We start from the raw sequence: 72089 nt of genomic DNA, 5'->3' as shown, positions 1-72089 counted from the left end.
ATTCCAACCCCTGGTTTTCCATAATGGAAGAAAAAATGGCCTCTATTGGACTGTCAGTGGATTCACTTTGCCCTTTGTCCTATTCAGAAGCTTATAGGAAATTAAAAGGTCAACTATTGGATAGAGAGTTCTCTACCCTAATCACCGCAGCCAAGAAAACGTGCTCCCCCCTGTATTTTTCTCTCCCATTTGAACGGGGCCACCTGGCACACTACCTGTATTGCTTAATAGACCCTGCTCAAAGGAGAGCCATAATGCTTGCCAGGTTTAATGTTATGCCTTCTGCCTTGTTGTGGCAGATTGTATGAAAGGAAAGGCTAAAAAGATTGTGCCCATGTACATGATGGCTCAGTTGAATCTCTGGCCCACCAATTACTACACAGTCTCAGATTCAAGGAAATCAGATCCAAGTATGTGAATCTTACTCCTTTACATTTACCCCATCTCCCCGATTTAATTAGATTACACTACTTGTTGGACAACCCTGATCCTTCTCTCTGTATGATAGTGGCAGACTTTCTCTTGGAAATTACTAAACGCCAGTAGATTTCCTTCGACCTAACATTTATTCCCTGTATTGTATGCTTTTAATCCATTTTTTATTATTGTTGTACTGTTGTCTATGCCAATAAAGACTTGCTATTGAAGTTCTGACAGCGTCAGAGCAGAAAAACAAGCCTGTAAGTGACGGGTGGGCAACAGATAGACGGTGATCTAATGGTTGATTCTGGGCTGGGTAAAGGAAGATTTCCAAAGCTGATAATCCAGCAGCCATGGGGAGCCCTCGCTGGTCAGTACTCCTTGGTTTTAATCAGTGGTGGGATTCAGCAGGTTTGCAGCACTTCGGCAGAACCGGTTGTTCAAATGGTGCTTGTAAACAACCAGTTGTTAAATTATCTGAATCCCACCACTGGTTTTAATGCAGTTCTGAGGCCCAGTAGTCCTTTCCTATCATCCTATTTTTCCAGAAAGTTCCCACCACTGCAAGCTCTTATCACTATGGAAATCAGACTATTTCTCTCTGTTCTTGGCCCCATGGCAGCCATTCTTCTTCAATGACGCTGTAAATAAAAATTCTATACAAATCGCTTTTTAAAAACTGTAAAGGGGGAGGGTTAAACATTGTTGTCTCAGTCTCCGTGTCCCTAATGTAACAGCTGTATTTATTCATTTACTTCATTTATAGCCAACCTTTTTCACTATGACTCCAGGCCAGGAGTGTCCAACTCTGGCGCTTCAGATGTTCATGGACTACAATTCCCATCAGCCCCTTCTGGCATGGTCCCAGGAGATCTTCACAAAATGGCTGCCACAACAGAGCAGGCAAGGAGCAAATTGCTGGCAGGGGGAAATGAAAATAAAAGGATTTAATTTCGGTGGAAAAATAATACACAGGGGGAGTGCCTGTCTCCTCAGAAGCTTTATTTTTGTCTATGCTATTCAGACAAAAAATGAGATGGGTTTGTTTAAGACATCCTCAGGGCATCTTATTTTGGTTGTGCAGAAAAGACCATGAACAGCCTTGCTCAGATGTTGCAAATGGAGGGCCATGGCTTCCTTTATAGAGTCAATCCATCTCATGTTAGAGCTTCCTCTCTTTCTGCTGCCTTCAACCTTTCCTAGCAATATCGTCTCTTCCAATGACTGTTGTCTTCTCATTATGTGACTCTGGGGCTTTCCCCACTCACCGTATGTTGCGGGCTAATCTTGCCAAATGACCTGGGGTTCCTCAGCACTCCCCACCGCACGAGCGGCCACAGCGCAGCCCCCCCGAATCTGGTGCTCTCCCACCCCCTCAGCGTGCATCATTTTTGTTGCTAGATGGAGAGCACCTTTTTGAAAAACTGCGTGTGGAGCGCGGAGCGCTGGGGAACTCCAGGGGTGACTCCAGGTTTGAGGTTCCCGCCCCTGCAAGTGACACGGAGCCTTTTCCCCAATCAGGAAGCAGTGGGCTGTTTCCGTGAAGGAGAAATCCACGTCATTTGAGACGTGCAGACAGAAGCAGCAATCATTTACTTAAAGCGGGTTGCACTCACCAAGCGGCAGCAGAGGGGCTTGGAGAGAATTAGGCATGTGATAAAAAAGCAAGAGGAGCAGGGAGGAGAAGGAACGAGGAGAGGGCTCCGAGAATGACGTTGATTCGTGCAGAAGTGGATCCTACAGGGGGAAAGTTTAAAAAGTCCCGCCCATCAGCAGCAGCAGCCAATCAGGATGACCCCTGAGCTGAACATGCATGAAGCGTGGGGAATCCTGGTGGCTGCTGGCTGATGATCGTCTGCGGGGTAGAAGCTGCAGTGGGGGACATGAACCCGCACTCAAAAGGTCCCAGTTTTTCCCACAGTGGTTTGACTCTACTCCCATTTTTTAAGTGGGGAAAGGACCTATGACAGCCTCAGTTTAATCATTTTAGCTTCTAGGGAGAGTTCAGGCTAGAACCCAACACCACATTTCAAAGGAGTCTATTTTCTTCCTCTCAGCTTTCTTCATTGTCCAGCTTTCATACCAATATATAGTAATAGTATGTATTGTGTATGGTTACCAGTGACACATCCTTACATTTAAGAATTGTTTCTAGCTCCTTTATGACTGCCCCTCCTAGTTTCTTTTTAAATAATATTTTTATTAATTTTCTTAAATAGGTTTCAAATTTGTTACCTTCTAACATTTAATTTTAATAAATTTATAAGTTTAATAAATAATAATAATAATTTCAAAAAGCAATAAATATCTAGTAAGCAGTTTCTTATAACTTAGCCAATAACAAATGAATATTCTTACTGTTGTTATTATTCTTCAATAATCAATTCAGCCTCAAATAACAAATACAATTTTCATTTCTCACCAAACTCTTGTTTTGACTGTCTGTTTACAAGATTTGTTAATTTGGCCATTGTAGCTTATTCTCTAACTACCGGTATCTTCCCAGAGTTCTATGTCAAGATCTCTGTCAGCTTTCCTACAGGATGCAACTATTGTCCTTGCAGCTGTTAATAAGTGTCAAAGTAGTTCATTAAGCTTGTTTTGAAGATTTTAGGAAAAATATCGAATAACATAGTTTTAGCAGTAAAGGGAAATCTTAAGTTAAGTATTTTATTGCATTTTCATATATACTTCTATAATATCTCCTTCTTGGTTTTGTAGTCAATTAAATTTTTCTGTTCTCTTTGAAGGGACATTTAATCCATTTACATTAACAGAAAGGATCTTTATTTTACTTTATAGTCACCAAAGCCGCTGGATTAACATTAGAATTAGCTGGTTGTAATAGGAAATCAATCTGATAACTTTGCTTTCAGTGGCAAACACTTTTGCGTATCTGTCATCCCCCCACCCACACAATGGAACTGAATTCTCAGGATCTTTGTCCTTTTTCCAAAAGATCCTCCATCCCAGATTTCAGACACAGGCGGGAAAACACCTCTGTTCTGTGGGCACTTAAAATTCCCCACTTACAACAACAGGCACTGGCAGGCATGAACTGGCAAAGGATTGGCGTCTATTTCCTTTCCTGGAATCCTTACACAACAGGTGAGGGGGGAAGTCAGTTTTTTAATGCAACCTAAAACCTGCACACAAGCACATATCTGACTTCATTATGCTCAATACTGTCAGTGTTTCCTTTCCAGTTTAGCTGACTTCCCATATTAGAACTCAACTGGACGAAAGCGCTTCAAATCTCTGGGACTAAACAATGGAATCAGTGGTGGGATCCAAAAATTTTAGTAACAGGTTCCCATGGTGGTGGGATTCAAACTGTGGTGTAGCACCAATGGGGCTGGGCGGGGCATGATGGGGATGTGGCCGGGCATTCTGAAGTGAAGGGCATTCCCTGGAGTGGGGCTGTGGCAGGGGCCCTTGGCAGCTGCGCCGGTCCTTGGGCGAAGGCACGAATGCTCTGGCAGGCGCCGGCACGCACGCCGGTGTACCTCCTGCTAGACTGCTTCAAGTTCTGCGTGCTACTGCTGAGAGGAGGGTGTAACTAAGGCAAAAATCACGTGGCAAAATCACCAATTAGTAACCCCCTCTTGGCACACACAAATAATTAGTAACCTGCTCTCGGGAACCTGTGAGAACCTGCTGGATCCCACCTCTGCATGGAATGGTATTTGCACCTCCTTCCCATACAACCTGCATGCTATAGCATTGTTTCAAAATATATCCATGTGCACATCAGCTTTCTTTATACATCAACAGAAGTTGCATTTGTCCCCACATGCACACCCTTAAGAAGTTTATTGTGTCCAGCCGTAGGCCTTTACCAACTAAAATATATTAACAATCAAGTAAAAATGTAAAATCCAAAGAATTCTAATATTACGCCCATCATAACATTTCTCAATGGAACTGTATTTGTAAAGCAAAGGCATGAGAATCAATCCTGGAAGGATAGCCATCATCAAAATTCTCAGCAAGACTATATTTGTAAATCAAGCGAATACCGTTCAATTCAGTTAGTTGCTTTCTTTGCCCTGATTTTCCTGGCTGTCGGAGCGAAAAGGGTCGCTTTGTAAGAGACAGGAGAATCCACTTCTGATAACCACAACAGTAATCCATCTCAGTCGGAGAAGGAGAATCAAGTTGACAAAACCAACAGAAGTTGCTATTCTCTCCACATACACACCCATGAATAGCAAAGGGGAGGGTGTGTCAGGAACAAGGGCAGATGCTTAATTTGTTTACATGAAAATACAGATGTTAAGAGATTTTGGAGCCCGAATTAGCAGTTCGCTCACATATCTGCTCCTCATCATTGCCCGCTGACATCATCTGGTCTGAGTTGTTTTGCTTTGTTTTGGTTTGGTGTGTGCACTGTTTTGAAGCCGAAGCTCTTGTCTGAAGTAAAAATATCCTCACGGCGTTCTTCCTCCAGGCAGCCAAGCTTCCTTCCTCTCACTGAGCGGGAGCAAGTTTATGTTATCTGCCCATGACCGCTGTCAGATGGTGGTGCAATAATGTGCTTCAGCTAGGGTTCCCAAATCCAGGTTGATACATTCCTGGAGATTTGGGGTTAGAGGCCCATTCCACACAGACCAATTAAAACATGTGGGGAAGTTTTTAAAAAGAACCATATTGGCTTTTTTCATCCACATAGCACAGGGGGGGGGGATGTGTTTTGGGAAAACAGTTCTTTTGTCTACCTTTCCAACCTAACTGTTAAAACTCTCACTTCCATTTTTTGAGCAGCTCATGCCCACCATTTTCTGCCGCGTCAGAGAGAGAGAGAGAGAGAGAGAGAGAGAGAGAGAGAGAGAGAGAGATGATTTCAGAATCCAAGCCAATTTTCATATCACGTCTGTGTGTCTTTGAAGACAGTTTCTTGAAAATTAAAAAAGAGGAAACTATGGCTGCTTCCGCACAGAGGCGGAAGGGGTCTGGTCGGTGTAGTCCACGCCGACCCGACCCCTTTGGGACCATTCGCATGACCCGACCCCTTTGGGACCATTCGCCGTCATCAGATCAACTTACCGGTCCTGCAGCCCTCCGGCACATCGCCAAGGCCAGGGGACACGCCCCCCTGCCCTGCACGACCGCTCCGGAGTCGCAGGGCAAAGGGGGCGTGTCCCCAGGCCTCGGCAACGCGCCGGAGGGCCGCAAGACAGGTAAGTCGCCCGGTCATGGGGGGCGGGAAGGCGCTTGGAAGCCGCCGTTTCCCATAAACCTCGCTCGCCAAGCGAGGTTGGGAAACGGCGGCTTCGCGCCGGTCGAGCGGCGCGAGGGTGGCGCAGCTGCAAAGCAGCTGTGCCCCCTGTGCAAATGGCTCCCTGGGGACGGCGTTTTTGCCGTCCCCAGGGCACCATATTCCGCCCATGCGGAAGGGGCCTATATATCACCGGAATTGGCAGGACGAGCAGACTACAGGCATGTGCTTTTGGGGCTGAAAAGTCACTTAGCAGTGAAGCCTACAGAGCAAATGTCCTGGGGAAACCTTCAGCAAATGGTTGCAGAAATGGAGAATCACCATTAAATGTCGGGTGCAAGAGTTTTAAACTCAGGTAGGAGGAAATGGGGGGGGGAAGCCTTTTTCTCCTCTGATGTCTTTTTTGTCTGTGCTGTCTGAGCAAAAAATGAGAAGGCGGCTTTTTTTAAAAAGACCATCTTATTTGTGCTGTTCAGAATGGTCCTGTGTTTAATGCGCTGTTTCGTTTACTTTGCTGTGTCCCTCATATATTTGAGGCCTATTTATATTTAACACCCATCTCGAAATTCCCCTCAGAATTTGAAAGGTGCCCATAGGCTCAAAAAGGTTGGGGAATAGGAGTGCCAGCCTCCAGATGGGATCTGGAGATCCTCCGGAATTGGTTTACCTCCAGAGTACAGGCACCTGTTTATTTTGAGAAAATGGATACTTTCAAGGGTGGACTCTTTGGCTTTGTACCTCACTGAGGTCCCTGTCCTCCGTCGGTTCCACCCCCAAATCTCCAGAATCTGGCAACTCCACTCCCCCATCCAGTGGTGGGATCCAAAAATTTTAGTAACAGGTTCCCTCGCCAGCCCCACCCCCCAGCAAAGGGGGCAGAGGCGTACCTAGGCAAACCTGAGCCCTGGGCAAAACCTGAGTTGGATGCCCCCCCATGGGCAGCCACCCCACCACAACACCGAAATTCTTTTTTGCACCAGGTCATTTCTAAATCATCATCACATTATAGAAAATGCCCCAACTCACAAATCTGAACACAGCAATGGTGAAACACACAGGTTCTTTGATAGAGACTGGTGAGATAAAAGGCACGAAAGGCTGAGAATCCATGAATTGCAGGACCTGAAAGGGATTAACCCAGTTCAGGGAGTTACATTAATAGTCGCAATTGCTATATGGAACCTTCACGTTCAAAGGCAGTATGCCTCTCGGGGAGGCGAGGGCGTGGAGATGGAAAAGCAGACCCAATTAGTAACCCCCTCTCGGCACACACAACTAATTAGTAACCCACTCTCGGGAACTGGTGAGAACCTGCTGGATCCCACCTCTGCCCCCATCCCCTACCGATTAAAAGGGGGACCTGGCAACCCTATTAGGGAACCCTGTCCTACTGCATGGCTCTACAGGAAAAAAGAAAAGGCCCTTCAAAGGGCAAACACAGAGGAGGTGGCGCAGAGCAGTGTATTTCATGGTACTGTTCTGATGGTGGAGAAGTCCTTGAGGTAACTCAGAACATTTCCTGCCATTCCGACCCTGAGGGATGCATTTGATGTGAGCCTCTATTATTGTGGTTTTAAAAGTATCCCAGAAGAACTTGTTCCTCTTCCAACTTCCTTCTGAGTAGCTCTTCAGGGTTTTTTTCTAAAAAAGAAAAAAAAACCTCTTTTGAAATCAAATGTGATTGTTTAACACTTCAGCGTTCACTTTCCATTGTCCTGGTTGTTGAATACAATAGCTTACAGGAATGTAAAATCTTAATCCGTGTGACTAAACAAAAAATACCTCATGCAGTGCCAACACTGTTGAATAAAATGACAGGGTGGGCAAGGAAGGAGCGGCAGAAATTATTAAAAAGGAGCAGAACCAGTTTCTAGACAAATGTTTCAGATAATCAATTTCGATTTCGAATACCTTTAATGGCATATAAATAGTTTAACATGAACATTGCAAGATATTAACAGCCTTTACAACTTCTGACGAGTTAAAATAACACCATTTAAAAATTTAGCCACCGCTTCCAACAGCTCGTAGTTGTGGCTGTTTAAAAGATATATAACCTTCTGTTTATCTGTAATGCCTTCACTTCCATGCAGGAAGGGGATTATGTGCTTCTTCCTATCTATCTCATAAAAAGGACAATTCAACAGCATATGAGATACTGTCTCCACAGAACCCATGCCACACGGGCATTTCCTTTCTTTATGTGGGATTCCAAGGTGGCGTCCAAGGCTAAAGGCAGTTTCAGATAATCATATTTCAAACAGAGCCAATTTAATCAAAGGACTGGCCAAAAAGGTAAGTTTTTGACACTGCCTAAAAGGCCACAAGGGAAGGTGCCTGCCTTGCCTTATGGAGGAGCATGTCCTATAACCTTAATGATGCCACCGAGAAGAGTCTGTAACAAAGGGTTGCCAGCCAACAGGAGACAGGGGGTCAGGGACATGTGAGCACTACCATTCCAATAGCACGATGTCACTCACCTGGTCCATATTTGACAACCCAATGGTAAAACTCTAGAGTTTGGGGTAAATCCTAGAATGTTGCATTGACATATTGGGGCTATCCCCACTCACTGTATGTTGCGGGCTAATCTCGCCAAATGACCCGGGGTTCCTCAGCGCTCCCCACAGCACGAGCGGCCACAGCGCAGCCCCCCTCCCCAAATCTGGTGCTCTCCCACCCCCTCAGCGCGCGTCATTTTTGTTGCTAGATTAAGAACACCTTTTTGACAAACTGCGTGTGGAGCGCGCAGTGGTGGGGAACTCGGGGGTAACTCCGGGTTTGAGGTTCCTGCCCCTGCAAGTGACGTGGAGCCTTTTCCCCAATCAGGAAGCAGTGGGCTGTTTCCGTGAAGGAGAAATCCACATCATTTCATTGAGACGTGCAGACAGAAGCAGCAATCGTTTACAGGCGAGTGGAGGGGGCAGACTGACTCGTGTGTAGGCAGGATGCAAGCTGGCGAGTGGGCTGCACTCACCAAGCGGCAGCAGAGGGGCTTGGAGAGAATTAGGCATGTGATAAAAAAGCAAGAGGAGCGGGGAGGAGAAGGAAGGAGGAGAGGGCTCCGAGAATGACGTTGATTTGTGGAGACGTGGCTACAGTGTGCACATGCTCGTGCAGAAGTGGATCCTACAGGGGAAAAGTAAAAAATGTCCCGCCCATCAGCAGCAGCAGCCAATCAGGATGACTCCTGAGCTGAACGCGCACGTAGTGTGAAGAATCCTGGTGGCTGCTGGCTGATGATCGTCTGCGGGGTAGAAGCTGCAGTGGGGGACATGAACCCGCACTCAAAAGGTCCCGGTTTTTCCCACAGTGGTTTGACTCTACTCCCATTTTTTAAGTGGGGAAAGGCCCGATGACATCACTTCTGGGTTCAGTCCAGGGTTGCCAGTTCCTGGCCACCCCCGGCCACCAGCTGGGGATGGAAGGTGGAAGGGTGGGTAGGGTTGTTGTCACATCCTGGTTGGGCAACTCCTGGACATTTGGGGATGGAGGACATTTGGGGATGGAGTGAAGTAAAATGTGATACAGTCCACTCTACAGTATCATTTTTTCCCCAGAGAAACTGATCTTTACAGTCTGGAAATGAGGTGTAATTTAGGGGATCTGCAGGCCCCACCTGGAGGCTGGCATCCCCAATTCAGTCAGGAAGTGACATCACACCATCAGAGTGACTGCAATTTTCATTCACCTCCCTCCCACTACCCTACTGAGTGGCAGCAGGGTTTGGAGGCTGCTATAGAGTCGCATGTTGCTACCTTTGGTATGACCTGATTGTTCAGGCCTCCGGACAGGTGTAGCAAGACTGTATTTACACTTTACAAATAGTCCACCCCCTGCACTTGGGATCACATCTTCTCATTCAACACGCAGAAATGGCAGCAGGAAATGTTGTGGCTCTGTACAGTAGCACTGGACTGATGCTGAGGAAGAGCACAAGTGGATCTCGCTGAACATTCCTGCTGGAAACTGAAGAAAGAGATCAGATTCTTCACTGCAGCTGTTAGAAATCCAGCATGTAACTCCTTGGAGTAGTGCCTTATTTGTAAACATGGAAAAAATCAGTTTTGTACTTTAAAAAAATGTGTTCCCACAGAAAGTACATGAAGATACGGGTTTAGAACTGGAGGTCAAAAGAGGAACCGAAAGAAAGAATGTTACATTTTTTTTTAATTAGAGAATTGTCCCATCACAAAGAGGTAGCTCGGTTGGGGCTTGCCACCTGCTTCTCATGTAGTCATTTCAAAGAAGAGACATGCCATTCTCCTGGAAAAGAAGAGACATTCCATTCACTGCAAAAAGCCACTGTAGGAGTTATGCACGAGGCCCTGGTTTATTTTCATTTTCATGAACGTTTACTTTTACGTCATTTACATAGTTTGCGTACATTTACGTAGTTTACATGGGCCCTTTCTGCACGGGCCATAAACGGCTCTTTCGGGATGGCAAAACATCCGGGCCCCTCAGGGAGCCGTTTCAGCACAGGCGGCGCTTGGCAAAATGCAGCAGCCAGCCTAACCTGGCTCCCTCCCTTCTCCCCCAGGGATAGGCGTCAGGTCGCCTCCAAAAACCTCTCCTCCTGGAGGGAGGTTTTTAGCAAACAGCTTTGATTCCTCAGCAGTGCGGTGCGAACGGCACCGCTGGAATGCGCTGCTTTTTCTCATCCCTCTCCCACTCATTCTTGTTTCGAGCCGTTTGCCCTGCTGGCCTCCTAAGACCCTCCCTCACTGTCTTCTGACCCCTGGAGGTCGGAGGGCAGCGCCGGGCGTGGTCTTTTAGGAGGCCAGCAGGGCTGCACTCTGGAGGCGCATTCCAGGTGAGGGGGGGGGAGAGGGACGGGAAGAGGTGGTTCGCGCAAGGAGCCGCCCCTCTCTTGCACCGGCCTCTTTGGGGGCCGCTCACACGCTCTCATGCGAACGGCCCCCCACCCCCCACCGGCAGAATTTCTGCCAGTGGGGAAGCGCCCTTTCCGCAGTGCGGAAAGGGCCATAGATTCTGTTTTTCCAACGTTCTGATTGAGGCAGGGCGAGCAGGTGGCGAAGCAGGAAAAATAAACCTGCCCGTCTCCTGCGGTGTTTGCATGGGAGTGGGAGCAGCGTGGGCTTTTTCAAAAGAACCACCGATTTCACTGGGGGGGGGGGGGGTTCAGCCGCGGGATAACGCAAATCTCGCAGGGTGGGCCTGATTTATGCATGGCCAAACCAGGATGGTTCACTTCCTAATCCTAGAATATATTGGCCGTGGGGAAAACGCCTTTAAGACATTTTGAAAAGATTTGTTTTGGGATTTTGTGTTCCCTCAGTGCTGGAGATCACAAGTGTTGCCAGCCAAAATGGATCTTTCTTCACGCCTGCTGCCTGGACTTCTTGTCAGTTTCACAGTGGCGCCCGCCATTTTGGGTGCTGCAGCAGATTCTCTGTGAAGATTCCCCACAAAGCCTTCCTCTATATGCAGCTCACCCACCTACGATTTCGCTTTTAAAAGTAGATGAAGAAAGCTGGTGTTGCCTAGTGATCCCACACATGTTTTTTTTTGTTTTGAGGGTGATGTCTGCGAAGCTACAGCGGCTTGATTAGAGAAGCTGCAATGTGTGCAAATGTGTGTTCCCATAGCTTTGCAGACATCTCTCTCAAAACAAAAAAAGGGGGGGAAGGACATGTCTGTGGGATTGCTAGGCAAGACAGACTTTATTCATCTACTTTTTACAGTGAAATCGCATGGGGATGAGCTGCAGGCAGAAGAAGCTTCCGTGGGTAATCTTCACGGAGAATCTGCTGCAGTACACAAAATGGTGGGTGCGAGTGGCAGAAACAAAAGTGAGAGGTTTGAGCAGAAAATAAAGTGTTTCCTGCCTGCTTTTGTTCACTCAGCAGGCAGGAAATGTCTTCGACTCAGGTTAAGGGGTTTAGCAATTTTTGTAAAACCCAGGTTGAGGCCTGAGAGGAATAAAACAGGCTGAAGTCATTTTGGGGAAGAGAGCTGTGGTAAGTTCTTCCCCAAAATGCTTTTTATAACGTCCTCAGGACATTCTATTTATGCTGCGCAGAATCCACCAGTGTGCACCTTAAAGCTTTCCCATGTATTTGAAATTGCGACTTTTTAAATAATTGTTGCTTTTATTTTTTATAACGTTTTATGTCTACTGTAAGCTGCAGGGGAGAAAGGCAGCTGATAAATACTTTAAAAATAACAACAACAACAACAACAACAATACACAGGATCTCATTAAAACTGCACTTCAGACTCTGTTAAGTAGTTATGCATGCTTAGCATACCTGCGGAAATCCTGCAAGAACTACGTATCTCTGGTTTTCAAAACTGGCACACTTTGCATCGTATATTATTGTTCGCATGTATTTGGTTGTGCGGTACTCAGGGCATAAATAGTCATGTGGCTCTTGCATAGACGTCAAACTCACGGCCCTCCAGATGTTATGGACTACTGGCAGTGTATGGTGGGAACTGTAGTCCATAACACCTGGAGGGCCAGGAGTTTGATACCTGTGGGTTAAAGTAAGGCCAGAAGTTCTCCCAGAATCTTTGTGTATGTGGAGATCCTGTAGATCAGGGATCTGCAACCTGTGGCTCTCCAGATGTTCATGGACTACAAGTCCCAACAGGCCCTGCCAGCATGGCCAATTGTAGTCCATGAACATCTGGAGAGCCACAGGTTGCAGACCACTGCTGTAGAGGAAGATTAGGTGGGTCAGAGTACTCAAGAGGAGTATTTTTATTTCTTACCTTTTTGGGTTCAAATACACAAGGCAACAGGACTTTTTATTAAGGCTGATCAAAACGTGAAAAAAAAAACATTTCAAAATTGGGAGTTCCTGAGAAATCTTCTTCAGGTTTGGCATACAATAAAAAGAAGGTGGGATAGAAAAGGAAGAGTTCAAAGCAGGATAGAAAAGCCCCACTCCATCTGCCATTTTGTAACAGGCCCGTGCACAAGAAGCAATCCCTTTGTGAGGTGAAACAGAGGAAGGTACGAATATGATTCCCTATCCAATTAGCATAATCTAACCTGATCTTAACCTAGTCTCCTCCTTTTGTGTTCCCTCAGTGCTTTTCTTTACTCTTCAGGAGCAGTGGCGTAGGAGGTTAAGAGCTCGTGTATCTAATCTGGAGGAACCGGGTTTGATTCTCGGCTCTGCCGCCTGAGCTGTGGAGGCTTATCTGGGGAATTCAGATTAGCCTGTGCACTCCCACACACGCCAGCTGGGTGACCTTGGGCTAGTCACAGCTTCTCGGAGCTCTCTCAGCCTCACCTACCTCACAGGGTGTTTGTTGTGAGGGGGGAAGGGCAAGGAGATTGTATGCCCCTTTGAGTCTCCTGCAGGAGAGAAAGGGGGGATATAAATCCAAATTCTTCTTCTTCATCATCTAGCTTGGAAAAGAGTTCTGGGAACACAAAAATCTGCTCACTTCTTTTCAGTATCCGAATTTGTCCTAACATGAGTGTGACCTCAGTGTTTCTCTTTGGATACTCCTGGAATGAACCAGCGCAACAACCTGTCATTTGTCTGTGTTTAAATGAGAGCCCCATTTCAAGAGATGAAGGGTGTTTGGGGAAAGGTTGCTGTGTTTTGATCTATATTTAGGAAGGATCATGAGCCGGTGTTCTTAGAAGACACTAATACACATTTTATACGGGATTTTTTCCCATGATACAATACTTTCCATCAGTGATTGAGTGGGAGGTTTAAACTGCCCAGGAGCAAGCAGTGTGGCACGTGCCATTTAGCCTGGATCAGGGCCACAGTGATGACAGCAGGGGTAGGCTCACCTGTCTCTTCTTCTCACACTGCCTCCAGCAAGGAATAGTCCCTAGACCAGTGGTGGCAAACCTATGGCACTCCAGATGTTCATGGACTACAATTCCCATCAGCCCCTGCCAGCATGGCCAGTGGAATTTGTAGTCCATGAACATCTGGAGTGCCATAGGTTCGCCACCACGGCCCTAGACATTGTTTCCGCATAGATGTCTATGTTAGACACATCTCCTATGTGAATCCCAGACTAGACCCAGAGTCACACACACTAATGGCCAACGTAGGGAAATGCCTCTTCTGCTATCCATCATTCCTGTCTCAGCAGGAGCTGCTGACTTACTTTCGGAACATCTGGCTAGAAAGAAACATGTCCAGAGTTGCACTCACATCTCCATTCTGTACGTTAAGAATCTAAGACCAAAGAATGTTTCGGGCTAGCTCTATTTCATCAGATCATGGAAGCTAAACAGGGTTGATCTTGGTTAATATTTGGATGGGATTTCATCAAGGAATTTTAGGGTTGCCGCACAAAGGCAGCAATGGCAAACCCCCTCGGATCATCTTGTGCCTTGAAAACCATAAGTTATCTTTCCAAACATAGCATCTCAAAAGAGCCTAAATCTGAAAAGACTCTTGAGATGTGACTGCTAAAATAAACAGTCCTCATAAAGACCATAAGAGGCATGAAGTGATTTTCTCTGGGATTGGAGTTCAATCACCCACTGCCAGCTGTTCCTCGCCTCGGCCGCACTGTGGCACAAAAAGTCGTGCCAGAAGTGCTCTTGCTTTCCTCAGGGAAAGCCAGAAGCATGCACAAGGTAAGAGAAAGGAATCTGGCCCTGATGCTCCTTCTCTCTTGGGCCCCTTCCGCACACGCAAAATAATGCGTTTTCAAACCACTTTCACAACTGTCTGCAAGTGGATTTTGCCATTCCGCACAGTTTCAAAGAGCACTGAAAGCAGTCCGAAAGTGCATTATTCTGCATGTGCGGAATGAGCCTTGGTGTGCTGGAAAGAGGAAGCACATCAGGACAAGATTTTTTTGCCATGATGCACTTCTGGTCCCACCGCGTGTCAGAGCACCAGTGGGTAATCAGCCTATGACATCTGGCAGGAGGGGAAAAAATAACCAGGTGATAGGACTCCAGAAGACAAGGAATTCAGAGAAAGTTTGAGTGAAACAAAACACATTCCAGCATTCAGAATGATTTCAGAATAATATCAAAAACTCCTACATACACTTTTTTTTTTAAGTTGCAGGGTGCGGAGGGGAGAAAAGATAGCAGGGTAAACAAAGAGTTAAATTACCTGTATTAACGTCATCAAAGCAACAAGACTAGGATTTGTCTTGGAGGAGGGGGGCAGCAGGGCGACATGAAAGCTATGATTTAATATTTGAAAAGATGCCATGTCGAAGAGGAAGCAAGCTTGTTTTCTGCTGCCTCAGAGACTAAGGCCAAATTCCCACTGAAAATGTAATCTAGATACAACCAAGTTTCAAAAGAATCGGCACCTTTTCATCCAGGTTCCAACATCCTCACTGCGGCATGTTTCTAGACCTGTCCCTTGTGGGGTGGAGCGGGGGTGCCTGCTGTCAGGGGTGCAATTGTTAAGCTAGCAGCACCAACATTTCAGAGTATGTTTAGGAGACCCTTCTGACGATACTACCCAGGTTTGGTGAAGTTTGGTTCATGGGGGCCAAAGTTATGGACCCTCAAATGTGTAGCCCCATCTCCTATTAGCTCCCACTGGAGTGTTTTTTTCAAAAAGGTGCATATACAAGCAGGTCCAGGAAAATCCAGTGATAAGGGACTGATCTGTGTTCTGTGGTTTGGTAGTGGGGAGATCGTGAGAAAACCTGGATATTTCGGGTGACTATCCCAGGATTAATTGCCAGTGGGAAATCGCCCTAGGACACAGAGTAATGGATTCAAGATGCAGGAAAAGAGATTCCACCTAAATATTAGGAAGAACTTTCTGACTGTCAGGGCTGTTCGACAGTGGAATTCACTGTGTCAGAGAGTGGTGGAGTCTCCTTCTTTGGAGGTTTTTAAACAGAGGCTGGATGGCCATCTATCAGGCATGCTTTGATTGTGTGTTTCTGCATGGCAGGGGGTTGGACTTAATAGCTGTTGTGGTCTCTTCCAACTCTATGATTATATGATTCTATAGTTCTATGAGCTGATGTTCTTCCATGTTGTCTTTCACACAAATAAAGCTGAAGTCTTCTGTCTGTCTGCAACCTTTAGCATTCTTAGTTTTCCACTCACTTCCCTCTAACCTTGACCATCTGGTTTTCTCCTTTGAATATGAGATTGGATCTTTCCAAACATAGCATCTCAAAACAGCATAAATCTGAAAAGACTCTTGAGACGTGACTGCTAAAATAAACAGTCCTGATAAAGGCTGTAAGAGGCATGAACTGATTTTCTCTGGGACTGGAGTTCAATCAACTCGAGATTTGATTCTGGGTAACTGCCTTCCTTCCACGCAAGTAGGTCCACAGTGACTTGTTAATTCATTCCCATGACTGTCTTAGACTAGATATGCTTACTCACACACCAACCCTAAAGATACATTACTCCGGTAAAACTGAATGCCAGACATGGTCTTTAGAATGTATTTTCCCCACAACATTTGGATTTGGAGCAATTCCTAGGATGCCACACAGGTTGGATGACATCCCTTCTGGGTGTTCTGGAAGTGATGTCACACCATTGGTGCAGGGCTGACCCTCCCAGCCATTTTTCTCCCACTCACTGAGACCAATGTACCATCAATGAGTATGAGAGACTTCCTAGTCCTTCACACCTAGTAGGAAAGACCTGGGCATTATACGGCCCATGGGCCACATCCGGCCTGCTGGATGACCCTGACTGGCCCCTGCTTTAGAAGAACCCGTCGTCAAAATGGCGGCTGGGAGAAGCGGCGCGAGACTGGGATTATTATTTTTAAAAGCCTCTCTCAGTCATTCATGCGCGCGTGCGCACTTCCCCCTCTTGGTGTCAGGAACAGACGGGGAGGATCGCGAGAGAGTTTTTAAAAAGCTGTAGTTCTCTCCCCACCCTTGGAGCCCCGCCGCATTGCGCAAGCGCCGTGAGAAGAAAGGGTGGTGAGAGCGAGTGACTGTTGCTATGCAAACTGCCGCCAAAGGGCAAGGAGCGGGAAGGGCTGACCTGAGCACGCCCCCTCTGGACGGGAGGAGGGCCCGGCCCTCCACAATATTTTCTGTTTCTTATGCGGCCCCATGGGAAAAATAATTGCCCACCCCTGTAGTAGGACATGCCCAACTAAAGAGAGAGCAGTCTGGGGGGGACAAGAAGAGTACGCTTGGCCCTCCCCTGTTAAGCCTGCGAACCAGAGCGGGGGCAACCAGTTATTGCCATGAAGGGGGAGAGCCAGAGGGTACGGTAGCGGGCATCCGTTCAGTTGGAAATTCATTGGGGAAAAAAATCCCATCTCACACATGGCCAACCAGATGCAGGTTTTTAAGCAGAGGCTTAAAATCAAGGCTCATTCTGTGAGCTTAGGCAGATCGTGGGCAGGAGGGCGGGCAGGAAGGGTGCTTGGCAACCATGACCCTTTCTTACATGCCCAGGATAATGCCAGTTGCCACTTTCGGGCTAGGAAGCAATTTTCCTCCTGGCCAGATTGGCCAGACTTTTCCCATCTTCTGGGCATGGAGCAGGGGTCACTGAAGGTGTGTGGGGAGAGAAAGTTGTGACTTTCCTGCATTGTCCAGGAGTTGGTCTAGAATCATAGGTGTCAAACTCGCGGCCCTCCAGATGTTATGGACTACAGTTCCCATCATCCCCCTGCCAGCATCATGCTGGCAGGGGATGATGGGAACTGTAGTCCATAACATCTGGAGGGCTGCGAGTTTGACACATGATCTTGGAGGTCCCTTCCAACTCTATTTTTCTTTGACTGCTGTGTCCTGGAGGGCCTACACGCTGGGTATGCATGCTAAAGATTCCCTGTGTTTCTACCACTTCCCCTGGGCCAGGCATTCTGAGATATACTTCCAAAACTATGGAAGCTCCATTTATCCATCATAGCCAATAGTCAATAATCAACATACCCCTCCATGATTTTTTTTCCCAATGAAACCCGACCGAAACGATGCTCGTCACTGTACCCTCTGGTTACAAATTCCATGCAATAATGATTCCTTGAGCGAAGAAGCAAATTGCTGCCAGCGGTTCTCCAAGCAATGGCCCAGTTGGAAATTTCTCTGTAAGCTAAAGGACCAATCCACCCCAGACTTCCCTGCTAACTCGATTGTTCCATTGTACAGAACCTGCTGTCTCGTATTTTCTTACTGATACAGTTTCTATCCTCCCTGTTTTCTGTCAGGGAACTCAATCACCGAGCTGCAGTCCCTCACCAAATGGTGTAGAATGGAAGAGAATTTTCGATTTTAAGAACTGATCAGACAACGTTTGGGCTCTTTAACCAGGTACTGTACTGTTATGAATATCAGTCTATTGAATGCATTTTTATCCCATCCTTCCACTACAAGGGAATGCCTGGCTTGGGATCACTCAGGGAGATTCACGCCACAGTCAGAACTGACACTCTGGAGCAAGACATTCTCTAACAACACATGTGTAAACTTTGCCAGGTCATGGCTTTGCCAGAATAGCCACAAAGAGGGCTCAAGTGACTTACCTAAGACCCAAACAAGCATCCTGGCAGAAGTCCTGAGGTGCTGAAACATCTTGCTCAATTTTCTGACCATTTCTGCTTGAAGAGAAACATTTCCATCTCTGAAGGCTTGAAAGATCCACAACAGGCAAATCCTTTAAACTTCAGTTTTTGTAGAAGAAGAGTTTGGATTTATATCCCCCCTTTCTCTCCTGTAGGAGACTCAAAGGGGCTTACAATCTCCTTGCCCTTCCCCCCTCACAACAAACACCCTGGGAGGTAGGTGGGGCTGAGAGAGCTCCGAGAAGCTGTGACTAGCCCAAGGTCACCCAGCTGGCATGTGTGGGAGTGCACGGGCTAATCTGAATTCCCCAGATAAGCCTCCACAACTCAAGTGGCAGAGCTGGGAATCAAACCCTGTTCCTCCAGATCAGAGTGCACCTGCTCTTAGCCACTGCTCTTAGCCACTACGCCACTGCTGCTCCTTGTACCTAGTAAAGTCATAGCTAGATAATTTGCTGTAAAGTAAATATTCAAACTCCGTGAGCTCCAATTTCTATCTAGGCCATGAACAGCAAAATTGAGTTTCTAATTGAGTTTGGGGATGAAGAACACGGAGAACCAGCCATTCGACAAGGCATTTGCAAATCATATTTTCCCAGTTAACAAAACCTTGATACTTGATTTTGCCTTTGTATTAATTTGTTACACTTGAAGGAGTCATTTATTTAGAGCGAGGGTTGCCTGCATTTAGCTAGCAAAGAAGGAGGAGGAGGAGGAGGAGGAGGAGGAGGAGGAGGAGGAGGACGAGGAGAAGAAGAAGAAGAAGAAGAAGAAGAAGAAGAACAGGAGGATTTGGGAGTTATAACCCAAAAGGAGTTTCAACACAGCTTACAATCACCTTCACTTCCTCTCCCCATTGTGATGATGTTTGCCATTAAGAGTTTAAGTTGATGGACAGAGTTAAGAGATCTGGGAGTGGAGGCACAGTTGTGCGCTGTGGCCAGGTATCCAGTTTGTGGATGGAGCTGTAAGTCAGGTTGGGGGGTGGGAAGGGGGGGGATCCATATTACAAATCATAATATGTAATCTGGTCCTTATAATAGTGATATACTTGAAACTAAAGTATAACCTTGAAGACATATAACTGGCTCTGTTCCCCGAGGGATGAGTGTATTTATTAAACACACACAAAATCTGGATAGACTGCAAGAGTTCCACCAGCAGCCCAAGGCAGCCAGCCTGTTCAGCCCTGCCTGGGACAGATCCTCCCTGTTGGTTTGCCTGCCTGCCAGCCAAGCAGAAGTCTACCTGCTGCCCATGGGAAGGAGTGAGAGTCCTTCCTCACCCACCTCATTAGAAACACCTGCAGGGGGTGGGGCCTGGCAGCTACAACAGGAGTTCTACCAGCAGCCCAAGGCAGCTGATTGGGCAGTGGCTGAATGGCACCACCCATTCAGGGACTGTTTGGGGAGGGTTGATGGAGTTCACTGTGCTAGTTCACTGTATTTTAGTTTTTGTAGTTGTGGGAACTGTGATTTGGGGGTTAGCTGATATAATTGGTTTTTGTTTATAGTATATCATTGTGATGCATTATTATGCTGTTGATATTGTTGTATTATGATTTATTGTTGTTGCTGTTTATGCTATGCTATATTGTTTGTTCACTACTGTTGTTTGCCACCCTGAGCCCTCCGGGGGAGGGGGAGGGATATAAATGAAATGTGAAATGAAATGAAAATGAAAGCCTTTAAAATGTTTGTTTCTTGTTTATTTTGAAATTTGAAGTGAAAACCTTTCACATATTTATTTTCGTTGCCTCTTAGGCATTCAAAAGAGTTTGGGGATTCATCTATGGCCATTGCCAATTTATGTTTTGCTATGATTATCGTTTGCCAAAGTGAGAATTTAAAAAAAAATTTTAACCAAAAGCATTTTTGCCTCTGGATCGACATGATTATGACTGATGACAGATTCAACTCTTTAACTATAATCTAGGAAACAAGTAGATGTAAAAAGCCAGAAATATAAAATGCTTTTACACTCAAAATTCTGGGTTTCTGGGAACTGGGAATCAGAGGTCTCCTGTCTTTGAACATTGAGATTCTCTATAATCACCATCACTAGCAGCCACTGATAAATCTATCCTCCATGAATCTGAATGAACAAAAGCATGCCTCAACACTTTTCGATGCATCTCTCTTCATCTTCAGGAGTTTATAGCTTGATTGTCAGTACGTCTGAGTGTCTCTGGTCCTCCCGAGGTAACAGAAAGTGCTTTGGGCCCCCTCCCTCATTGTCAATATATGCTGGGGGGGGGGGGGCAGCTGCTATGGCCCATAGTTTCTGATGGAACCCACTACGACTGACCCTCCCACACACCCCTCTTGTCACCCTTCCCTATCTTCAGCACACATGCTCCCAGATACCTAACATTATTGGGGAAGGGCATGCAAATAGTGTCCCTGGCAGCACTCCAAGCTACATGCATTGGCTAGGGCTATTGGGTTTGCAGGTGATGCAAGCACAGGTGACAGGAGGGCTTGCAAACAGGAGGATGCATAGGCAGATGAGAGGAAAGCTTAGGGGGTGGAAAGGAAGCATGAGAGGCAGAGGTGGGATCCAGCAGGTTCTCACCAGTTCCCGAGAGGGGGTTACTAATTATTTGTCTGTGTCAAGAGCGGGTTACTAATTGGGTCTGCTTTTCCATTAGAAATCCCATTAGGTCCAAAAATCATAAAGTCCTGTTGTTTCCTATGTGGCTGGTTAGCGAAGGTCGAAAACGGGATAATTCTCCCTGTTGGGCTGTTTTAAAAACATGTTTTAGAAATATGGTCAAGTTCCTTGTTTAAGGAAAGTATCCTTCTTTTGATTTCTAGAAACAACATTAAGTATTTGAAATTATTAAGTATTTGACAAGCAGTCAATTAGAGGAGGAGGAGGAGTTTTTGTTGGCAGTAGACGATAGGACTTGCTATAATGAGTTTAAATTATGGACAAAAAGATACCAGCTGGAAATTCGGAACTTTTTTTTTACAGTAAGAGTTTTTTACAGTTAACCGAGAAAGTATTAATGCCCCGCCCCCAGAATGCCCGGTCACGCCCCCGTTGTGCCCCGCCCAGCCCCATTGGTGCTACGCCACTGTTTGAATCCCACCACCATGGGAAACTGTTACTAAAAATTTTGGATCCCACCACTGATGAGAGGGTGCCCAGTGGTGGGCAGACAGGAACCCTTGGTGACTGTCTTTCCAGGGACTCCCAAAACCTGAAACCAGTCCTGGTTAGTGGACTAAGATTTCTTTAATTGGGTGAGAAACATACTTGGAAACAGCATTGCTTCTCAACATTTTGCATCACTCGCTGACATCTTAACAGAGTCAGCCTTCCTTTTGAATCAGGAGCAGAACAGCCATCATCTTGCACAAACTGGACGGTCTGGCTGTCGGCGTGAGGTGAGACTCGAGCCAGGGAATTTCTGGCTCGTGTTGTTGGCCACTATATTAGACTTGCTCTGGAAGCAGGAAGCAGTTCTTAAGAACGCTGAAAATAGTCTGAGGGCAGGGCTACTCTTGCCTTGAAACTCCATGAAAATGATTAGAAAAACATTTTCTATCACACGTCCAATGGACGGGCAGTTCAAAGGAGAACATCAGCATGTCAGGGAAAGAGAGAAACTTGTTTTTTTTCCAAACTCATCCCCTTTGCCCTGTTTTCCCATGAAAACAAGGGCCCCTTCCACACACGCAGAATAATGCGTTTTCAAACCACTTTCACAACTGTTTGCAAGTGGATTTTGCCATTCCGCACAGCTTCAAAGAGCACTGAAAGCAGTTTGAAAGTGCGTTATTCTGCATGTGCGGAATGAGCCAAGTACTCTCAATCGGCTTTTGCTCCCACTCTGGAAATTTTATTTGCTCCTATAAGGTGGTGTATAAATATAATAAGATAGATAAGGTTTTCCCTAGCAGCTTTGGGAGGGGAGTGGGGTGGATTATCAGAGATAAAACTGAGGGATGGGTCAGCAGGACCGTCTCTCTCCCTAAGCTGCCCTGCCCATTTTAACAGCATTTCCAGCAGCTGCATTCTATAAAATGTAAGAACATCTGTTAAAAAGAGTCAAAGAGCTACACAGAAAGAGTACAGTGGTACCTTGAAAATCGCCAATAATCCATCCGGAGATTATCGGCGATTTTTGAAAATAGCGTATTTTGAGGCACGCCATTTGCGCATGCGTGAACGCCATTTGTGCATGTGCAATGCCGTTTGCGCACGCACAACGCCATTTGCGCACGCACGATGCTGTTTGCGTACCCTCAGTGGCCGCCGAAAATCGAGGCAGCCGACGATTTTCGAGGGCGGAAATCGGCGCCTGGCAATCTTCGTTTTCTGAAATCGACGATTGTCGAAGGCACCGATTTTTGAGGTACCACTGTAGTTCTGCCTTGAGACAGGTTCTTTGGTCGATTCCCCACTTTCAATTAGTTCCAGAATAGTGACTGGAAATGTCACGGTTTCCTCGCGGTTTCCCCACTGTGCCACAGTTCAGTTCTGGTTCTGTCACTCTCCCCCCCGCCTCTTACCCCGCATTCCTCCCGTACCTGGTTTCTTGTGCAACTTTTTTTGAGGACACATTTACATTCTGGATTGGACTGGATTGGTGGGGAATTTTGGGCGACTGAGCTAGTTTTCAGATTCCCGCCTTAGCGGTGACGTGAATGCTCCCAGCCAATTGGAATGCATCGGGCAATGCGCAATGCGCGTGCAGTTTTTTCTTTAAGTTTTGTTTTCATCTCACGCGGCTCCTCCTGTTCCTCTGATTCGGTCATACATTTACCAGTCTAACGATAAAACGAGAATTCGAGAACTCAAGAGAACGGGAACACTCGGATTCCCCTGCTCTTTTTACTGATGTTAACTCAATAGAACGGGGGCTTCTTGGATAGCTGTGGGTGCAAATTTCTGCAGAAATGGATGGGGGGTGGTAATCTCATCTCCAAACAGCGTGGGCATTTCCTGCTGTTCCAGTGCCAAAGGTGAAAGCCTCCTTGCTGCCTGGCCACTTTCTGCCCCCTCCTTTTTTTTGCTTGCTTCCTGCGCGCTTTTCTGCATTCTTGGCCCTTGAAAGCATTTATCAGGAAGCAGGTGTTGGATGGCATTTGCCTTTGTGAGATGGCCTGAATGACAGATTGGACTCTTCGTGCCAAGGAAAAAGGGAAATGCTGCATAAAAGTAATAGCCCTTGGCTGAACATCTATGACTGGTTCAGTGTGGCCATCAAACAGCATCGGTCCCTTTTGTCTGGGATGGCAGTGTGCAGTTTGCAGAGACAGACACCTCTGCAGCTGCTGGCCCGTTCTGTACCACGTATTGCATATTCTATCAGACATACAGAAGCAGGGCGGCAAACCACCCTCAATGTACTATGACAGGGAGTAGACCACGCTGCTGCTGTGCAGCCAATAATTGCTAATCACTAATTAGATATAACCAGTTTTTAAATGAATCAGCACCTTTTTGTCCAGGTTCCAACATCCTCACTGCAGCATGTTCCTAGTGAAGACATCTAGACCTGCCCCTTGGGGGGGGGGGGGGGTTGCCTGTAGTCAGGGGTGCAATTGTTAAACTAGAAGCGTCAAAAATCCAGAGCATCTTTAGAAGATCCTCTTGATGATACCACCCAGAGTTGGTGAAGTCTGGTTCATGGGGGCCACAGTTATGGACCCTCAAATGTGTAGCCCCCATCTAAGTCTAAGGTCTTGTCAAAGGCTTTCATGGCCAGATTCAACTGGTTGTGGTGGGTTTTCCGAGCTGTGTGGTCTGGTAGATCTTGTTCCTAATGTTTCGCCTGCACCTGTGACTGGCATCTCCAGAGGTGTATCACAGAGTGTGTAACAGACTTCCCTCTGTGATACACCTCTGACGATGCCAGCCAAAGATGCAGGCCAAACATTAGGAACAAGATCTACCAGACCACGGCCACACAGCCCGGAAAACCCACCACAACCAGCCTAAGGTCTGTCTCAGAAAAAGATGTTAGTAGGGTTATGTATTCCTCCATCACAGAACTCAACATGCTGGACCGTCTTTGTTGTGGAATGCTCTGTCTGGGTCCTAATGCCCTACCTAGCACTGCCCCCTCCCCCATCTGTTTGAAAGTAAAAATATATTTTGGCATTCAAATTCAAATTCAAAAAAACCTTTATTAGGCATCAAGAGAAAATACAGATAAAACTGTGCAGTAGTATGATCCAGAGTTTAACGGAGTAAAACAACTGCTCATAGTTCATACATTACAAACTTCAAGAAAATAAGTGAATAAAATGAGAGCCGGAGACTTATTTCACAATAATAAGTGAAATAAGTGAAATGGGAGCAGCAGTGGAGGTTAAGAGCTCGTGTATCTAATCTGGAGGAACCGGGTTTGATTCCCAGCTCTGCCGCCTGAGCTGTGGAGGCTTCTCTGGGGAATTCAGATTAGCCTGTACACTCCCACACACGCCAGCTGGGTGACCTTGGGCTAGTCACAGCTTCTCGGAGCTCTCTCAGCCCCACCTACCTCACAGGGTGTTTGCTGTGAGGGGGGAAGGGCAAGGAGATTGTCAGCCCCTTTGAGTCTCCTGCAGGAGAGAAAGGGGGGATATAAATCCAAACTCTTCTTCTTCTTCTTCAATATCGAGCAGGAACTTGGCCACCATTTTCAACTGCATTCAGTTTACCATGTTCAGTAATGCACAGAATAATGGTTTTGACGAAGGCAGTACATAAAAACGAACGATAATTCTGATATTTGTTCAGGGCTAAGCTCTAATGCAGAAGAATACCATTTTATCGGCCACTGCAACTCAACTGAGACAAGCGCATTGGAGAATTCACAGATGTGTTTGCAGAGGCGTTCATTAAATATGTTGCTTATCTGAAAGAAACCAGGTTGCAACCTTGCTTCTTTGCATCTCATCCAGCACTATCTTTTTGTCACAGAGCGCTGCGGTTTCCTCCTCTGTTGGTTTCTGACCTGGGGGGAACCCCTGCGGGGCACCTAGGAACACAGCGGGTGTAGGGGGATGCAGTGGTATGCAAATTGTTATGCCTGAAAGGGGCCACATGCAATGACCCACATAGACTGAAACGAACGTCCAGAGAAGCCGTCTGAGAAAAAAGAAAAGATAGCACTTCAGTAATGCATGGGTGTAATCATAGCTGACCACTAAATAGCCTCAATTAGGTTACCGAAAAGTGCTTTGCATCCTGGGCTTCCTGTTATCCGATGGCGGGTTTTCATGCAAAAATAATTGCTTCCAGGAATTGAACGACTGCGAGCTCTCAATCGTCTTCTGGGCGAGGGAACTCTGTTAACCTTCTGTGAGCCAGGTAAAAAGTCAATGCATGTGTGACTAGAATGGGCTTTTCCGTGCCATGCCCTCCAATAATACTTTCAACAGAAACCCGGGGCTTATTAAAAAAAAGTTCTCTCCTCCTTTAAATGGGGTCAGGGGAGACTGTCCTTCTGCGGTGCCTGTCCTCTTCCACACAGGAAGTCAGTCTAAAAAGAGGAAGCCGAGTGTATAAATAGGTTCCAGGGAACTGAAGTATAGGCCTTAAAGGTCTGGGTCTGCTCAGTCAGGAGTAGGATGTTAAAACAGTTCTAGGGCAAACTGAGTCCAGTGTCCCCTGTGCTGTAGGTTTGCCAGGGTGAACATGACAACCTGCAGGAAGGTGGATGGATAGGAACCCTTAAGCAGCTCAGGATGCCTGGACATACATCACTTTAAGTGTGTTTAAATGTTATCTTCTTGGATGGGGTATCTGTCTCTTTGTCTTAACCTAACAGCTGCCCCCTGGCCCCCTCCTCTCTCTGTGTGATCCATTGTTCTTCCATTATGCAGCGTGGTGTAGTGGTTAAGAGCAGGTGTATTCTAATATGGAGAACTGGGTTTGATGCCCCACTCTTCCACCTGAGTGGCAGAGGCTTATCCAGTGAACCAGATGTGTTTCCGCACTCCACATTCCTGCTGGGTGACCTTGGGCTAGTCACAGTTCTTCACAACTCTCTCAGTCCCACCTACCTCACAAGGTGTCTGTTGCAGGGAGAGGAAGGGAAAGGAGCTTGTAAGCCACCTTGAGTCTCCTTACAGGAGAGAAAGGTGGGGTATAAACCCAAATTCTTCTTATTTTTCTTCACATAGATCTTGATGGAGCCACATGTATCTACATCTCTCTCCTGTAGAAACAAAGCCTCATACTCCCACACACCTGATGCTGAATCAGCTGGTCACTTGTGACAAGGAAAGGTACTCTTTACATTAGGTTTCCCTTTCTTCCTTTTACTTGCAACCTGAATGTAAACAGAAGCTTCTTGCATAAATGCAAGTTTTACTTTTTTTTTGCAATATACTTCTTGGGAGATTTATTTACGGCACTCAATATCACACTTCTATGACTCAGTAAACTCTGGCTCATTCCGCACATGCAGAATAATGCACTTTCAAACTGCTTTCAGTGCTCTTTGAAGCTGTGCGGAAATTAGTTGGTGGAAATTAGTAGGTGGTCAGACCAGTGTCTCTGTACCCTTGTCGCCAGTGTCACATGGGTGGCACTCTGTTGTGGAGCTTTTGTTAAATAACACAGAGGCTGTGCTCTTGGAAAAAGTAGCAAAATTTCTTTTACAAGTGACAGAATTTTCTAAGTAACGTCCAATGCTAGGTACAGTTTATCTGTCTGTGTTTTGAATGTACTTTTGATTTGTACTTCAGAAATGTCTGTAATGCTCTGGATGGTCTGTAATGTCTGTAATGCCCTATTTTAATATGCCTAATAAAGGTTGTTGTATTATTTAGGGGTGGTCCAGGGGTGTGGCTGGGGGGAAGAGCCAACATTAGTCAGTTTCCACCCCTGCTTCACCACCAGTAATGCCAGTGCCCGGTTCCTGGACCTAAGTCACCAAAATGGGAGCCCAATGAAGGGGTTTTTGGCAGCGGGGGTGTGTGCCTTTTTGGCACCTGGTGCTGCTGGAAAGCCCTCCTGGGAATGGCCAGGGGGGCGCAGCTGTGGCAGCCATTTGGATGGGACTGCCCTCCTCCAAAATCAACTCCTCTCAGAGATGCAACACTGTCTATTTCTGCACTGGCGGCAGAAGCGGCTGGCCACCAGCATAGTTCATGACTGTGAAGCCACAAGACCATTCTCACAGGACAGTGCAGGCGGTCCTGAAGCCGCTGCAGGCCACAGAGGTGGCTCTGCATGGAGCCACATGTTGTTTGCTTACCTTTTCTTCCCTCCAAGGCTCTGGAGGAAGGGGCATGCCCATGCTGCCCTCTTACCCCCGGAGGTCAGAGGGCAGTGTGGGCGTGTCCCTTCTCCCTCCGGAGCCTTGGAGGGAAGAAAAGGTAAGCAAACAACACAAATCGGCAGAGCCTAAAAGCAACACCCTCACACCAGGGCCAGGGGGAGCAGCAGTGGCGTAGGAGGTTAAGAGCTCGTGTATCTAATCTGGAGGAACCGGGTTTGATTCCCAGCTCTGCCGCCTGAGCTGTGGAGGCATATCTGGGGAATTCAGATTAGCCTGTATACTCCCACACATGCCAGCTGGGTGACCTTGGGCTAGTCACAGTTCTTCAGAGCTCTCTCAGCCCCACCTACCTCACAGGGTGTTTGTTGTGAGGGGGGAAGGGCAAGGAGATTGTAAGTCCCTTTGAGTCTCCTGCAGGAGAGAAAGGGGGGATATAAATCCAAACTCTTCTTCTTCGCATGGCGCTGGCGGGAAGATGCCGCTTTCCAAATAACTTGCTCATTGAGCGCGTTAGGAAAGGAGCATTTCCCCACCATTGGGGGGGGGGGAGAACATAGTGGTGCTGCGCTGCAGCAGGACAGCTGTGCGAACAGCACCCCAGGGACAGTGTTTTTACGGTTCCTAGGGCACTGTTTTTGGCACGTGCAGAAATGGTCACTGAAAGAGTGAAAAGCATTAGAATATCTCTACATTCACCCTTATCACAAGCAATCAGTTGCATAAAGACCAGAAGCACAGGGCAAACAACATACTTGTCAGAACTCCCCTGCATTGACAATGAAACAGACGAACTTGAAAAGTTCAAAGCTTTATTGCAAGTGGCAGGAAAGAAACAAAAGCCTGTTCAGGCTCTCAGAACAGTGGTATTATAGAATGTACTCCCCGCCCCTGACACCCCAAGTGTGAAACCCTCAGTAGAACTTTCCCTGAAACAACTTTCCAGGCAGTCAAGGTTATAGCTGGCTGATAAGAGCAGCAAAAGCATGCATAGCTGAAAGCCACCGTTCCCCCAACCCCCATAGCTGCCATCCTGACAATACTAAAATACAAATATAATTAGAAATCTACTTAAAGCATAGTCTTTATTTCCTTCCTTTTTTCAGCCTCCCCTAAGAAGTCTCCTTAGGGAGAGCAGCTTTGTTTTGCAAGTCACAGTAAAGCGGCAGGGGTCCTTGGGAAATGTGTCCCACCTGATTTACTGGGTCCATAGGATCCTGTTGATTAAGTGTTGAAAATGGGGTGCAGCTTCACACACACACACACACACACACACCCCAGTAATACATGTGTCAGGTCAGTCACAGATTCAGTACATTAACCCCTAAGGAGTCTCACAAAACATCAGGCTCAGATCAAGGCCTATGAGGGTTCAACACTCCCCAATGAAAATGCTGGGAGATTTTGGGGGCAGTGACGGAGAAGGATGGAGCTGTGAAAGATGTGGCATCATTTTTGGTTGACGCTCTAGGACAGGGGTAGGGAACCTGCGGCTCTCCAGATATTCAGGAACTACAATTCCCATCAGCCCCTACCAGCATGGCCAATTGGCCACGCTGACGGAGGCTGATGGGAATTGTAGTTCCTGAACATCTGGAGAGCCGCAGGTTCCCTACCTCTGCTTTAGGACTACCCCTTAATCTCTACAGTAAATACCACACAGATGACAAAAATTCCTAGAACATTGCTATGGAGGCCAATTTTTATTCTGGGGGCAAGAAAGTCACCAACAGGCCAGGACAACTGAGAAGTCATGGTAAGAGGACTGAGGTGTTTTGGGTCTCAGTAGACTTGTGTTCATGACAGGCACTGTACCATCTAAGGCAGTGGGGTTGGGACCAGTGGTGGCATCCAAAAATTTTAGTAACAGGTTCCCGTGGTGGTGGGATTCAAACTGGCGTAGCGCCAATGGGACTGGGTGGGGCATGACAGGGGCGTGGCCGGGCATTCCGGGGGTGGGGCATTCCTGGGAGGGGCTGTGGCAAGGACACAGCCGTTGCGCCAGTCCTTGGGCGGAAAACAAATGCACGCAGGTGTAGGCTGCCACGTACGCCAGTGCACCTCCTGCTAGACTGCTTCAAGTTCTGCGCGCTACTGCTGAGAGGAGGGGCATAACTAAGGCAAAAATCACGTGGCAAAATCACCAATTAGTAACCCTCTCTTGGCACACACAAATAATGAGTAACCTACTCTCGGGAACCTGTGAGAACTTGCTGAATCCCACCTCTGGTTGGGACCCTTTTGGGGGTCGAACAACCCTTTCACAGGGGTCGCCTAAGACTCTCTGCATCAGTGTTCTCCATCTGTAAAATGGATAAATGTTAGGGTTGGGGGTCACCACAACATGAGGAACTGTATTAAAGTGTCGCAGCATTAGGAAGGTTGAGAACCACTGATCTAAGGTGGATAATATACAAGACTAGATTTCCTCACAGCACATTTTCATACACACATGCAGACAGTTCCTTTCATTTTGAAATGGCAGTCTGCAATGGAGAATGACCACGTAATATTTTTAAACATTAAATGTCAGTTCAAATAATAGTTCAAAAATTAAAAATAAAGTTGGCAGCTGGGCATAAAACACTTTTTAAAAACCAGGCTTTTAACTAAAGGATTTGATATTTTAAAATTCGATTTTTAAAAAATACTCTGCGTCTGGTGCATTTTATGAGTATCGTTTTACACATCTAAATGTAATGTTTATGCTCCAGCAAGGTTTTCAATAGTTGGTTAATTTTAATGGTTTTTAAATGTTTTAATGAGTTCACCGTATTTTACTTCGCAAGCAGCTTGGCAAGGGAGTTTTATACATTTCCTAAATAAATAAATGTGCTAATTCAAGTGTCCATACCAAGGTCCAGATTAAGTCCATATATAGAAGACCAGGGTTTTTTTTAATTGCTTTTGTTTTAGTAAACATATATCCTGCCTTTCTGTTATAACATGAACAGTGGTGTGCCACAAGAAAATCCAAGTTATTTTTTTAGCAATAAAACTAAATCATAAATAGAAATGAACAAGTGAGGGGGGGGCAAGATTCATAGCCTGGTGTAGTTCCAGCCCCTACCACCTACAACTGGCCGATTACCCACGGGGCAGCTGCCATGCGTTGGCAGCTGGAACACATCAGGGCAAGAAATCTTTTCCCCAAGCACTTCCTCCCTTCTGCATGCCAAGAAAGGAAGAGCGTCAGGGCAAGATTTCTTGTCTCGACACATTTCCTCTTGCCCCACCTGTGCTTCCCACTTTCCCTGCAGAAAGCGAATGTAACCCCCATGCTCAGAAAGGGGTGGAGACTCAAAGCTGCAGAGCTCATGTAGTTTGGAGGAGACAAGGCTACCAGACTCGGACCTTGATTGGTATAAACCCTTAACACCTTGTTAAGGGTTTTTTGTGTTGGTAACGGGTGAGAGTTCTCCTGGAAACCTTCATCATGTTGAATCCTGTTCATCAAGCCCTTGGAGTCTTCAGGAGCCAACCCACTTGCAAAGAAGAATTGGAAGAAGAAGAAGAAGAAGAAGAAGAAGAAGAAGAAGAAGAAGAAGAAGAAGAAGAAGAAGAAGAAGAAGAAGAAGAAGAAGAAGAAGAAGAAGAGGAGGAGGAGGAGGAGGAGTTTGGATTTATATCCCCCTTTCTCTCCTGCAGGAGACTCAAAGGGGCTTATAATCTCCTTGCCCTTCCCCCCTCACAACAAATACCCTGTGAGGTGGGTGGGGCTGAGAGAGCTCAGAAGAGCTGTGACTAGCCCAAGGTCACCCAGCTGGCGTGTGTGGGAGTGCACAGGCTAATCTGAATTCCCCAGATAAGCCTCCACAGCTCAGGCGGCAGAGCTGGGAATCAAACCCGGTTCCTCCAGATTAGATACATGAGCTCTTAACCTCCTACGCCACTGCTGGACTTGGCAGTATCAGTAGACTGTAAATATAAGGACTTGAAAATGCAACCTGAACAGGACCTTGAAGTGTGATGTTAAATGTTGATGCTATATGTTAAGAAAGCAAAACCATTTTGTTTTTAAAAGTTGTTGTTGCAAACTCATTCCACGTTCTGCCCCACAGAACCCACAGTTAGAGGTTACACGAGAGCACTTCTGGCATGACTCTTGTGCCAAGGCCAAGGGCAAAGGCGGGACAGAGCCAGCTGGCATCCTCCTCCACCTCAGGCAGGCCTGGAGCAGCTGCCAGGCCCACAGTAACTGGCAGCAACCTCAGCCACCACCTGAACCAGAGCGCTACAGGCATTTACCCCCATCGCCACCACTGGACTGGAGCAGCTCCTTTCTCTGCTGGTATTTGGGGGGATTTAAATTCCCACTGTACACTACACCCCTAGTGTGGTGTGGTGGTTAAAAGCAGGTGGACTCTAATCTGATGAACCAAGTTTATTGCCCCACTCCTCCAATGAAACCTTGGGCTAGTCACAGTTCTCTCAGAACTCTCCCAGCCCTGTCGACCTCACAAGGTGTCTGTTGTGATAAAAGAAAGGGAAGGAAATTGTAAGCCATTTTGAGACTCCTTCCTGTTGAGGAAAGGAAGGGATACATCCAAACTTTCCTTTATTTTTGATTTCAGATTTTTCTGCAAACCTAGAAAATCGTTCATGTTTGCAGGAAAGTCTGATTCGTGTCAGTGTTGCCCCAATCCACAGATTTAGGTATCCACAGATGGATACCTAGCAATATTGGCACTCAGTTGATTTCTGGGCATAGTTCAAATGGTTGATGCTGACCCCGAAATTCCATTGAATTTGGGACCAGGTTACCTTATGAATCTCCCTCTACTCAAAATACAGCCCTCTGCCTTAAAATTAGGTTATTGGCGAAAGGCGCTTCATGTCTGGCAACTGGACAAGAGTGGTTTGGAGGGGCAGGGAACATGCCAGAGGTATTAGAAGCTTCCTTAAATCACTTCCACAGAAAACCCAGACGTGACATATGATAGCTCTAGGGATTGCTGGGGTCTTTATGGAAAAAATTCCATAATTACATACTGATTTTTCCCAGAAGTGACATAGCAAAGCAGCTGACATTGACTTTGAAAAAACTCCTGCTGTCACTCAAAGCCTTGCAGCCAATTGAGCTGCTGATATAGCAGCCCTACTTTGAATCTTTCAAGGAAGCCCAGCCTGAAAGAGTAAACTAGCTTCAAGGAGTCAGGCTTCCTTGAGGTCAGCCTCTTCCTTCCTTCCTTCCTTCCTTCCTCCTTCCTTCCTTCCTTCCTCCCTCCCTCACAGGCTGCCTTAGGTATGAATTTCAGAAGGATCATAAAAGTTCACATGTTCCAACCTCTACTGTTTAAGTTAAGCTGCAGAAGATGTTATGGGAGGAAACAGTATTAGCTAGCAGTGTTTGAGACAGCTGTTGATGTGTGTACAATTGTTTGCTTAATGCATCTCTGTGTGGTTTGAAGGAGTTGGTTTGCAGTCATTTTCCAGCTGCCTTAGGAGCCCTTTGGATCAGCAGGAAGGACAGAAGGTTTAAACAAATAAAAAGGTGATTCCCAATACTGGCTTCTTCCAGTTACTAAAAGGGATTTGCAGTTGGCTATTTATTGATTTATTAGATACCCCAAAACCTCTACCCACCTGGGACTGGGGGCAGATTACAGCATTTAAAATACAATAAATACAAATATGGGTATAGCATTAGAACAAAAAAAAATTATTTGAAAATAACTATTACAAAATCTGGAAAGAAGGACTTGGATAGATGGGAAAAGACCCAAATTTCTTTCCTAGGTAGGATAGCACTGATCAAAAATAACGACTTACCAAAGGTGATGTATCTCTTTCAGAATTTGTCAATATCCATACCAAATAGTATTTTTGATCAATGGAAAAAGGACATAACTAAATGTATTAGGAAAAACAATAGAGCCAGAATAAAATATACAATAATGATTGATGAGAAAATGAGGGCTAGATTAGGCCTACCAGATCTACAAACCTACCATGAGGTCAACGCTTTAGTTTGGCTAAAAGATTGGATAACCTTAAGAGATCCAAGATAGTTAGCTCTTGAAGGTTACAAGTTATTAAGAAGCTTGCATGCATTCCTCTGGCCAAATAAAAACCATTTAGAATAGAAACAATTTAAAAATCATTTAATTAGGAATTCTCTTATTAAGATATGAAATTTAACTTAAAGAGGCTTAAAGAGGCTTTTAAGAAAGATCAGATGGGGGAAGGCGGTATACAAATTTAAATAAATAAATAAATAAATAGAAGGTGGAATATTAATGAAGCCTGCCATGTTTGAAGAAAAATTGTGTAAAGATAAAAAAGCTGGTTTGTAAAATGTACAAAATGCTATTAGAATTAAAAACTGAAACAGAAGTAGTGGAAGAATCAACTATTAGATGAGCAACTGAAAAAAAAAGAAATATTAGTTTAGAAGAATAGACAAAAATTTGGAGGAGAAATAATAAATTTACATTGTCTATGAATCTGAAAGAAAACTGCCTGAAGGTATTTCACAGATAGTACTATACTCCATCACAAATAGCGAAAATGAACAAAAATTCAAATGATTACTACTGGAAATGTAATTAAAACCTGGGATCATTTATACTCATGTGATGTGATTGCCCCAAAATTCACATATTCTGGAAAGAAATAAAATAATCCATGGAAAAAAATTTCAAGGTAAAAATTAAGATTAATCCAGAAATTTTTTTTGTTGGGTCTGTAAATGGACAAGAAAGTTTTGAAATATGATAAGTTATTCCTTTATTTGGTAACGTTAACAAGAAAAAATAGCAAGAAATTGGAAAATTAAAAAAACACTCCGACGTTGGAATAATGGGAACAGAAGATTCTAGAAACAATAGAATTGGACAGATTAACCCTGATACTGCGAGATCAAGTGGATCAATTTGAAAAGACTTGGAAACCGATTATTTATTATAAGATTATGACAGTTAAATAAATTTAATTTAAATATTTCACTTGTTGGACCAAATGAAAAATATCAATGTAAGTATTGGTTTAGATTATTTTGGTAAGAAATTACTATCAAGTGTCAGTTTATTATAACTGATTAAAGTGTCATAGAAAATATAATAGATAATTCTTTTCTCTCCATATATCTCTTGTTCGATATAATTGACCAAGATAATTACGTTTTGATATAGATTTAATGTATTACCAAGGCAAATTAGTATATAAAATATGTTATAGAATTAGACTGTAATTTTTTTTACAGTATGGATGGAAGCTTTATGTAACGAAGAATTTTTATCAATTGTTCTTTTTTGTTTTCATTGAAAACTATTCAAAATAACTTTTATTTATGTTTGTTCAATTGTTTGTTTTTCTTTTTTCTTTTCCTTATTCTTCCTTTTTTCTTTTTCTTCCTTTTCTTCAACAAAAGCCAATATGTTTACTAGTATCATTGTTATTTGTCTCTGTATTTGGGGACTTTGTTCACTTGACTGTGTATTTTAAAGTTTGGTGTGTGTGTTTTTTTTTCAAATAAACACCAAATATTTTTAAAAAGAAAGGAAAATTTGCTTGGAGAGTTAAAATAACTGGCCAACTCCCTGGTTCATAACATTAAACAAATTTCGCATGTAACAAAGCAGTTTTACATGGCCTATGGAATGCCGACAGATTCCACAGGGCACGAACTTCCCCAGGGAGTTGATTCCAAAGAGAAAGGACAACCAATGAAAATGTCCTTGCCCTGGTAGTTGGCAAGCAGGCAATTTGTGGACCAGGCACCTGTAGAAGGTCCTGAGATGATGATCTAAGGAGGTGTGGGGGGTCACACCTGCAGTCCCACAAATATGATGGACCCAGACCATTTTGAACTTTAAAGGTCAAAACCAACTCTTTGAAATTGCACCAGAAGATGACTGGAAGTCAGTTCAGGTATCAAAGTATTCACATTGTGTGTGTAGACCAGGGGCTCCCAGTCAGCAATCCAGCAGCCAGGCCGCTTCCGCACGGCCACGCTGGGGGTTGGGTCGCACAAACGGTCCTGGTAACAACAGGGAAGACGGTGCCGCGCTGCACCATCGCCCGATCTACTTACCTTCCCTGCGACCTTCTGCGTGTCACTGAGGCCAGGGGACACGCCCCCTGCCCTGTGCGACCGCTCCGGAGTCGCAGGGCAGGGGGACGTGTCCCCAGGCCTCAGCGACGCGCCAGAAGGTCACAGGGAAGGTAAGTCGATTGGGAAAGGGGGGGATGGCGCCTTCCAGCCGGTGCCGTTCGCACAGCAGCAGCTAGAAGCCACCGTTTTCCAAAAACCTCGCACGGAGAGCGAGGTGGGAAAATCGTGGCTTCAAGCCACTGGGGGGGAGCGAGGGCGGTGCGGCTGCGAAGCAGCTGTGCCCCCCATGCGAACAGCTCCCTAGGGACGGCGTTTTTGCCGTCCCTGGGGCGCTGTAAACGGCCCGTGCGGAAAGGGCCTTACTCTGGACTGCCTGAAGCTACCAGGGTGCTCCCGGACTGGAAGGCAGATACCCTGCAGTCCGGAGGTTCACTTTACCAACCCCTCTGCTGATTGCCTCTATCAGTTCAAGCATACCAGTAAAGTTCTATGTAGGCCTGCAAATTATAATGATATCAGCCAGTCAGTCAGTCATATTTTATTGCATATGGCCATATGCTATTATAATCCCTGACAACCATATAAAGCTAGCTACAATTTTTTTAAAAAAAATTAAGTGTAGATATAATTATAACCCCCAAACATACTACAATATCACATACTAAAACATGGTATTAGATATTTTGAAAGTAGGTGCTTCTTTTATTTTCTTTCTTTCTCTCATTCTTTTTTTCCTCTAGCAATGCAAACCTAAACAAGGCTGTAGCCCCTTTGAAGACTGCATTAGATTGGCATAGATCTAAACTCATATGCATCAAGAAAGACTGGAAATAGATTCAGATGGACAAAAAACTTGCTCACCTCGCAACCCAGAGCCAAATTGCTGGGAAGTATTTCTGAAAATTCTCCAGAAGAGATCAGAATAATTAAGCTTATCCTGAATCAACATGGACAAGTTTCACCCAATACAAGACCAAAATGGGTCTATTGTTTACTGTAATCAGTCAGACCTGAAATTATAACACCATTATGCTCAGCTAACAATAAGAAGCTAAACATGCTTGACAGGAGGAAATCTGCAAAAATTCTGAGTCACCACCACAAGAGAGAAGAAAGAATAAGGCAGCTGTTTTTTGGTTTTCTTTTGGTTTGGTTTATTTAACAGCTCTGTGTTGATTTAGAAAGGAAGATTGTAAGGGCGAATATAGGTAAACATTCTACAATAGTCTCAACACAAACTTGCCTGAATACCAGTGCTTCAGAATGCAACAAATGTGTTCAAAAGCAATGTACTGTCGAAGGCTTTCACGGCTGGAATCACTGGGGTGCTGTGAGGTTTCCGGGCTGTATGGCCATGTTCCAGTAGCATTTTCTCCGGATGTTTCGCCTGCATCTATAGCTGGCATCTTCAGAGCCTGGAAACCCCACAACATCCCAGTGTTCAAAAGCATTTCACCACACTTTAGTGTAGCTCTGTGTGACTCATGTGGGGACTTTAGTTGCAAGTTCCAGGATGAGAAATTCCTGGAGATTTGTGGTGTGGAGTCTGGTAGGATGAGGATCAAAGCAGGACCTCAGCATGGTATCATGATATAGGCCCTTTCCGCACGGGCCATAAACAGCGCCCTGGGGACGGCAAAAACGCCGTCCCCAGGGAGCTGTTCGCATGGGGGGTGCAGCTTCTGCGAAGCCGCTGTTTCCCGACCTCGCTTACCCAGCGAGGTTTTTGGGAAACAGCGGCTTCCAGCCGCTGCCATGCGAACCGCAGCGGCTGGAAGGCGCCATTCCCCCTCCCCTTTCCCAAACGCCATACCGCCATTCCCCCTCCCCTTTCCCAAACGCCATACTTCTGGGCTGTCGTGCAGGGCAGGGGGGCATGTCCCCTGGCCTGTGCGACACGCCGGAGGCTGGAGGACACGGTACGGCGTTTGGGGGACGGCGCAGCCTGTGCGGATGCTACGCTGTCCTCCCTGTCGCAACTGGGACCGTTTGTTCGAACGATCCCAGGTGGGTTGGGTCGGCATTATGTGCGCCGACCCAACCCCCATCGTGGCCGTGCGGAAGCGGCCATAGAGTCAACCTCACCCCTCACCCCAATGCAGCCATTTTCTCCATGGTAACTGATCTCTGTTGCATGGAGTAGGGCTGAGCACAAACAGATAGGGCTGGCATCAGCATACCCTGAAGTTGGGCAGCTGTCAGGACCCATTGCTTCTGGTGGGGCCCGCTGTTGCTTGACTCCCTACTCATATGGTTCCTCTAATATCTCCCTCCACTGTCTGCTTGTGAGTGCTTTGCCATCTGTGCTATCAGCTGCTGTTTGCAGTGCAGAAGGAGGACTTGTGGGTAGTGTACCTCTATGGTCTACTGAGACTCCCAGATCCCTTTCCCCTGTATAGTTGCCAAGTCAGGTGTCACCCATCCTGTAACTGTGCATTTCATTTTTTTCTGCCTAAGTGTGGTATCTTACATGGATCTCTGTTAAAATTCATTTTGTTCGTTTTGGCCCAGCTCTCTAATCTGTCCAGGTCCTTTTGAATTTCGACCCTGTCCTCTGGGGTATTAGATACCCCTCCTAATTTGGTGTCGTCTGCAAATTTCATTAGCATGCCCTCTATTCCATCATCAAAATCATTGATAAAAATATTGAATCGCATTGGGCCCAGGACAGAACCCTGTGGCACCCCACTAGTCACTTCTCTCCAGGATGAAGATGAGCCATTGGTGAGTACCCTTTGGGTTTGGTCAGTTTGGACCCCTGTCGCTTGGACACCCCCTCCCCTCCCCATCACTACTGAAGTATGTTGTCTGAAGAAGTGCTTTCTTTTGTTTGTCTCAAATCTTCCTCAGCCAGCTTCCCAGGGAGTTCTTGGAGAACAGAATATGAGGAACAGAGTACCATACAGACAGAATGTTGGAAAATGGACATCATGTATTAACTCAGGAAAATTAATTCCAGACAATAGAAGAGCAAAAGCTTCAAAAAGTGACACTGATCCGCAGTTCAGGTGTTAAACTTTCTTTTTTCCCATGTAGCACCAAGGCAAATTGAGGCTTCAGTAACCTGAAACTTGCATATGTCAAAAAGGATATTGAAGAGATAGAAAAGTGCAGAGAAGGGCAACGAGGATGATTGAGGGACTAGAGCGCCTTCCTTATGAGGAGAGGCTGCAGCGTTTGCGACTCTTTAGTTTGGAGAGGAGACGGCTGAGGGGGGATATGATTGAAATCTATAAAATTATGCATGAGGTAAAAAATGTTGACAGAGAGAAATTTTTCTCTCTTTCTCACAATACTAGAACCAGGGGGCATACATTGAAAATGCTGGGGGGAAGAATTAGGACGAATAAAAGGAAACACTTCTTCACGCAACGTGTGATTGGTGTTTGGAATATGCTGCCACAGGAGGTGGTGATGGCCACTAACCTGGATAGCTTTAAAAGGGGCTTGGACAGATTTATGGAGAGGAGAAGTCCATCTATGGCTACCAATCTTGATCCTCTTTGATCTGAGACTGCAAAGGCCTTAACAGTCCAGGTACTCGGGAGCAACAGCCGTAGAAGGCCATTGCTTTCACATCCTGCATGTGAGCTCCCAAAGGCACCTGGTGGGCCACTGCGAGTAGCAGAGAGCTGGACTAGATGGACTCTGGTCTGATCCAGCTGGCTTGTTCTTATGTTCTTATGTTCTTCTTATGATGAACGCTGGAGCTCAAAGAGTAATCTATTTCATTCTGGGGTGGAACAAAGTTAAGAGCTGATGTTGCTAGCTGGAAGTTTACCTTCGCCTAATTGTATGCCTTTTATTTTATTTTTATTTTTTTCTGAGCCCAGTTCTAGGACACCTGCATGTGTCTCTGAAGAATCGCATATCGGGACATGAAATAGTGCACAAGTAGCTTCACAACGAAGCAAATAGTTTCGCTGCACATTATTTCAGCTCCGGAAAACAGACTGGTGGGGTGGAAAGGCAGGAGCCCCTTCACCCCATCATGCCACAGTGCAGAACTGGATCCGCCCCTTGCAAAGGTGCAGGGGGGAAATGGCGCCCAGGGCAAACCAGATGCACCCCCTGCACCCCCCCTCCCCTGCACCCCGTTTACCTTAGGTGGGCCACCCCTCGGCCTGGCCCCACCAGGCTGCTCCTTCGGCCGGCAGAGGTTCCACTGGCTGAAGGAGCAGCCTAGTGGGGCAGGGCCGAGGGGAGGGGTGTGACCAGCCAGCGTGCGCCCCCTCACATGACCAGTCAGCATGCACCCGGGTACATGTGGCCCCACATGTCCCCATGAGTGCTCCACCTCTGGGCCCTTGCAGGCCTTTAAAAATCCATTCCTCACGTGTGCCGTTCAGCTGCAGGGAAAGCAAGATTTCTCAGCCTCGACTCATTGCAGAACATAACGCCAAGTGTGGCTCTTAAGGAGACATAACTGTGACCCTTTCTGTGGGTTCTAAATCGTTGCGATTAAAGCAGAAAACTGTTGCCGAGACCCGGATGTGTGCATTCTAGGCAAGCGAGTCCCAACACACACCTTTGCGTCAACATCAGATAGTGGCATAAAGTCAAAAGCAAGGCTTGGCTGAGCAGTTTCCTCCCGCCACATCGCAGTGGAACTGGGAAACGACTTGCTTGTTACTGTCTTGTGAGGACTAAACTCCTCCCTGGCCGAAGCAGCCGGGGAGGGGCCTGGGGTTTCTGGATTCCTTTTTAAGTAGAGCTAGCTGCTCCCAAGAACTGCTCTCATGAGCAGGTAGTTACATCTGAGGCTGAGCTAGCAACAAATCTTTGTGGTGCGTGAAATCTGCCCCTGAAGCCACAAGTGTCTCTCTCCCTCTCTACATCAGCATTTCTCTGCTTCTGTTCTGGACATCTAACAGGAGGCACACGTGCTTCCCTCCTCATGCAAAGAGGAAGTCGTCTGCATGGGAAAGAAGTAATTTCTATCCAAAGGCTATTGTCAATCACACACACACACGCAGACACACACACACACACACACACACGCGATCGAGTCTGTTCTGCAGCCAAAACTTGGACGGCTTTCTGAAGAAAATAATTTCCTACGAACATGACTGCCTCCTTTTGAAAACAGCAAGAAGCTTCTAACTGCTGCTTGGCAGGTAAGTTACTCTGGTGTTTAAATTCCAGCAAAGTATATTTATGTTAGCGTATTCGGAGCACAGCCTTCTAAAAGGCTTGGCAGTCGGGAAATAACCGCAAGGCAGTTAGGTCCTCTAGAGACTGGTCTGTTCTTGTAACCTGCAATCAGAGTCATAAATTCTTCCAGTCGAAAGGATTTTTCTCAACCTACAGCTTGGAATAATGCAACCGGCAAACGGTGCACGGCCAAGCAGAATATTTTGACACACACACACAAAAATCCATGTTGTTGCTTTCTTCAACTTTGTTACTGATTCCTGTCAACTCTGATTAAGAAGAGCAGGACATGCGCAGGTTATCAAATCAAATATATCTCTTTTTTTTCAGTCACAAAGGCAGACAATTGAAATATCACTTACTGGGCGCTTCTTCTGGGGAGAAGAACATACAATGTTCAAGTCCTATATCTCTGGCTGCTAATGCAACATGTTCAATGGTTTCTCAGTTTGCTGGGTTTTTGCTTCTTCCTTGGGTAATAAACTACAAGGACTAGTTGATCTTTCATCAATGGGGAACGAATGGTTAGGAGATGTCTTGATAGCTGGGGAGCTGTCTGTGTTACTGAAAGAGTAGATAATAGCCCACTTGGGAGACAATAAAAGTAGCTGTTGACAGTTGTTGTTTTAATTTGAGAAACAGAGCTAGAGGGGGAAATTGGGTGAATAGCCTGGAGAAAGAGGGGAGAATTGGCTTAAGGTGAGACAACTGGGGATTAACAGCATCTCCCTCTGGGACCTTATATGGGATAGTCAGTTGCCTTGCAGGAGTGTTTGTTTGCCTCCATGTAGCCTATGCTTACGTATCACTCAACAAAGCAAATATTATAAAGACGTTGTAAATACCGAGTGCAGTCTCATCCAAAGGAATCCAAATCCTCTAGCATTGCCTCTGGTAGCATTTTCCTTAGCCTTCCCTTGTGCCCATTCCTTTCTTGCTTGCTTTGCGTGAGATTTAAGAAGTTTGCTAATGTACGCAACAATTCTGCCAAATTTCTGCTGAATTCTGCTTGCAAGTTTTGTAAAAAAAAATGTGATTTAAGAGTACTTAACATTGGTGATTAGAGAGTCAGCATGAACTCTTATCTGGAGAACCAGGTTCAATTCTTCCCCTCCCCCCACCACCACTTTACATGGAGTCTGCTGGGTGACCTTAGGCCAGTCACAGTTCTCTCAGAACTCTTTCAGCCCATACAGAGGCAGGCAATGGTAAGAAGAAGAAGAAGAGTTTGGATTTATATCCCCCCTTTCTCTCCTATAGGAGACTCAAAGGGGCTGACAATCTCCTTTCCCTTCCCCCCTCACAACAAACACCCTGTGAGGTGGGTGGGGCTGAGAGAGCTCAGAAGAGCTGTGACTAGCCCAAGGTCACCCAGCTGGCGTGTGTGGGAGTGCACAGGCTAATCTGAATTCCCCAGATAAGCCTCCACAGCTCAGGCGGCAGAGCTGGGAATCAAACCCGGTTCCTCCAGATCAGAGTGCACCTGCTCTTAGCCACTACACCACTGCTGCTCCTTTTTAGAACCACTTTTTAAAACTCCTTTTTAAAACCACTTTTTAAACCACTTTTTAATGTCTCCTGCCTTGAAAACCCGATGGGGCAGCTATAAGTCAGCAGCGATTTGATGGCACTTTCTAAGTACCTACCTAACACTGAGACAGTAGAGACAGTGTGGCTACAGTGGTGGATTCGAACAGGAGAAATGTGAGTTCAAGTTTCATTTCAGTTATTCAGTTCAACTCACAATCTCAACTGAACCTACCCCACAAGAGTGTTTGGATGCTGGCAGGACGGAGAGGGTAATTTCCTTAGAAGGGTGAAGGGCTTCAAAGGTGATACATTTTACCGTGAATTAGAGAACTCAGATTTGTTTGGTACAGTAAATATCAACAGATCTGTGGCACCCTTGAAAAAAATGTTACCTGACATTTTATCACACCTTTCTCCTCAGGAACTTGTGCATGATTCTCCTTGACATGTTGCCCTTACAACCATTCTTTGAGATAGATTAGGCTGAGAAAGTTGACTGGCCTCTCATTTCTTAGGCCCTTTCTGCACGGGCCAATAACAGCGCCCTAGGGATGGCAAAAATGCTGTCCCTAGGGAGCTGTTCGCATGGGGGGCACAGCGGCATCACAGCAGCACCGCCCTCGCTCCCCCACAGCAACGCAAAGCTGCTGTTTCCCAACCTCGCTCCCTGAGCAAGGTTTTCTGGAAACAGCGGCTGAAGGCACCATCCCGCCCTTTCCCGAATAACGTACCTTCCCTGCGACCTTCCAGCGCGTCGCCCAGGCCTGGGGAGACGCCCCCCCTACCCTGCAACTCCAGAGCGGTTGCGCAGGGCAGGGGGGCGTGTCCCCTGGCCTGGGCAATGCGCCGGAAGGTCGCAGGGAAGGTACATCGTTCAGGCGACAGCGCAGCGCTGCACCGTCTTCCCTGCCCCTACCGTTCGTGCGAACGGTCCCAGGGAGGGTGCGTCAGCATTGTATACGCCAACGCACCCCCAGCGTGGCCGTGCGGAAACGGCCCTAGTTATGGCTGTGAGGGGTTTTCACGGGATCTCCCTATTCCTGCTGTACCCCTCTCCCCTTATCTGAGGGGCTAGAACCAGTGGTGGGATTCAAATAATTTAACAACCGGTTCTGGTGGTGGGGTTCAAATAATTTAATAGCTGGTTGTCTACAAGCACCACTTTGACAAGCGATTCTGCCGAAGTGGTGCGAACCTACTGAATCCTACCACTGGCTAGAACACAGGTGTCAAACTTGCGGCCCTCCAGATGTTATGGACTACAGTTCCCATCATCCCTGCCAGCATGATGCTGGCAGGGGATGATGGACTGCCGCTTCTGGAGAGAACAAGGCTACCTATGAAACTAGGAACCTCCAGAGATGACATGGCAACCTTTGGGTGTTTTTTTTCTTTAATAGATAGCAGGGAAGACAAGTGCTTTTTGTAATATTAATTCACAGAAAGAAAATAAGTGATAACAGAATAACAACCTTACAAAACAGCAGATTCATTGCCCCACATCTGAGAGAGAGAGACAGAGACAGAGACAGAGACAGAGAGAGAGGTCTTCTAGGGGGGCTTCATCTTTCATCAGTTCACACACACACACTGTTCCACCCAAAAACTGCCCTTTCTACATACACACTTATTGCCGTCCCTTAATATGAGACAGGTGGGAATGTCACTTTCTCCAGAGGAACTCTCAAACAAGATGTTGAGTCATCTCTTGACAGTTAGCTTTGAGAAACATCTGTGGCCCTTAAGGCGTGTTAACAGTCTTTTTGGCACAGACTCCCGTGATAGTTCCATGCATCCCAGTCTCACGATATCTTTACTCATATACAGATTTCTATCATTTTCTCCCACGTTCCGGCAGAAGGCCAAGGGCCGGGCCACTCATCTCACACCACCCCAGAACCCGTTAGTCAAAGAGGAGAAACAGTATAGCATCACTGGGAGAGAGTAGGAGCACAGAAGAGCAATGAGGATGATCAGAGACTTGGAGTCCAAGCCCTGTGAGGAAATGCTGAGGGACTTGGGACTGTGTAGTCTGTAGAAGAGGAGATTGAGGGGGGGACATGATTGTTCTCTTTGGGGCTTTCCCCACTGACAGAGTTGAACTGGTTTCTACCTAGGTTCGCCTCAGTGACTCCCCACTGCCACCGAGCTCAACATTGTTTTGTCTCAGTTCCCCCACCCCCAGAACTGCGACATCCTTGTCGCAGTTATGAACTACACTTTTCTGCCAGAACAAGGTCTATACTGCTTCGAAGCTTTGAAGTGGGGAAGCATCAAAACAACACCTCATCCTTTCAACCAATCACGAGCTGCTTTTGTGGCATGCGCAGAATGGGAGAGTCATGGCGGGCAGAAAGCGCGATGTAATCATGTCAAACTGTAAAGCTGTAAAAAAAATAAATGCTCCTGTTTCCCTTCCAGAATACTGGCTTACAAGCTCCAATCACGATCGAGGATGCTAGAACAGGCACCAAGATGATGATCCGCCCACTTAGGCTCGGTTGTTCCAGGGGCCAACTCAGTTGCTGTAGGGACAGGCCTGGAATCGCCCTCCACTGAAGGGAACCGAGTTGACCATAGCTCCCTTCTGTAGTGGGGAAAGCCCCTTTGAGTAGTTTAAGTATTTGCAGGGCTGTCGCTTAAAGGAGGCCAGGTAGTTGTTGAAGCAGAGGATTGGACTCACGATAATTGGTTTAAATTACAGGCAGAAAGATTGTGACTGGATATTGGGGGGGGGAATTACAGTAAGAGTTGTGCAATAGTGGAATCAACTACCAAGGGAGGTGGTCAGCTCCCCCTCACTGGCAGTCTTTAAGGAGTGGCTGGACAAACCCTTGTCTGGGATGCTCTAGGCCAGTGATTCCCAATCTGAGGTACATGTAGCCCTAGGACAGTGATTTTCAACCCGGGGTTCCAAGGTGGTAACCTGGGGGGTAACTTCGTGAGTAGCATGTCCCTAGGGGTACCGTGTATCCCAATAACCCCCTCACTTTTGTGGTGTCTCCTGCTGGCAGCCAGCAAGGACATGGAGCTTCCAGCTCCAGGGCAGGGGCCTGCCATTGCAAGGTCATCAGTAGCCACTCTGCCCCCTGCCCCAGTTGCTTCCCTTCACTCCTGGGAGGAAGGCTGGGGGGTTGTGCAAGCAGGAGCACTGGGAGAGTGAAGGCTGTGGGGATGGCAGGGGGCTTTGCCGATGAGATATGAAGGAGAATCGGAGGTCAAGGGAGTGCGTGATCATGAAAGGTTGGTAAACACTGCCCTAGGAGTATGTGCCAGACCATTGGGAGTACGCAAAAAAAAATGCAATGGGTTGGCTAATATGGGGGTGCAATTTTACGGAAATGGGTCACCAAGGGGTCTGGGAATGAAAAAGGGTTAGAAACCTCTACTCTAGGCTGATCTTGCATTGAGCAGGGGGTTGGACTAGATGGCCTCTATGGCCCTTCCAACTCTACAACATCTTTGGCTGCCAGTTGGGAAGAGGAGCGAGTGCAGAAATATGCTATTCCATGTCATTACTGGGGAGCTGCTTCAGACAAGGTTAGGGATTGGGGCTATCCACACATTTATCATGGCCTAATGATCAATTAGAGAAACACGCTCAATTAATAGAAAAAAAGCTTTTTTTGCAGTTTTTCAGCAGAACCTGTCCTGACCTGAATGGCCCGATTTAGCCTGATCTCCTCGGATCTTGAAAACTAAGCAGAGTAGGCCCTTGTTAGTACTTGGAAGAGAAATCACTGAGGAATCCTAGGGTTGCTATGCAGAGGCAGGCAAAGGTAGGCTACCTCTGGATATCTCTTGCCTTGAAAACCCCAGGAGGAGTCAGCTGCAGTTTGATGACACATTCCACTGCCCCCGTTAGCCAGCATTGCCCAGTGGTTGAACAGATCTGCAGAGCAGCTGTGGCTGAAATACTGTACAGTATTTCCCCACTACCGTCCCTCCCTCCCCTCCCTTGCATGCCACCCCTCACTCTCTCCCCTCCCTCACTTCTCTTCCCTTGCATGCCTCCCCCTCCCTCCCTTCCCTCTCCCTCCGCTAGGGTGGGTGGGTCATATCCAGTTGCTGGGGCCCCCCTCCCCTCCCTTTGCATACCGCCCCTCCTCTCTCCCTCCCTCACTTCTCTTCCCTTGCATGCCTCCCCCTCCATCTGTGGCTGAAATACTGTACAGATCTGATTGCCCTGCACAGAGGATTATCGGCTGCCCTCTCCCTTCCTTGGAAGAACTCTATGGTCGAATCCCCACTACCGTCTTAGCCAGGTTTCAGAACACAAACTAACCAGGTTTGAGGTCATTTGTGTTCTGAAACCTGGCTAAGATGGTGGAGAAATGAAATTCCCCAATCGTTCCTCAAACCTGAAGTTGGAGTTGTGTTCTGAAGCCACAGCTAAGGCGGTAGTGGAGGGATTCAGGCCAATAATTCCCGAAGCCTGAAGAGAGCTCCGCTAAAAATATTCTTGAGAGACCCGTCTGCGTCCAGCACACTCTCTTTTCGAATCTGTTATCATCCGACGAGCTGATACCCAGGTCTATCAAAACTAGGACAAAAGAGGCTTAGAGACAGCTTCTACTCCTAGAGCTGTGGCTATGCGCTGGAACTCCATAACTTCGATGTTTGATGTGTTCTTGGGGCTGTGTAGGGATGGGTGGGAGGAAGGAAAGATGAGGATGGGGGATGAGTCTGGAATTGTGTGCATCGAGGAATGCTGCTGTAAATTTCGTTGTGAGTGCACAATGACAATAAAATGCTTATGCTTATGCTAATAGAAATGAAAAGATACATAAAGGGAAGCCAAAATGCTCAAGGGGTTTAAAGCTAAGTGGTGTGGATCTCACAGCGAGTTATTGCAGCATCTAATACCCTTGGCAGAACCGGTTGCTAAAATGGTGCTTGTAAACAACCAGTTGTTAAATTATTTGAATCCCACCACTGGTTTAAACACCTCCCACTGAGGGAACGGTGAAGGGGTTAGGGACTTTTAGAGAAGACAGATTGAAATGGGCCATAACAGAAGAAGAAGATGATGATTTTGGATTTATACCCCACTTTTCTCTCCTGTAAGGAGACTCAAGGTGTGGCCCTACTGAGGCTCCTTTTCCCCCCCTCTCCCTTGACACAACAGACACCTTTGTAGAGGTAGGTGGGGGGCTGAGAGAGTTCTAGAGAGAACTGTGACTGGCCTCCCAAGCAGGGATGTAGGAGTCGCGGAAGCATATCTAGTTCACCCGGATAAGCCTCTGCGCCACCTCAGGTGGAGGCGGAGTGGGGAATAAAACCAGTTCTCCAGATTGATTAGAATCCACTGCTCCTGTTTGAGCCACTACAGATTCAGTGGTGGCGAACCTTTCAACACTCAGATGTTATGGACTACAGTGAATTCCCATAAGCCCCTGCCAGCATGGTCAATTGGCCATGCTGGCAGGGGCTGATGGGATCATCAGCCCTTACGCAAGCATCTAAGCAAAGGTTCCGCTCACGCACTGCAACCTTCATGCTGGAGCCCAGCCTGAGGCTATTCAGGTCAGGGCTACATAGCCATTATACAGATGCAATATTACATCATAATCTGGTTCTCCCTCCCCACCCCCACCCCCGCATTCATAACCTAAACCCAAGAAACTCTACCACAAACCAGCTGTGGACAATTTTGTAATTTTATTGGCCATATTAAATATATTATCTGTTTGATAGTGACAATTTAGTATTACGATGCCTGCCATAGATTATAACATCTGGCAAAAACAAGCATCCAGCCACATCCGCCATTTTTAGACACTTTGCTTAACATACTCATTCAAGATTATGAGAGTCCGGTGTCAATCTGGAACTTGCCCCTATTTCCCGATATTTCAAAGAAGTCTCATTCCTATTGGCCACAGGCAATGTTTGATGTACGTGAACTATAGTTGACTCTTCCTTGCCCTTCCTAAGAATGGCCCTTAGCTGCTAGAAAGTTGCATCAGAGAGTCTCTTTGAAAACCCTTTCTTACAAAAGAATCCTGTTATTTCTCTTTTCCAAACCACGGCAAGATGTAACAGAGTCATCCGAAGAAGCCTCTTGGGCAACACAGGCAGAGAACTTTATCTGAGCGATAAAATGTATTTTCCCTATTTTACATCAGGGCTGGTTTTATTTTTATTTTTTATTCCCTGTGATTAGCGTGGCCCTTTTATTTCTTCTTACAAACGATCAGCCACATCAGTTTTGAAAGGAGAGAGGCTTAGAGAGCAGCAGTGGATGTAGTGGTTAAGAGCAGGTGTACTCTAATCTGGAGGAACCGGGTTTGATTCCCCGCTCTGCTGCTTGAGCTATGGAGGCTTATCTGGGGAGTTCAGATTGGCCTGTGCACTCCCACACATGCCAGCTGGGTGACCTTGGGCTAGTTGGGCTGGTTGGTTGAAGCTGAGCAGGTTAAAGCTTAATCTATCGAAGACGGAGATCCTTTGGCTCGGTCGTGGGGGGGAGGTTGGGAACATCCAGCCACTGGAGTGGGAGGGGGTCTCATTGGCGCTGACCTCCTCCGTCCACAGTCTGGGGGTCCACCTGGATTTGTCTCTTTCAATGGAGACCCAGGTGGCCTGTATAACCTGGACTGCATTTTTCCATCTTCGTCAGGCCCGGCGGTTGGCTTCCTTCCTCTCCCATGCGGACCTAGGCACTGTGATCCATGCAACGATCACCTCCAGGCTAGACTATTGTAACTCGCTCTACACAGGCCTTCCCTTGCATCTGATCCAGAAGTTAAAACTGGTCCAACATGCGGTGCGAGAGGTCCCCACAGAGGCCAGCACAGAAGAGGCGGCTCCACACAGAGCCGCCTCTTCTGCGTCCCCCCCCCACTCACCTCATCCTCCAACGTTGGTCTGGAGGGCTGCAGGGACCCACCCATGCTGCCCTCTGACCTCCAGGGGAAAGCGGCGTCTTCGGTGCGGTGCGGTTCGCACCGCTCTGATGGGAAGGCGGCACTTTCCAAAAACCTCCCTCGGGAAGGGAGGTGGAAAGCGGCGCCTTCATGCCACTCAGGTTGCCACAGGACGACGCTGCTGCGTTGCAGCAGCTCTGCCTGTACGAACAGCTCCCCAGGGACCAGTGTTTTTCCGTCCCTGGGCCGCTCTTTTTGGCCCCGTGCAGAAAGGGCCATAGTAAATAGATGGCACAGCAACTGAAGATGTTTTCAAAACATTCCTGTCAGAGAATAATTTTAAAAAGAGATTTGTTAAAAACATTTTGAGGCTGGAAATAAAACGTTTGGGGGTAAAAAAACAATGTGAAACTCTATGGAGGAACTTTTTTTAATTTCCTGCCTCAAAACATTTTTAAAGGTTAGTGTGGAAAAAGCTGATCTGTTCTTCTAACAGTGAACACAATAGTCTCGTGCCTACCAGTACAGCAGCAAAATGGGGCCACAGAAAGGTGGTCAAGGGTTCTGTACATTCTGTGGACTCCCTAGGGATGCAGAAAAGCACCACTTGTTTAACCTGTTCTTAAATGATTTTGCACCTTTTTATCTGAAGTTGATGGCCATAGCCCGCGTTTAGGATCTGTTCATGTGCTGCTATTACTTTATGCTGATGATGCAGTTTTGTTGTTGCCTTTGCAACATTGCCTTTGCAACGTTCACTGAATCGTTGATTTGAGTACTGCACAGCAAATATATTGGAATTGAATGATGACAAATCAAAAGTCCTTGTCTTTTTAAAACCCTGGAAACCCTATACTTGGGGAATAAGTGGCAGTAGAATAGAACAGGTCAGACATTTTAAATACTGAGACATATAGTTCCAGTATAACACATCTTAGACTTCTTACCGTAATTCAGCAACAAACATGACCAAAACTAGTGTCTCGGCCACTGCACGTTTCTTTTTTCATACCGGAAACTAATATGTGCCCTCTGCATTAAAGGTTTTTAATGCTAATATAGGTGCACACTTGCTGTACAGAATTCCGTTATGAATTGTTGCTTTCAACCATTCCCTGGAACAAATTCAATCTAAATTCTTGCGGAAAAATTTGGAGATGCTGAGATGTGTGCCGTATGTGGCTCTATGTTGGAATCGAGGGCATGGCTGCGACTTTTAGGTACTGATTGAGAATACACTGTAATTCCAATCCTCTTAACCTCATTTATCAAATGCTGTCAGAATTCGGCGTTTTAAACTGGCTTCCTGCTATTCAGGAAAAAAATTAGATCTGTTGGAATACCTATTGACTTTCTTTTAACTTTTTCAATATCTGAGACCTTCCATAAAATAAAATGCAGATTCTTGGAAATCAAAGCACAAAATCTTAATAATGCAGCCAATAAGGCTTGCTCCCCTCTGAGATTGGGGATAACACTTAATGCAGGCCATACCGCCGCGTACTTTTACCATCTCCAAAATCGGAACCAACGTAGAACTTTCTCTTTGGTCAGATTCAATGTTATTATGTCATCTGTAATTCTCTATGGAAGATATCAAAATGTAGCACATTCCAATAGGCACTATCCCTTTAAGGCAGACTGCACTGAAACTATCCAACATGCTCTATTTTATTATCCTTTCTATTTGTAAATTCAAAGTATCCATGCCCTATTTTAGCAAACAGAACAGGACTTTCTAATTCTGCTAAGTCGTTCCTTTTCTTGAACCATTCCAATCCTGAAATAAATAAGAAAGTAACAACATTTTTGCAAGATGCCACCAAGCTGCGTCAGGATAAGACTGGGAGATAAATTGTTGTTTATTTTTCCATTGTGTAATTTGTAATTGTGGCTTGTTCTCAGTTTTGTTTAGGACTTGATCACAATTGCCAGATATGTTTTATACGCCAGTAAAGGTTTTATGTCTGCCACTTGTAAATGTTTAAAGAGAGAGAAATAACTAGCTTGGGGATGGCTGACCATTACTGTTGTCTTTCACAGACAGCAGAAAGTAGAGCTCAGTTGAGTGCCAGTTGAGGAAATAAAAGGAAAACAGCAAGGGGAGGCAAAGAGGCCCTGCTGCATAGCCTAGAGCAGGGGTAGGGAACCTGCGGCTCTCCAGATGTTCAGGAACTACAATTCCCATCAGCCTCTGTTAGCATGGCCAATTGGCCATGCTGGTAGGGGCTGATGGGAATTGTAGTTCCTGAACATCTGGAGAGCCGCAGGTTCCCTACCCCTGGCCTAGAGCTTATGGTATTCTGTGGGAGGGGTTATCTTTTATGATGTGCATTTCTTGACCTTCCTTTCCACAACACACCCAATCCAGACTGCCATAAACATTTAAAGACTCAATCATTTGAAGCCAAAAGAGTCCTGAAGGACAGCTCTGGTGTTTGGAGTTACCATTGTCAGGCAGTTGCTGGCGTCCCTTAAGTGCTCACAAGGGATGGAAATCTTCAATTTCCAGTTGAAAGACACATCCAGGGCACAAGACTTAAAGAAGCTCGGGTGCTACTATTTCCCCTGGATATCCCTCCCAAAAGGCGGAGCAAGATTGCCTCAGTGGGCCTATAACCGTGGTGGCGAACCTTTGGCACTCCAGATGTTATGGACTACAATTCCCATCAGCCCCTGCCAGCACAGCCAATTGGCCATGCTGGCAGGGGCTGATAGGAATTGTAGTCCAAACAAAGGTTTGCCACCACTGGCCTATAAGATATGGCAATGGTTTCTGGGGAACTCTTCCATTTGCCATTGGTAGGGGGACTAACAATTTATGACTAACAATAATAAGACGCTTTGGCTCTCCCTTTAAAACATTATTTTACAAGGCTTTACATTGTTGTACAGGTTGCTTGTAGTCTTTTTCTTATCATGAGCGAGAAGAAATTGTACTTTTTGTTTCAACCACCTTTGATGCACATTTTAGGAACTGGTGTCTGCATGTTCCATAGATAAGCCCATGTCTTTCTTAGTTTCCTCAGAATCGTAAGTTGAATGGCACATTACCATGTTACCCACCTAGGAACTGATTCTTACATCACAAATTCCTCATGTCCCCCACTTGTCTGCCATAGATCCTGTAACAGACAGAATTTGGGCATTCCGTTTTCAGATTTAAATTCCCCAACTCATGAACACACGAAGCTGCACAATACTGAATCAAATTGTTGGTCCCTCAAGGTCCATATTGTCTACTCAGTCTGATAACAGCTCTCGAGGGTCTCGGGCAGAGGTCTTTCACATCACCTGATACCTGGTCCTTTCAATTGGAGGAGCCAGGGGACCTAGGTCTCCTGCATGAAAAGCAGATACTCTACCACTGAGCCACAGCCCTTCCCCTAAGGACCAGTTTGGATCAGGACAACAGTGGGCAAGGAGAAGAGACTTAAGCCTTGCCTCCTATAGTGCTTTTCAATCTGCAGCAGCCCCCAGGAGCTATTATTTGTCCCATTTGGGGGAATTTTTGTGTGCTCTGATGCAATATGTTTGTACCGATAGGTTACATCAGTGGTGTAGTAGCATAGTGGCTAAGAGCAGTGGCTAAGAGCAGGTGCACTCTGATCTGGAGGAACAGGGTTTGATTCCAAGCTCTGCCGCTTGAGTTGTGGAGGCATATCTGGGGAATTCAGATTAGCCTGTGCACTCCCACACACGCCAGCTGGGTGACCTTGGGCTAGTCACAGCTTTTCGGAGCTCTCTCAGTCCCACCCACCTCCCAGGGTGTTTGTTGTGAGGGGGGAAGGGCAAGGAGATTGTAAGTCCCTTTGAGTCTCCTACAGGAGACAAAGGGGGGATATAAATCCAAACTCTTCTTCTTCTACAGACTGATGGATATGTCACAGTTGTCCAGGGGCCATTTCGTTACCCAAAATACTGGGGTCTGCCCCTTTTAGAGTGGGGAAATTAGTGAGGGCAGACCGTGTTTAATGAGAGGCTGGATAACGTTATGAGATCTTATCTACCAGTGTTTACAAAGGTAGCTTCTGCAAGAAATCCACAGGAATCCAGAGCAAAAGTGTGTTTATTTGTTTATTTTATTTATATTCTGCCATTTCCCAATAGGTCCCAGGGCAAGTTACAACAAGTTTAACAAGTTGTATTAAGAAAAAGTAAAAAATAAACTTACGAAGCCTCCTGAAGAGGGCAGAAAATGGCGGGCGCGAACTGCGGAGAAACTGACAGTGAGAGCTGGAGTGGGAGGCTTGCCAACACTTTATTTGTTCACACTGTGTGGACAAAAAAAAAGCCCAAATTGATCCTTTTCAAATGTCTGCAAGATGTTTTATTTGTGCTGTGCAGAAAGGGCCACACAGTACTATTTATATCAAAAAGTTACAAGTGTTTTATAGGATTTTATGAAGGTGAAAAGAACAGTTAATGCTAATGTGTGTATATCTCAGTCACTGCCAAATCTCTTATTTCAACCAACAAATGACACATAGAGAATCCATTTTCCTACGTAAGAGGAATTTTGAACGGCTTCAATTTGGGCAGTTCTCTCCCCCCCCACCCCCCACCCCCCACCCCCCGCCGCGTCAGCAATTAGCCTCATATAATTGCATATCGTTTATGGCAGGTGTGAGTTTTGCTTTGCCAAGATTCAGCCATTTGCATTTTTCTTACCGTTTAAGACAGGACTATAAATTATCTCTTGCAGATTTTAGGAAGAAAGAAGTCTTCTCAATGCTACTTTGCAGCTTAAAAATTGGCTGCCATTTGATGGATTCCATTGGGACTGCATTGGGGCCATCAACATAATCCACCCCCAATCCATTAAATTGCAAAGTCCTGCCTGCCCTATAAGCATAACAGATGCTGTGCTTCTGGGCCTAAACACATCACTTTGAGCTCACTGAACTCAGAGCACATAAAGGGGATGTGGGCACAGGTTTGTGCATCCTTGCTGGCACATAAGCATGGAGTCCATTCATATAGGAAGTAGATGCGTGTAGATAGTTTTCCTGTAATCAGAAATGCTGCATTTTTATCATTACTGATCGCTGAGCAGGTATGACTTGGCTATTTCTGTTGCACAGACCAATACAAACAGCAACCGATGGTGAAGACAAACCCTATATGTTAATGCCTCCTACACACAAAGACAGTGATCAGAAATGCCTGCAAACTGATGTTGCTTTAATTGGTCAGCGCAACAAAAACAGCTACCCTGCCTTATGGGTGAGGCCATTTTTGCAGGTAGACAGGTTTTTATGGCCTTGGTTAATTGAAAACACCCCTGGAAGGCAAAAGCTGACATGATTTTTTTGTGATACTTCACTGGCAAGTGTGAGAGATGGCCAGTGTTCTTGCCAGAGAGCCAGCGTGGTGTAGTGGTTAAGAGCAGAGGACTCTAATCTGGTGAACCAAGTTTGTTTCCCCATTCCTACACATGAAGCCTGCTGGGTGATCATGGGCTAGTCACAGTTCTCTATGAACTCTCTCAGCTCTATTCATCTCACATCTGTTGCGGAGGGAGGAAGGGAAGGAGCTTGTAAGCCACTTTGAGACACCTTATGGCTGAGAAAAGCGGGGTATGAATCCAAACTCTGCCTTTTCTCTTCTTGCGTCCACTCCCCCTCTGCACATGTTCAGTCTGTATCGGGGGGTGGGAGTGGAGGTGGGGGTTGGAATGAGCCAGACAAACACCAGGTGTGCACCCCCAAAACCAGGGCACGCAAGGACAATGAAGATAACAACAGACTTCCTTGCCAGCGGCAGGCAGCGGAATCGTGGTGACAAACCAAATCAAGCTGAGCAATGCCATCTGCTGCTCCGCTCTCTGCCTCCACGGAAGATGCTGGCTCTGCAGGCCCACCAGAAAGGTGGAACGAGACCAGCTTGTGCACTGGAGAAAAGGAACATAGTGTTGGCAGAAAGGGACACATTTGCTGCTGTTGCAGAACAATAGGGCTTGCTTAGAGCTCAAAACATGGGCCTTTTTATTTTTATTTTTTTCCATTTATATCTCACCCTCCCCAGCAGGGCTCAGGGTAGCAAACAATAAAACAGAGGCAAAATGCTGCCCTTGCCTATTTTTACCCTTGCCTAGGTTTACAAATTTTCAACCTAGTTTGAAAGCCTTTGGCCCATTATGCAGGCCCCACTTCCCCCTCGGCTGCCCACTTTGCAGTGGGGTTTCCGCGTGGCTTTCTGTCCATACCCGATCACCCAGCTGAGCTGAGTTGAGTTGTCATTTTGCCCACCTAGCGCTGATTTCCTTGTTCCGTTCAAAAACACTTTTGGGCACCCAACTTTGATTCCCATATTAGATCTAGCATTATTTCAGTATGTTAATATGGTCAAGGGAGGGTAACATGGAGATAAAATAAGAAAATGTTTCTTTCCTGTTAACACATCGACACTACTGTACTTTTGGTTACATCTTGGTACCTATCTGCTGTCTCGGGCTCATGGCGGCGGTGGTGTTGTGTCTGCTCAAACAAAGAAACCGGGTTAACTGTATAACTTCAGATGGACGTGCTCACGAACATGTAAGCAATGGCTATCTCACTGACCAACAGCTAATCAACAGACCAGGTCATCAACAGCGACTTCAGCGACTTGTTTACGTACAAACAGTTAACCCTTTTAGAACTGAGTTGTGACATGCACTAGCAAAATCCCAACGATTTTCTCCAAGAAATCGGGGAAAGTTTGCTCTTTGCCCGCTCTCACAGACAGCAGAGATTATTGGATCCGTGGTGCAGTGAGTGTGAGAAGGAGATGAAGCGTCCATAACAAAAAATCTGCCCCAAAGAACATAAGAACATAAGAACAAGCCAGCTGGATCAGACCAGAGTCCATCTAGTCCAGCTCTCTGCTACCTGCCAGTGGGTCCTACCAGGTGCTCCTTTGGGGAGCTTCAACAATCCACTCTGCAGGATGTGAAAGCAAGCGGCCTTCTGGCGGCTGTTGCTCCCGAAAGCACCTGGTCTGTTAAGGCGCATTTGCAACCTCAGATCAAAGAGGATACCAAGATTGGTGCAGCCATAGATCGACTTCTCCTCCGTGAATCTAAGGTCCAAGCCCTCCTTTTAAAGCTCTCCAGGTTAGTGGCCATCACCACCTCCTGTGGCAGCATATTCCAAACACCAATCACACGTGGCGTGAAGAAGTGTTTCCTTTTATTAGTCCTAATTCTTCCCCCCCAGCATTTTCAATGGATGCCCCCTGGTTCTATGATTGTGAGAAAAAAAGAAAAAGTTCTCTCTGTCAACATTTTCTACCCCATGCATAATTTTATATAGACTTCAATCATATGTCCCCTCAGACGTACCTTCCTCCAAACAAAAAAAAACAAAAGAGTCCCAAACGCTGCAACCTCTCCTCATAAGGAAGGTGCTCCAGTCCCTCATTCATCCTCGTTGCCCTTCTCTGCACTTTTTCTATCTCTTTGATATCCTTTTTGAGATGTGGCGACCAGAACTGAACACAGTACTCCAAGTGCGGTCGCACCACTGCTTTATGGTGGAGGAGCTACGTTAACCACAGGGCAAAACACAGGCCTTTGAGTGTGCGTGCAGACTGGAGATACCATTGTCTCCTTGCTGGGCCCATGGCATGGGGCTGGAAGGTACTACTGCAGCTTTAATTTTTAGGATGCCTTTTGTGTAAAATAGGAAATTCAGAACAGATAACAAATGCCTCTTACTGGGCTGCAACAAGCTCTTCAGAATTGCACAGGTGTCTTCCTTTGGACAAAACGGGAACTGTGTTAAATCTCAGCTATATGGTACCTAGATCGCAAAAACTCCAAATATAGTCACATTTCACCACATTGTTGTGTAGAAGGGATTATTCTTGTCAGACAAAAACTGGAATTTTGGCTGATGCACAGCTACTGAGCTATCCTCAATGGATTGCCAGTGTAAGGGGAAGAGGAGAGATCGGGGTTGCTAGGCTTCAGTCTAAAGAAGATGTCTCAAACAGTTAGGAGGGAATTATTTAGCTGGAATTGACCCACCCCCACCCCCCTTCATTCCCTGGCTGACCAGGGAGAGGAAAGGAAAGGAGTTGAGGAGAGAGGAAGGGAAAGGTAAGCCACCTTGAGTCTCCTTACAGGAGAGAAAGGTGGGGTATAAATCCAAACTCTTCTTCCTCTTCTTCTTACCCATCTTCTGTTTCTGCTATAGCAAAAATGGGACTAGTTGTAATTGTTATTCTTATAGCTGGCATTCTTTTGCCTTGGCTTTTAAGTATACATTGTACTTTGCCAATTTGTTCACTCTGGAACCAGTATAGTATAGTAAAACCAGTATGGTATAGTAGTGGCTACGGCTCATTCCGCCCATGCAGAATAATGAACTGCTTTCAGTGCTCTTTGAAGCTGTGCGGAATGGCCAAATCCACTTGCAAAGTGGTTTGAAAACGCATTATTTTGCGTGTGCGGAAGGGGCCTAAGAGAGTGGTGCTCTCTAATCTGGAGAACTAGATTTCATTCCCCTCTTATCCACTTGAAGCCTGCTGGGTAATTCTTAGAACTCTATCAGCCCCACCTACCTCACAAAATGTCTGCTGGGGAATGTAAAGGGGGCGGGGGGGTAAGGAAAGCTACTTTGAAAGAGTAGAGAAAAGTAGGGTATTAAAATCAACTCTTCTCTTCTCCTTTGTCAATTGCTTTGGACCCTGCTTGGGAAATTGGGGGATAGAAGGAGGACCATGAAGACATAACTAAGGATTGAAAGGCACGCACCTAGAGAAACATCTTCTCTGATCAATGCTCCCCTCCCTGCCCCGCCCCCGCTCCGGCTTTGTGCTCTTTGAACCACCACTTACAAACCAATTCTCCCATTATCTGCTTCATAGGAAGATGCATTATTGACACTGTGTAAATGAAGGATTTTACGTGCTTCAGTGAAATCCCTGTTTCCAAATGGCCTTATTCTGGAGCTGATGTGGACTAAGCAAGTTGGATATCATTCGTAGGGTTGTTTGGGGTTTGCGTTGTCACATGGTATCGTAAGCAAATAAATGTAAGGGGTTTTTAAATGGTGCATAGGGAATGCACTTGGAAAAGGAAATGGAAACTGAACAGTATGTGGTAATTCACTTTTAGTAGCACCAACATAAATCAAGCGAGAGAAATCCCAGCCCTGCCAGTTGGTGTGAGCCAGAGGGTCACGAAGCAAAGAAAGAGCTCAAAGGGAGGACTGAAATAGATACCAACAATTCGGCTTTTCAAGATTGTATTGATCTGAAGAAGAGATATATACAAGTCCAATAAACAGCTGTTAAAAAACAGTCAGTTTTTAAAGGCATGGCTGTCTTGTGTTTATTAATCTCCCGTCTCCTGACCAATTATTTCTGAGGAAGGTGAGGAAAAACCCTCTACTATCAAGAAGAGACTTTTTGATAGAGAGTTTCAATAGATGCTAGAGGAAGCTAATGAAACCTGTTATCCGATCTCTCTGGGAATACCTGTGGATAGATTAATTGTAGCCCGGTACCTTTATCTCCTGGTTGAGGCCCGGTGGCGTAGCGCAATCACCTTAGCTAGGTGTAATGCCCTGCCTTCTTCCTTTAGCCTTGGACGCCACCTTGGAATCCCACATAAAGAAAGGAAATGCCCGTGTGGCATGGGTTCTGTGGAAACAGTATCTCATATGCTGTTGAATTGTCCTTTTTATGAGATAGGTAGGAAGAAGCACATAAACCCCTTCCTGCATGGAAGTGAAGGCATTACAGATAAACAGAAAGTTATATATCTTTTAAACAGCCACAACTACAAGCTGTTGGAAGCGGTGGCTAAATTTTTAAATGGTGTTATTTTAACTCGTCAGAAGTTGTAAAGGCTGTTATTATCTTGCAATGTTAATGTTAAACTATTTATATGCCATTAAAGGTATTCGAAATCGTTTTTAATCGAAAAACCCTCTACCCAAGGTTGTTCATCCATGGCAGAGGTCTGCAACCTGCGACTGCCTGCTCCATTGGGCAGAGGGGGTTTTCCTGCCCGGCGCAACCGCCTCCCAGTGCTGGAAGGAAAGGGGAGTGGAGGAGCCGAACTGGAGGTGGCTCCGTAGATCTTCGGCGCCGTGGAAAACGGGTCCAAATGGCTCTTTGGGTGGTAAAGGTTGCTGACCCCTGATCCATGCTATGCCCTTGGTTCCAGATGCAGTGATCTGATTCCTGCCCTTTTCCCCTCCTGGATCTCCCGCAGCCTTCAGCAAGGCCCCTTCCGCACACGCAAAATAATGCATTTTCAAACCACTTGCACAACTGTTTGCAAGTGGATTTTGCCATTCCGCACAGCTTCAAAGAGCACTGAAAGCAGTTTGAAAGTGCATTATTCTGCATGTGCGGAATGAGCCTAAGATAGTGGCAGGAGTCACAGAATGAGGCAGACAGCCGCGGTTGAGAAGAGCTGAAATCCAGGGTTGCAAGATTAGTCTCTCTTTGGTCAGTTCTGCACAGCAAATGCATAAGGGGTTGCACATGTGACAAAGGAACCCATTTTTCTTCTTCCCATTCACATGTGTGCCATGCAGGAAATGACTGGAGCCCGTGGAAACAATCTGGGTTGCTTTCGCGTCTTCACACAAAGATGCTTCTCTCTATTTTTTTTTATTTCCTGCAACACACGTGTAGCTGTGCAGGCATACAGAAATGAACTCCCGCAGCCATGCCGATGGTCCCACAATACGATCGGCTGCATCTGTGCAGCTGCGCATGTGCAACACACAACATTTTAAAAGAAAAAAGGAATCTCCCTGCAACGGCAGGGCGATGGCAGGCAGATTCTCCCTGGTTGTGGATGATGCGATGGAAGGGAAGGAAATAAAGTGCCTCTTTCCTGGCTGTTTGTGTGGGAGTGGCTCCAACCCAGAATTTTGCAAGAGGATCCCTGCATTGGTGATTTTTGAAAATCCCGGGTTGAGGGAAATAAAACAGAGCAAGCTCATTTTGGGGACTGGACCTGTGTGAAATCCCCCCCAGGGGCAGAGCGAGGGGAAACTGCGTCCAGGGCACGTGTGCGCCCTGCACCTCTGCCACAGCACCGCCTGCCCCGGAATGCCCCCAGAACACCCCTACCACACCCTCGCTACATCCTGGCAACACCCCTGCTACTGCTTCGCCCGGGGCGTTGAGCCCACCCCCATCCCGTTGGTGCTCCGCCACTGCCCCCCCCCAATGGTTTGTATTACATCCTATGCAGAATCCACCTTTGTCTGGAGATCTGATGTGCTGTGATATGCTCTGATGGGTCTGCTGCCCTGTAGCCCTCATTTCTCCCACCAGGGCTCTGCTCATACATTTGTAGTTGAAGCAGATGCTTTAAAGAAACCATTAAGTCTCTAATGCAGAGGTGGGATCCAGGTTCCCGAGAGTAGGTTACTAATTATTTGTGTGTGCTGAGAGCGGGTTACTAATTGGTGATTTTGCCACATGATTTTTGCCTTAGTTACGCCCCTCCTCCGCTCCTCAGCAGTAGCGCGCAGAACTTGAAGCAGTCTAGCAGGAGGTGCACCGGCATGCGTGGCAGCCTGCACCTGCATGCATTCATTTCCCGCCCAAGGACTGGCGCAGTGGCTGCGTCCTTGCCACAGCCCCGCCCAGCAATGCCCCGCCCAGGAATGCCCAGCCATGCCCCTGGCATGCCCCGCCTAGCCCCATTGGTGCTATGCCACTGTTTGAATCTCACCATCATGGGAACCTGTTACTAAAATTTTTGGATTCCACCACTGCTCTAATGGTGTCTCCTCCAAAGGGAACCAAGCAATCATTCCTAGAACTTCACTACTTGGAAAAGTGGAGCAAGTGTTAATATTTCTCCACCAATTTCTGCTTGTCATGTAAGGCACTTCCGCATATGCAGAATAATGCACTTTCCAACCATTTTCACAATGGTTTGCAAGTGGATTTTGCTACTCGGCACAGTAAAATCCAATTTCAAAGTTCATTGAAAGTAGATTGAAAGTGCATTTTTCTGCATGTGCAGAAGGGGCCTCACAGTAAAATCCAGCTGCAAAGGGCACCGAAAGTGAATTGAAAGTGCATTATTCTGCATGTGCGAATGTGCCCAAAGTTCTTTGCAGAATAACATGGTTTCAGAGCTGATCAACAACTACACCAGAGATGACCCAGGATAGCACTTTCATAGAACCACAGGATTATTATCAACAACTGCAGAGCTTGGCCAACAAATCCTGCTCGCCAATGAACATGGCAATTCCATTTGTGCAGGGAAACCCAGCCTACTATATTGCAGCGCTTACCAACCCTATATATAGGAGAGCCTACATGCTGGCTAGATTTAACATTATGCCATCCCCGCTCCATAGAGGAAGACTCAAGGGTCTACCAAACGATAAGAGGCTTTGCCCCTGCAGTCCAGGGCAGTTGGACTCCATTGCGCACATTCTCCTCCACTGCCCACTTTACCAGAATCCAAGATCCAGCTTATTATTACAAATCATTGACTCTATGAAATCATTATTATTACAAATCATTGACTCTACAAATCATTGACTCCTGACAGAGCTTGATAAAGTAAATATGCTCTTAAACTGTAATGACCTTGACTGTTGTCTCGCAGTGGCAAAATTTCTGGCTGAGGTTTGCGAACTGAACTTATGATCCAGTGTGAAGTTTTATCTAGTAATTTTAACTGTATTTATATTGTATGTTCTGTATGCCAATAAAGGCTTATTGAAAAAATTTTAAAAAATTTTTAAAAAAAGAACCACAGGATTGGGTCAGCCATGCCAAGTAATGGCTTACCATGTTGACAAAACATGGAAGAATGGAATTAGCTCTGGTGAAATTCCACCCCTCTCTTTCCTCTCACCTCTCCCACGTCCAAAATTCCTTCCATCCATTCCCAGTCCTCGCAAGGAAACAAGCAAGCTCTCACACCCTGCCTTGCCTTGCCGTGCCCTGCCCTCTCACTGGTGGGACGAGGATAAGGCAATGAAAGGCAGATGTGAGGAGCCAAACTTGTTGAAAGATACACAGTTGTCTGCTGTGCTCTTTCCCCATTGCTTTTGGGTGGGAGATCTCCATCAAAGATAAAAGAAGGTTTCAAGAAGTCACGTCTCTCAGGAACTTGTATAAAACACTTTGTGCATTCTTGAGGTTTTTCTGGATCAGTTAGTCATGGCGCATTGCTACATTTTGCTACCCTCAGGGGAGAATTCTTGAAAGATGCTCGATTTAAGCTTTCACTTCTGCACGTCCTTGGTGGCCATAATCCAACATTACCCAGAATGGAAGAGAACCAGGCATACGTGGGGCGGGGGGGACTTTCCTTCATCTTTCCGTCACTGTACATTTGAAACCTAAAACAGTAAAGCAGTTTCCCTCTTCTTTTGTAAATAAACTTCTTCAGAATAAAACTGCCGCTCGGCAATGTTTTTCCTCGTAGTAATTAGGGAACGGTGCATTCTACGTGCATCCTTCATGCATTGAAACCGCAATGGTCACACCTCTTCTGCAAAGCAGCTAGAAGAAGAAGGAGGAGGAGGAGGAGGAGGAGGAAGAGAGAAGGAGGAATTTGGATTTATATCCCCCCTTTCTCTCCTGTAAGGAGACTCAAAGGGGCTGACAATCTCCTTGCCCTTCCGCCCTCATAACAAACACCCTGTGAGGTAGGTGGGGCTGAGAGAGCTCCAAGAAGCTGTGACTAGCCCAAGGTGACCCAGCTGGCGTGTGTGGGAGTGCACAGGCTAATCTGAATTCCCCAGATAAGCCTCCACAGCTCAGGCGGCAGAGCTGGGAATCAAACCCGGTTCCTCCAGATTAGATACACGAGCTCTTAACTTCCTACTGCTCCAGGAAGCAATTTGAAGCCAAGGGGTGGAATTGCAGGGTGCATGGAAGCCTTCCCTTTCATTGGTTTTCCCCTTACTCTGCTTTTCCGACAAACGAGACTTATCTCTGGGAGCCGATTCACATACCATACATTCCTCCTGGCTTTCAGATGTGCTTCTATTAGGGTGTATGAGGACGATTCCACTGGATCAGGACCACAAATCAAAACTGCAAGCAGCGGATGGTGAGAATGGGCTTAAGCTTTCCCACAGGTGCCCTTTTATCAACCGGAAATGGAAATGACCCTAGGCGAGCATCTATTTGCCCCACTGAGAAATGTACAGTTTCCCAGTGGAGCAAGTAGTGACTTCCTGAGGCTATTTCAGGTGTGGAAAAATGGCACAGAAGAGGTCTTGAGGTCCTTCACCCTATATCAGTTGTTCTCAACCTGGGGGTCGGGACCCCTTTGGGGGTCGAACGACCCTTTCACAAGGGTCGCCTAAGACTCTGCATCAGTGTTCTCCATCTGTAAAATGGATGAATGTTAGGGTTGGGGGTCACCACAACATGAGGAACTGTATTAAAGGGTCGCGGCAAAGATCGGGGAACTGGGTTGTGACAGTGACTCCTTCAATATGCTAACCTTTACTGAAACTTTTGCCCTCATTAAAGAGAGGCTGTTAGCAATGGACTATCAACAACTGCAGAGCTTGGCAAATAAATCTTGTTCACCAACAAATATGTCAATTCCTTTCACGCAGGGATACCCAGCCTATTATATTACAGCGCTCACAAATCCCATACACAGGAGAGCTTATATGCTGGCTAGATTTAACATCATGCCATCTCCACTACATAGAAGAAGACTTAAAGGTCTTCCAAGCGATAAGAGGTTCTGTACCTGTAGCCTAGGACAGCTGGATTCCATCCCACACATTCTCCTGAACTGCTTATTATACCAAGAACTCCGATCCAGCCTGCTATCCCAAGCTATAGACCCTATGATTGATTATACTGAATCAGATAAAGTAGTTATGCTTTTAAATTCAAGTTCAAGTTCAAAGACCTTTATTAGGCATTAAAACATAGCAGAGCTAAGTAATCCAAATACAGTTTTACAAGATAGAACAGGTACTCCTGTTTCAAAAATGCATACATCAGAGCGAAAGAGGAGACCAGGAAATTATTTCGTAATAGTGAGCAAGAATTTGGCCACTATGTCCAATTGCTTGGGATTCTCTGTATTCAGAAGATAGTTCAGTTTAAGATTAAAAAGGCTTGGATGGACCAGTAGGGGATCCCCTAGAAACAGGTTTGGTCTAAAATCGTTAAATTTTGGACAAACTAATAAAATGTGCTCCAATGACTTCTCAGAGGTTTGACAGTATTCACAGGTACGCTTTTGCTGTGAAGGTGCCGTGAATCTCTCTGGGGAAAAGGTTAGTGGAAATGTGTTGGTTCTCGCTCTGGTCAATAGCCACCTCAGCTTAGGGTCGGACAAGATGTTTAAATATGCAGCTGTCTTGCATTTCCCGGGCATGATGTTAAAATGGAGGGGAGAGAACAAGCTCCTTGCTTTACTAACTAGATATTGGTGTTCCTGGTCGAGTAGCCGTACCTTGATACAACGTTGTATCTCGCTGGGAGAAAGCATGAGGAGCTGGTCCCAAGAAAGACCCAGGGAGGAAATCTTTGATTTGATATGAGCCCACCAGGTAGAAGATTGAAGTTCGTGGAGGGTGCAATAAATGAGACTGTTAGGGTTGTTAAGGAAACATAACCGAATCCAAAATTTAAAGGTGGCCCACCATGCTTTTGTTTCCAAGAGGTGTAATCCTGCCTCGAGGCAGAGGGCGGCGTAGGGTACGCAATGGGGGACCCCAAAAATATGCTTTTAAATTGTCAGGATTTTCATTGTTGCCTTATAGTGGCAAAGTTTATTGTCAGAAGTTTGTAAACTGAATGTATGACAAACGCGAAGTTTTTTACTATTCACTTTTTAACTGGAACTGTATTTTTATACTATCGTGTATATGCCAATAAAGCAGGAGTGGGCAATTATTTTTTCCATGGGGCCGCATAAGAAACAGAAAATATTGTGGAGGGCCGGGCCAAAAGGCAGGGGGGCGAGGCGCTTTTGAAAGCCCCGCAGAAGCCGGCAGCCAAGGCAACCGGCTTCTGCGGGGCTTTCAAAGATGCCTCGCTCCCCAGCAAGGCAGGGAGGCCAGTCAGGGTCATCCGGCAGGCCGGATGTGGCCCGCGGGCCGTATAATGCCCAGGTGTGCAATAAAGGTTTATTGAAATTTTTTTTAAACGGGGCGCGGCATTAGGAAGGTTGAGAACCACTGCCCTATATACTATAGTTCCACACAGAATTGCACCCACATGTGTATGGGAACGGAGACCTCACTGGGGATTCCAGGAGCATGTCTGAAAAAACAAATCCCTGTGGAAGCCACAAACAGTTACAATGCAAGATACCCTCAGCTCCTGCCCCTCTCTTATCTCTGAAGTGAATTCCTCTTAGAGTAGAAACAGTGTCTGCTGTTTCAGAACACAATATAACTCCAGAGCATGCATTTGCAGCCACAGGAACTGAATGCACCAGCAAAATGCTTAGCAACCATCTATAATTCTCCCTGGGTCACTGCTTTAAAATCGGGGGGGGGGGGGGGGGGGGATTGAATTCCCCTCATGTAATTCTTTCCTGATAAGCATAAGCATTTTATTGTCGTGCATGCACAACGAAATTTACAGCAGCATTCCTCGATGCACACAATTTCAGACTCATCCCCCATCCTCACTTCCCCATTCCTCCACCCATCCCTACACAGCCCCAAACACATCAACACGAAGCCACGGAGTTTAGCATAGCCACAGCTCTAAAGTAGAAGCTGTCTCTAAGCCTCTTTGTCCTAGTTTTGATGGACCTGTATCGTCTGCCGGATGGTAACAGTTCGAAAAGAGAGCGTGCTGGATGAGACGGGTCTCTCAGAATATTTTGGGCTTTCTTTAGGCTTCGGGAATTATAGAGTTCTTCCAAGGAGGGGAGAGGGCAGCCGATAATCCTCTGTGCAGTAGTGATCACCCTTTGGAGCGCCTTCCTATCTGCCACTGTGCAACTGGAGAACCATACACAGATGCATTTGCTATGCACTGAGTACTTTTGGCTCGGGAGGGCGAAGGGTTTGTATCAGTATGTACGACCGGCAGCTTAATGCATTACGTTTCGCATTGCTCACTCGGTGTTTAAAATGGTTTTCGTGTACTATATGCTATAGATCAGACCTGGGCATTATACGGCCCGCGGGCCACATCCGGCCTGCCGGATGACCCTGACTGGCCCCTGCTTTAGAAGAACCCATCGTCAAAATGGTGGCCGGGAGAAGCGGCGCAAGACTGGGATTATTTTTAAAAAGCCTCTCTCGGTCATTCACACGCGCGTGCGCACTTCCCCATCTTGGGAGCCCCGCCTTCTTATGCAGGCGCAGTGTCAGGAACAGACGGGGAAGATCGTGAGAGTTTTTAAAAAGCTGTAGTTCTCTCCCCACTCTCAGAGCCCTGCCACATTGCGCAAGCGCCGTGAGAGGAAAAGGTGGGGAGGGTGGCGAGAGCGAGTGACTGTTGCTATGCAAACTGCCGCCGAAGGGCAAGGAGCGGGAAGGGCTGACCTGAGCATGCCCCCTCTGGACTGGAGGAGGGCCCGGCCCTCCACAATATTTTCTGTTTCTTATGTGGCCCCATGGAAAAAATAATTGCCCACCCCTGCTATAGATAGTCATGGTTTCTAGTGGTGCTTTGCTGGGCCTCTATCCTACACCTTCCTGCCAGCTGGTTTATGAGCAAACATTTGCATTTGATAATGCTTATCTCTATACCTTAAAAAACTTCACCTGCTGATTCATACGTATCAGGCTGCTGGAAAAGGCTGGGGCAGGGAGGCAGCTGGGAAGTGCAGATGCCATAAATTTTGTGTCAAATGATATTCGAGGAAGCTAATCAGACGTCAAACAAAGGCTTAATTTGTCACTAGTACCATGTGGCTGAATTGTTATGTTTTAGGAAGCTGAGAAGTCAGCAGTTCCAGGCCTTGAACCTAGACCACAGGTGTCAAACTTGAGGCCCTCCAGGTGTTATGGACTACAGTTCCCATCATCCCCTGCCAGGATGAGCTGGCAGGGGATGATGGGAACTGTAGTCCATAACATCTGGAGGGCCGCGAGTTTGACACCTATGACCTAGACCTTGATGGCAGAGACTTGGATCTAGGCATAGTGACATACCTTGTCTACGGTTCAAACTGTGTGGGATGGGGTTCTTTGGTTGAAGTCTACACTGACCCTAAGGGGCTCCTCCACAGACCCAGTATGAATCACAGCTGCCTTGTCGGGAAGTAGTGGTTCATCTATCTCCTTTGCATTATAACCCTGATCAAAAATGGCAGTCAGTGCACAAAAGTCTGCAACCTGAAGCAGTTACATACCTGGAAGTAAATTCCATTGAGTCCAGTGGGGCTTCTTTCTGAGTAAACATGCATAAGATAGGGTTGCACTTTCTCTAAGCAGGGGCAGGGAGCCACTCGTGCTTGTAGATGTACCCCTTATTTCTAACCCTGCCTTGGGGTTTTGCTTCCTTTCCTGCTTGCGCAATTCTCTGATCTGTGCAGCTGAGCAGAAGTTTAAAGCTGGAGGTCAACTTTCCTGTTTTTGCACTTTGCAGTCCTGGGGCCACCAGGGAACCTGAGGGCCACCACCTTGACTTCCATGATGGGTCAGGCATTAGAGTTATCATTGCAATCACCCTCCCATTCCAGATGTTCAGCAGACATCTGCTGGGACTGACTCTCATATATGATTATATATATAACAAAATGCATATGTCACTGAGAGCCAGTCCCAGCAGATGCCCTCTTTCAGATGATAGATAGATAGATAGATAGATAGATAGATAGATAGATAGAGAGAGAGAGAGAGAGAGAGAGAGAGAGAGAGAGAGAGAGAGAGAGAGAGGGGATGGATGGATGGATGGATGGATGGATGGATGGATGGATGGATGGATGGATGGATGGATGGATGGATGGATGGATGGATGGATGGATGGATGGATGGATATGAAAACCATAAAAAGATTTAGGGGGCAAAAAGAATGGATAGATACAACAGGAGTAATATCAATTTAACACCACCACCACCCCAAATAATAAGATAGGGAAAAGCCATGAGGAAAATGAAACTGAAGAAACAAGAGAGGGGAGAATTGGGTGGGGGGGGGGTTGCTTCTTAAATTTGAAAGGCTAGTTAGTGGTCTATTAACAATCCCCAACTAATTCACCTGTCAAACTGAAGGTCCTCCCCCCACAACTCCTGGGAAGGCAAGAGTCAAACCCCGTCTACTCTTATGGTGGCAAATTGCCCCTTTCAGTAATGTGTGGCAGGAAGCTCTAGAGAGCTCAATCCAGCTGAGGCGCCATCTTCCCTGGAACACCTGCAAATCCAATGACAGATGCATTTGACAGTCTCCCCGGTCTCAACCTAGAACTGATCGGTCGGAGTCCGGTTAATTTCACCAGGACTTAGTTCCAATCAGTATACTCCCAACTATGGCCAAGGCCTGATGAAGGAGCAGTTCTCATGGCTTAGGAAGAAACTGCAGGGGTCAGGGTCGGGGAATCTTGCCTTTTTAATGGCTGTGTCAGACGGTAAGGATCACATCCCAGTGAGTCAGCGCAGGAGCAGAAAGAAAGAACTATTATCCAGATGTACTTTCTCAGCCACGCCAAGAAAACGAGCTCTGTTATTTTGCTAAATTTACCACAGAGATTCCTCTTTCTAACCTGGATTGCCCTCTTCTGGCTGTTTCCTTAATTCGCCAGCGAGAGAAACCAGAAATAAGTAGCTGATTCGTCACGCGGAACAGGAACGACAGCTTTGCTTCTCTTGGAGATATTTGCTCTGAGCAATCACCCGGGAGCACAGAAATTAATTCCCACGTTGGTATTTTCCACTTAGCTTGGCTGAAGGAGCCTAGATGCTCAACTCTCTGTTGGCTGACACCAGGGCCCTGCATGATCATACTGAATTCTGCAGAGCCTGTAAGACAGAGATGATGCTGGCAGGGGATGATGGGAACTGTAGTCCATAACATCTGGAGGGGAACAAGTTTGACAGGGGATGTCCTCCATTTTCCTTTAAAATTGGAACATCTGCCTGGTGAAAGGTTCTGTAGAATTCAAAAGTTTGCACACAGTTTTGAGTCTGTCTTTCTTTTTTTCTTTTTTTCTTTCTTTCTTTTAAAAAACCCTTATTCATTCCCCTTTCTGGGCTAGTTCCATTTTCAAATATTTACCCCGAAATGCTTCATATCCTGAGATCACCAGGATCAGATCTCTATCCAGAGGCATCTCGAGGATGGGGCAGTCAGGGTGTCTATCCTGGGAGCCACTTGAAGGGGGTGCCCTCAGCTGCTCAGCTCCCTCCCTGCCAAGAACTCCAATCCAACCTGGATGTGTCCAGTTTTAAATGTCAGGTTCCACAGTCCACGTGGACTTCAGAGGTGGAGCCTGCAATTCAGTGTTACATAGTCGGGTGGACTTGACCAGGTAGCTTGGGCAGGTGGACTTTAGAGGCAGAGCCAGCAGTATAAAGCTGGACCTAGCCAGGCCGAGCCTGCAGTTTGATGTGGATCCCAGAGCTGAATGCTGGGCTCAGCCAGGGTGGAACGGAGAGAGGAATGGGTTTTTCAGTGCTTGTCCAAGGTGCTGTTTTCCACAGATGCACCTCTGTCCAGTGGCGGGATCCAAAAGTTTTAGTAACAAATTCCTATGGTGGTGGGAGTCAAACTGTGGTGTAGCACCAATGGGGTTGGTCGGGGCATGACGGGGGTGTGTCCAGGCATTCCGGGGGGGGGGCATTCCTGGGCAGGGCTGTGGCAAGGGCGCAGCCACTGCGCCGGTCCTTGGGCAGGAAACGAATGCACGCAGGTGCAGGCTGCCACACACGCCGGTGCACCTCCTGCTAGACTGCTTCAAGTTCTGCACGCTACTGCTGAGAGGAGGGGCGTAACTAAGGCAAAAATCACGTGGCAAAATCACCAGTTAGTAACCCCCTCTCAGCACACACAAATAATTAGTAACCTACTCTCGGGAACCTGTGAGAACCTGCTGGATCGCACCTCTGCCTCTGTCTCCACCCATTTGCTCAGATTGTTGGCTTCTAATACCCCATCTTTAATTTGCATTCCTATGCTGAAACTCTGATGCCATCTCCCTCATGCTTACTAGTTGCTGAACATCAATAGGAAAATTGACTCTTCTAGTGTGATTTGCATACCTATATCTAACTTGGTTTTTTTATCGTCTTTGGCATGCAGGAATTGGATCGAGTGATGCTGCCATATCCAACAGAACCTGCCATGGCTGCTGGCGAGAATGTCACAAGCCTGCCTACAACCAATTCAACGTGTTCCGTTACCATTGATGAGTTCCGAAATCAGGTGTACTCTACGGTATACTCCATCGTCACCATCCTGGGGTTTGTAGGAAACAGCTTTGTGTTGTGTGTCCTGATAAGGACGTACCAGGACAGGACAGCGTTCCAGGTGTACATGCTCAACCTTGCGATTTCAGACCTCCTCTTCGTATGCACCCTCCCTTTGCGAGTGGTGTACTACATTCACAAAGGCAACTGGTTCTTCAACGATTTCTTGTGCCGGGTCACTTCTTATGCGATGTACGTCAACTTGTACTGCAGCATCTTCTTCATGACAGCCATGAGCTTCTTCCGCTGCATCGCCATTGTTTTCCCGGTTCAGAACATCCATTTCTTAACGGAGAAAAGAGCCAGGCTGATTTGTGCTACTATCTGGATTTTTGTGATGCTGACGAGCTCGCCGTTTCTGCAGAGAGGCTCGCACTTCGACAAGCAGACCAACAAGACTAAGTGCTATGAGCCCCCATCAGACGGGATGGTGCTGAAGATCCTGGTGCTGCACTACATTGCGTTGTTTGTTGGCTTCATTGTGCCGTTTGCCATCATCACTATCTGCTGCACCATGATCATCAGGGCCCTGATGAAGAACTCAATGCACAAGAAGCAAGGAGCCCGCAGAAAGGCTGTCTGGATGGTCATCATCGTGACCTTAACCTTCCTGATCAGCTTCTCGCCTTACCATGTTCAACGCACCGTCCATATCCATTTTATGATGAGAAAAGACACCAGCTGTGAGGACGTCCTCTATATGCAGAAGTCGGTGGTGATCACTCTTTCTCTAGCAGCGATGAACTGTTGTTTTGACCCACTTCTCTATTTCTTCTCTGGCGGCAATTTTCGCAGAAGGCTCTCTACTTTCCGGAAGGCTTCGGCCTCCAGTGTGACACAACCGCAGAGGGTGAAGTTGTCCTCAAGGAACTTAGAGGAGGAAGCATGTAAAGAAAAGGTGCCACAAATTGCGGAATCGTAGCCTTCCTCCTTTCCAGAAGCTAGAGCTGGGAGGTGACAAAAAGCTAGAAGACTTGTCCAGGTTTACATTGTTCCTCTTTGATTTGAAGAATGTTGTCACGGAAGACAATACAGCTTTGATGTAGCTGCAAAGAATCGCTCGGCTTTGAACTGCAGATCATATGCCTCTATTTCGCGTCAGCGTTGATGTGTGGTAGATCTGATATGTAGCAGAATGCTGACCGTACAAGCAAATTGCACATTAGTGCATACTGCCCCCCCTCCCAAAAAAAAACCTAGACTGCGTGTGCATGAGCACCTGTCTGTAAGTGTGGTTGTAAACAGAACCCTTTTCTCATAACATCCCTCAATAGGTATAACTAGATGGGGAAAGGCAATGGGTAACATTTCCTGACACCATTTCCTAACCTCCATATGATGTGACTGAAAGTTCAACCAGAGGTTACACATGTACAAATACATACACATACAGCATACCCCATAAATTAAGAGCTGTGTGTTTTCCAGAGACATTGTTCATACATACAGTTGTAGGCACACAGACTGTCTTCAGATCTTTTGGGTGAATATATGGAAGTTGGGGGTTTCCCTGTACCACAAGTGCATGGAAGACTACTAAGCTATGAAACCTATGGTAGGCATCCTTTACTACAAGAGAAATAAAATCCATCCTAAAGGGAGCTATGCACGTGAACTCAGATGTTCCTCTGTACTGAGTCCTTCTAGATCAGTATTACCTACCTTGAGGATAGTGGCTCAGGCAGAAAACTTGGGGCCCTTTTGCTGGAAGGGGCCGAGATTGAACCTGGGACCTTCCTGCGCTCTGTTATTTAGCAACAGTTCCTCTCTGTGGATGCACCAGCCTTCTCTGGCGTCATCCCCTC

General features: G+C 46.4%; 1 protein-coding gene across 1 annotated transcript; it reads left to right on the top strand.

Moving 5' to 3' along the window:
• The first annotated feature begins 40153 nt into the window (after positions 1–40153).
• Positions 40154–71876, top strand: CYSLTR1 (cysteinyl leukotriene receptor 1). The gene is made up of 2 exons (XM_048514743.1): positions 40154–40516; positions 70118–71876. The coding sequence occupies exon 2, from the start codon at positions 70133–70135 to the stop codon at positions 71204–71206; it is 1074 nt and encodes a 357-aa protein (XP_048370700.1). The 5' UTR covers positions 40154–40516; positions 70118–70132; the 3' UTR covers positions 71207–71876.
• The last annotated feature ends 213 nt before the right edge of the window (positions 71877–72089 follow it).

This window comes from Sphaerodactylus townsendi, linkage group LG13, assembly GCF_021028975.2.
Source record: "Sphaerodactylus townsendi isolate TG3544 linkage group LG13, MPM_Stown_v2.3, whole genome shotgun sequence".
Lineage (NCBI taxonomy): Eukaryota > Metazoa > Chordata > Lepidosauria > Squamata > Sphaerodactylidae > Sphaerodactylus > Sphaerodactylus townsendi.
Note: the sequence above shows the minus strand (reverse complement) of the source record. Positions and strands in the feature narration are given on the sequence as shown.

Coding starts and splice junctions, on each gene's coding strand:
- CYSLTR1 (XM_048514743.1), top strand. CDS start 70,133: ATGCTGCCATATCCAACAGAACCTGCCATGGCTGCTGGCGAGAATGTC.